Source organism: Carlito syrichta, unplaced genomic scaffold (assembly GCF_000164805.1).
Source record: "Carlito syrichta isolate Samal-C Ts95f unplaced genomic scaffold, Tarsius_syrichta-2.0.1 Scaffold153648, whole genome shotgun sequence".
Classification (NCBI taxonomy): domain Eukaryota; kingdom Metazoa; phylum Chordata; class Mammalia; order Primates; family Tarsiidae; genus Carlito; species Carlito syrichta.
The window spans coordinates 156904-228992 of record NW_007097744.1 but is presented as its reverse complement, the minus strand read 5'-3'; the positions used below and the strand labels follow the sequence as shown (position 1 = coordinate 228992).

At 38.2% G+C, this 72089-nt stretch overlaps 2 protein-coding genes across 4 annotated transcripts in view; both read left to right on the top strand.

The window, feature by feature from the left end:
• Nucleotides 1-15300, top strand: part of LOC103252146 (myosin-1) — a 25797-nt gene extending 10497 nt beyond the window's left edge. Inside the window, exons 16-39 of one of the 3 annotated variants that reach the window (XM_008050759.1) lie at nucleotides 2-72; nucleotides 1155-1242; nucleotides 1325-1442; nucleotides 1747-1870; nucleotides 1961-2097; nucleotides 2190-2445; nucleotides 4311-4553; nucleotides 4645-4821; nucleotides 5623-5768; nucleotides 5848-5938; nucleotides 6027-6416; nucleotides 7017-7143; nucleotides 8747-8865; nucleotides 9028-9224; nucleotides 10180-10363; nucleotides 10629-10794; nucleotides 10888-11012; nucleotides 11412-11720; nucleotides 11808-12011; nucleotides 12232-12357; nucleotides 12450-12620; nucleotides 12892-12996; nucleotides 13122-13217; nucleotides 15042-15300. In XM_008050759.1, the coding sequence (XP_008048950.1) occupies nucleotides 2-72; nucleotides 1155-1242; nucleotides 1325-1442; nucleotides 1747-1870; nucleotides 1961-2097; nucleotides 2190-2445; nucleotides 4311-4553; nucleotides 4645-4821; nucleotides 5623-5768; nucleotides 5848-5938; nucleotides 6027-6416; nucleotides 7017-7143; nucleotides 8747-8865; nucleotides 9028-9224; nucleotides 10180-10363; nucleotides 10629-10794; nucleotides 10888-11012; nucleotides 11412-11720; nucleotides 11808-12011; nucleotides 12232-12357; nucleotides 12450-12620; nucleotides 12892-12996; nucleotides 13122-13217; nucleotides 15042-15194 (3923 nt within the window). In that variant the 3' untranslated portion in view covers nucleotides 15195-15300. The remainder of the gene's footprint in view (nucleotide 1; nucleotides 73-1154; nucleotides 1243-1324; nucleotides 1443-1746; nucleotides 1871-1960; nucleotides 2098-2189; nucleotides 2446-4310; nucleotides 4554-4644; nucleotides 4822-5622; nucleotides 5769-5847; nucleotides 5939-6026; nucleotides 6417-7016; nucleotides 7144-8746; nucleotides 8866-9027; nucleotides 9225-10179; nucleotides 10364-10628; nucleotides 10795-10887; nucleotides 11013-11411; nucleotides 11721-11807; nucleotides 12012-12231; nucleotides 12358-12449; nucleotides 12621-12891; nucleotides 12997-13121; nucleotides 13218-15041) is intronic. The other 2 variants (XM_008050761.2, XM_008050760.2) reach the window with 2 other exon arrangements.
• Nucleotides 15301-48423: 33123 nt separating this feature from the next.
• MYH4 (myosin heavy chain 4) lies at nucleotides 48424-71861 on the top strand. Its single transcript, XM_008050757.2, has 38 exons — nucleotides 48424-49004; nucleotides 49095-49238; nucleotides 49608-49764; nucleotides 50462-50489; nucleotides 50593-50707; nucleotides 51302-51394; nucleotides 51547-51610; nucleotides 51758-51856; nucleotides 51981-52084; nucleotides 54303-54441; nucleotides 55047-55165; nucleotides 55267-55416; nucleotides 55966-56136; nucleotides 57657-57960; nucleotides 58829-58899; nucleotides 60069-60156; nucleotides 60239-60356; nucleotides 60673-60796; nucleotides 60890-61026; nucleotides 61157-61412; nucleotides 62096-62338; nucleotides 62644-62820; nucleotides 63008-63153; nucleotides 63432-63522; nucleotides 63605-63994; nucleotides 64485-64611; nucleotides 65022-65140; nucleotides 65268-65464; nucleotides 66706-66889; nucleotides 66969-67134; nucleotides 67235-67359; nucleotides 67641-67949; nucleotides 68514-68717; nucleotides 70045-70170; nucleotides 70250-70420; nucleotides 70507-70611; nucleotides 70714-70809; nucleotides 71598-71861. Exons 1-38 carry the CDS (start codon nucleotides 48801-48803, stop codon nucleotides 71748-71750), a joined length of 5814 nt encoding a protein of 1937 aa, XP_008048948.1. The 5' UTR covers nucleotides 48424-48800; the 3' UTR covers nucleotides 71751-71861.
• The last annotated feature ends 228 nt before the right edge of the window (nucleotides 71862-72089 follow it).

Genomic DNA, 72089 nt, shown 5'->3' with positions numbered 1-72089 from the left:
GAGGCTGGTGGTGGAAAAAAAGGTGCTAAGAAGAAGGGTTCTTCTTTCCAGACCGTGTCTGCTCTCTTCAGGGTATAAATTTCATTTTCTTTCTGTAGTTAGATTTAGCATATTAAATTTTACTCTATTGCGTAGGGAAAGGGAAGCGGTCTTACAAGGGCTCTAGAACTGGATATGACTCAAGGAGACAGGTCAACTGACAGTTTGGGAAGGGATATCTCAGTATCCAGAAGACACAGAAGTCAGGAGAGATGAGAGTGAATTGCAGAAGTCAGTATCAGATGACAAATTCAATTTAAAGTTATTTGACACTTAAAAGACTCCACTGGGATAGGATTAAGTATAGCATGAGAATTACCTGAGCCTTTGGGAGCCTCCAAGTGGTTTAGGTGCTTAAGCATAAATCGGTACAGAACTGAACTGAGTATGTTTTGAAAGTTAAAGATAGAAGAATAGTGATGAGGCTTGGGGGCTAAATCAAAGGAAGGAAATATAAAAACCAGATGTGATAAATATCACTTGAAGAAAAATTTACTTTTCTTTTGGCAATCCCATTTCAAATCACATCTCTAATAACTGAAGGTCTAGTTATTCTGAAAAAAACAGGATTTCCATAACGGAAAACTTTACACACTTAGTAACATGGCTGTCAGTTCTCCGCCAAGTCTCAGAATGAGGCGTTAAAGGCCACTTTCTGTGGAACCATTAGGACACACAGCTCTGTATTTACAACAAGGAATAAGCATGTGATAAAGAGGCAGATACAACCGAAGGTCAAGTAAAGAAAGGAGTGGGAGATTAGGAGGAAGAACTGAATTAATAAAACCAGACCACATATCTAGGTAAAAGAGATGGATAGAGTATTTCCATACGTTTAAAGCATCGTAGTAAATTTACAACATATGCTAAGAAATTCAACAGCAGTGAACAATCACTTCAAGAGCTCATAGAAAAACATATTTTTATGTGCACAAAAATAGAAAATAGGAGGACATATTGGGAATGTGGAAATTCCAGAGATAACTCTGAAAATTCAAATCTGGTTACTGTTCAGTAGAATTGAACCAATGTCAGGGATCACAATAATTAAGTCTATAAATATGACTGGATGAAAACAGTGTATTTTTCAACCATAAACTTGTATGGTTCCACAGGAGAATTTGAATAAGCTGATGACCAACTTGAGGAGCACTCACCCCCACTTTGTACGGTGCATCATCCCCAATGAAACAAAAACTCCTGGTAAGACACTTTCTGATATTCAAACAAGCTCTGTGTGTTTGCTTTAGGCCATGAAATATGGCACGTGTACTCCTTCTTTTAGGTGCCATGGAGCACGAGCTTGTCCTGCACCAGCTGAGGTGCAATGGTGTGCTGGAAGGCATCCGTATCTGCAGGAAAGGATTCCCAAGCAGAATCCTGTATGCAGACTTCAAACAGAGGTCAGACATTCTCACTGTAAATTGTTTTAAGAGGTTTTTATTACTTTTTGAATTTTTTCAGTGAAAGAGTCCTTTATACCTTCTATTAAAATTGAAGAGAAGAGAAACAAACTTAACAAACTCCGTACTGACATGCAAAAAATCTGAAGTCATTTGAATAGACAAGAGAATAGATGAAGGGGTAGACGTGATTTCTTATTTCTGTTCGATGATCTGATGTCTATGTTGTTTCTACAGTCAGTCAGGCAGGAAGATTTCTTGTTGATGACAACAACTATATCATATAATTGTTTGGCTTAAACAGATACAAGGTATTAAATGCAAGTGCTATCCCTGAAGGGCAATTCATTGATAGCAAGAAGGCTTCTGAGAAGCTGCTTGGGTCCATTGATGTTGACCACACCCAGTACAAATTTGGTCACACCAAGGTAATATTCTTTAAATCTTCTTTTATGCTATTTCTATCCCTTTGAGCTTTATGTAAAGTTTTTTTTATCTGAAACTCTGCCCATGCACAGGTCTTTTTCAAAGCTGGTCTTCTGGGGCTCCTAGAGGAGATGAGAGATGACAAGCTGGCCCAGCTGATTACCCGAACTCAGGCCAGGTGCAGAGGGTTCTTGGCAAGAGTGGAGTACCAGAGGATGGTGGAGAGAAGGTATTGATAAGGATACTTTATTCATCAGTCTAGGCCTTTTTATTCTGTTTCCAGTTATAATCTGACTTTGGATATTTCTGTTCCTATCACAGAGAGTCCATCTTCTGCATCCAGTACAATGTCCGTGCCTTCATGAATGTGAAGCACTGGCCCTGGATGAAGCTGTATTTCAAGATCAAGCCCCTCTTAAAAAGTGCAGAGACAGAGAAGGAGATGGCCAACATGAAGGAAGAATTTGAAAAAACCAAAGAAAACCTTGCAAAAGCTGAAGCCAAAAGAAAAGAGCTGGAAGAAAAAATGGTTGTTCTTATGCAAGAGAAAAATGACCTGCAACTCCAGGTTCAAGCTGTGAGTATCAGATCCCATTTATTGCAGTCTGATGCTACAACTTTAGCTCAGTGATGACCAAGTAAAGGTTTAGATCCCATCTAATAAGGAACAAATTATTAATATTTCCTAATCCACAACTCCTTACAATGTTCTATAAATTTTCATGTACAACATTACTAAAAATCACTATGGTAGGATTCCTTGTTGTCAAGAAGGGAAAAATAAAAAGTTTTCCTTTCTCTTTGTTCTTTTTCTTAGCAGAATGTGAACAGGAAATAAGTTCAGCTTTGCTTCCTAAGATTCTTCCTACTAAAAAATGCAAAGAGCAATGAGAAAAGAACAATATTGTCAGTGAAGATGGAGGAGACTCTGTGATTAAAAAAAAAAAAAAGCATCAACTTGAAATCGATATTGTATTTTTTAAAATCTGCAGTCCCCTAGCAACTTTTTGTTCAACTTTAGTTTTAGGAGACTTCTAGTACTTGGAATAGCATCGTGGCAAAGCTTTCTATAGATAATTCAATTTTATGCAAATCATGAGAGAGAGTTGGTATTCTCATTCTGACATCCTAGTAAATATCCAAAGCCTTAGGGATAAATATTTGATCAAGGGTCACTGTCTAACCCAAATTATAAGAGAATTCAGTTGCTGGCACCAAAACCAACAACAGAAAACATTAAAGGTTACCTACCTAGTTATCAGAATTTAGACAAGGAATTGATTACTTCCACTGAGCCTAGAAGTTTTGGGCACATAATTTAAAAAAATTTTTTAGAGATGAATTGCAAAAACCTAGTTTGGCATTATGACTTTCCTATACATTGTATAGATCAGAGTTTTCCAAATTGAAGAGTGGTTCATCATGCCTTCAAAAATTAAGAGATAATTAAGGCCAGGCATGGTAGCTCACACCTGTAATCCGATCACTTTGGGAGGCAGAGATGAGAAGATTGCCTGAACCCAGGGGTTAAAGACCAGCCTGGGCAACTTGGCAAGACCTCATCTCCACAATAAATCAAAAAATTAACTGGGCATGGTGCCACACGCCTGTAGTTCCAGCTACTTGGAAGGCTGAGGTGGAAGGATTGCCTGAGCCCAGCAGGTGGAAGCTGCGGTGACCGTGAGCGTGCCACTGCACTCCAGCCTGGGCAACAGAATGAGACTTCAGCTAAAAAAAAAAAAAAGGATCGTTGAAGGGGATATGTAAGCTTCATCCAAGCATACTCCTCCCCCGAGTATGACATAACCTCTTTTCAACAGTATTCCATCAACTATCCACATAAATATTTGATGAAGTTCCAGATACTAAGGATATGACTTTGAGCAAGAGACATTCTCTTTGTCCTCAGAGTTTATTCCAACTCCTATTTCTTCTCATGAGAAATATGCTTGTTACTTTATTTAAGTATCACCTCTAACATGATCCATTTTCCTTAGTTCCTCCAGGGACTCCCTTTGCTTTCAAACTGCTCTGCCACTAAAGGACATGTCTTCCCTTTACAGCACTTTGCTGATACTACCCCTCTCTCCTAGCAACCTGCCAGATACCCAATCCTTTTGTTTGTTTCATATTCTAAACTTTTCTGAAAATAAATATTAAACAAAGAAAGTTGACCAACCTGAAATCATACATCAACATATTATATATGTTTAGCAAATATGATTGTATCATAATTACACTAGGAACCACGACTTAAATTCCTTTTTTTAAGTCTCCAGAGTCATAAGTATCCAATAAATACTTGCCAAGTAATGAAAAGCAAATAAAAATTAACCTGAAGTCTTAAAACATAATTTACTTGCTTGGTTTCAAAATATTAATAATAAAATCTGAAAATGAATAGGGAACCAAAATGTAAAAGTGGCTACTGTCTCTCCACAGGAAGCAGATAGCTTGGCTGATGCAGAGGAAAGGTGTGACCAGCTGATCAAAACCAAAATCCAGCTAGAGGCCAAAATCAAAGAGGTTACTGAAAGAGCTGAGGATGAAGAAGAGATCAATGCGGAGCTGACGGCCAAAAAGAGGAAACTGGAGGATGAATGTTCAGAACTCAAGAAAGACATTGATGACCTTGAGCTGACACTGGCCAAGGTTGAGAAGGAGAAACATGCCACGGAAAATAAGGTATGGTTCATATTCTCCAATATTATACAGGGCTTTTGCCACCTAACTGAGCTGCTATACAGCAACTAAGCTGCTCTCTTAACCTTTGTAGGTGAAAAACCTCACAGAAGAGATGGCAGGCCTTGACGAAACCATCGCTAAGCTGACCAAGGAGAAGAAAGCCCTCCAAGAGGCCCACCAGCAGACCCTGGATGACCTGCAGGCAGAGGAGGACAAAGTCAACACCCTGACCAAAGCTAAAATCAAACTTGAGCAACAAGTGGATGACGTAAGCCTAATATTAGTAACAAACTAAATAAGCAAGAGTTTGTATTCTTGTAATATAGTGAGTACATACCAAGTGCCTCCTCTGATTAAGGTGTCTGGAGCATCATCCCTGACACAAGGACTAACATGTACACACATGAAATTTTAAAAATCAATAAAGAAAGTTAGCTATGAATAACAGACAATATGGGTAAAAAAGAATCAAGGGAAAGGAAGGTTAATATGTTCACAAAGAAAAGCTGTACAAATAAAACAGATCTCTACCTGAGCTTGAAAGGCAAGTGACTATGGGAAGAAGATATAGAAGAAGGAAGTGTTTTGAGCAGGGAACATAGCAACAACAAGAAAGCAGTCGTGATCAATAAAATTTTCTCTCACAGAAACAAAGGGAACTCAATTAGGAATGATAAATTTGGCTTTAAACACAATCTGATATCTAATAGAGAACCCGCTGAAAATGTCTGAATTAGGGAAGCATTAACAAAGGTTATGGTTCGGAAATATTACCATGCTGTCCATCCATGTGGAGAAGTATTGATCACCATGGATTCCAGTGGGGAGATATAGAAGGCATGATGTTTCACTCGTCATTTATTGTAATAATGTAAAAATGAGGCACATTTCACCTTATCAATGATGAATGCTTAAACTAGGTAAAAACTAGCAAGAATGGAATCAATAAGACAAATCTGCCTAACTCACAGAAAAATCAAACGGTTTGCTGATTAGTTATTAATTATTAATTAATGTTTAAAAGTTCAACTTGAACAAAAGCACTGTACCATGGATTATTAACTTTTAGCTTGAAGGATCTTTGGAACAAGAAAAGAAAATTCGGATGGATCTAGAAAGAGCAAAGAGAAAACTTGAGGGAGACCTGAAATTGGCTCAAGAATCCACAATGGATATAGAAAATGACAAGCTACAACTTGATGAAAAGCTAAAAAAGTAAGCAGTAAGGACAAAATTTTAATGGAGAAATTACTATTAATATTTCTATGACTGACAAAAGGTGATTTTCTAATAGAAAAGAGTTTGAAATGAGCAATCTGCAAAGCAAGATTGAAGATGAACAAGCACTTGCTATGCAGCTGCAGAAGAAGATCAAGGAGTTACAAGTAAGTACATGATTTTCATCAGTCTAATTCAACATCACAAAATGTACTGACACCAAGAAGTTGAGTTTGTACTTTTCACCATTTTCAGGCCCGCATTGAGGAGCTGGAGGAGGAAATCGAGGCAGAGCGGGCCTCCCGGGCCAAAGCAGAGAAGCAGCGCTCTGACCTCTCCCGGGAACTGGAGGAGATCAGTGAGAGGCTGGAAGAAGCCGGTGGGGCCACTTCAGCCCAGATTGAGATGAACAAGAAGCGAGAGGCTGAGTTCCAGAAGATGCGCAGAGACCTGGAGGAGGCCACCCTGCAGCATGAAGCCACGGCGGCCACCCTGAGGAAGAAGCACGCGGATAGTGTGGCTGAGCTTGGGGAGCAGATTGACAACCTGCAGCGGGTCAAGCAGAAGCTGGAGAAGGAGAAGAGCGAGATGAAGATGGAGATCGATGACCTTGCCAGTAACATGGAGATTGTCTCCAAAGCCAAGGTACAGTCATCATTTAAGTCTTAAAGAGACTTCTGTAGAACAGTTGGGAGTGAATCTTTCAAGAATCATTAGTAGCTGTCAAGAGGAAACAGGCAATACAAGTTTGGAGACTTGGGAGAGAGAGAGAGCAATCCTGCATTCACCATTTATTTGGGAATAGCCACACCCAAATAATATAAAAAGTGAAAAATTAGGCTCTTTCAAATAAAAATACAATTCAGCTATACATTGGGAGGCTTTTTTTTTCAATACTTCACATTGACTTTTGGTTGTCTTGGTTTTTTTCTTAAGCACAAATATAATTTGTTTCTCAAAAACATCTCATGAACTGAATTAGATATCTTTTTCTCATATCATAGATAAGGCAATTTAGTAAAGTAATTAAATTAACAAAGCAATTTAGTGGCAGTATGTTTAGACTGTATCTTGTTACTCTTTCCATCACGATCCAAAGCCTTTGTTGTTTTTTGTTTGTTTGTATGTTTGCAAAGATAGTCACTTCTAAAAATAAATGAGTATTGCAGCTCCAGTAGAATATTTGGATCACTGAAATTTTCTTTGGTCCTGGTTGAGATGCCTTCTACCACTTTTTGACTGCAGGGAAACCTTGAAAAGATGTGCCGCACTCTAGAAGATCAAGTGAGTGAACTTAAGACCAAGGAAGAAGAGCAGCAGCGGCTGATCAATGACCTCACAGCTCAGAGAGCACGCCTGCAGACGGAATCAGGTGGGCCATTCACCAGTGTTTACTTGAATGACAAATTTACCCTGGATATCTAATTTGCTGAAAAACTGCACTGAGTTACTTGAGATCACATACTACCTCCTTGGAAGTTACCCACTAATATGAACACATTATTGACCACTGGCATGGGGCTGCTTTCTTATATAAATATGGATAGACAGAATGATATATGATAGATAGATAGACAGACAGATAGAGATGGGGGGAAGAGAGAGAGAGATGTCCAGGCCATTTTATTTTTGAACATTTTAAACAGATTTGGCTTTAATTTACAAGTTATGAAACACAAAGTGTATACTCATAGTATCTCTTCTCACTTTTCAAAATGGCTTTCACAAACTATTTGTCACTTTATTTTCCCCATTAGTCTGTGTAATATTATCTATGTTTTAAAGACAGCAGATTACAGTAGTGATGAAGTGACTTTTCCAAGAACGCTTACTCTGATCTTTTTCCTGAAATCTTGCCAATTACTTGTAACTAACACAGTAAAGTAAGAAAATATTCAGAACCACCACCCAGCTGACAAGCATTCAAACTTTTTGATTAGCGAAGTTCAAAAGACCACATTTACTCTCTCCTTGTAGATTTGTCCAACTTTCTGCCAAAGTTCTAGCCCCAAGTAAGAATTGTTTTTATGGATCATTTAGGCAGGTGAAAAGTGATGGGAGAGTCACTCTACTTTTTCATATTCATTCAAATACTATTTTTTTCATAACAGGGTTCAAAATAATGTTTTTATTATTGTTATAAAGGGGATCAGTACACTTCATGAAAAGGAAAACAACATTCTCAAGGAGTCAACATACTCCTTGTAGTTTCTCTTCCATGATACTAGTAACTTAGGTTTTAAAAAAAATAAAACCTGTAATTCTTATTACATGTAAAAAAGATAAGGCTTCGGGGAGGGCTGGTGGGGGTGGGGGGCGGGGGGAGAGATAAGGCTTCTAGGCAACTAGTTTAAAAATAGTGCTGAAAGGGTTTCCTCTCATTCTAACATAATCTAGTTTGTTTTCTGAATTATAGTGTTTAAGAATTGAAGACATATTTAGATGCCATTGGGTTGTGAACTGATTAATTATCCAGAAAGCAACTCGTTCTAAGGATACAAGGAACATTATTTCTGAGTACAAAAATGTTTTCAGGATTTTCTTTTGAATGTTACTTCTACTTTCAGAGGCAATTGCTCAAAGTTAGCTATTTTCCACAGAATAAATCCTTTATTTCAACCAACTTTTGGTGGAAGATAAACTAGTATAATACTACTGCCTTAGATAAAAAGCACTGGAAGTATTTTCTTGTTTAATAAACATTTTTTCACTTGTTTCATCAATTTCTACTGCGATCTCAAATATCTCCTCAAATACTTTGTGCTGTTCATATGCAAGTAATCTAACTCAAAGTTCTACATACTTCTCATTTTCAACTGGATTTACCCATCAGGTTAAAGTGGATGTTGGTGTTTGTTGCAATTCATGTTCTCCATCAAGTTTCAGACTTGGCTCCCTTTTCCTGCTCCAGTTTTTATTTTAGAATTTTAATTTCCAAAGTAAGGTTGAGTTTTCTGGATCTTGGTCTTTTATAGGTGAATATTCACGCCAGCTAGATGAAAAGGACTCACTAGTTTCTCAGCTATCAAGGGGTAAACAAGCTTTCACACAACAAATAGAAGAACTAAAAAGGCAGCTTGAAGAGGAGATAAAGGTAAACCCTACTTCTTGTTGTCATTCTCACTTCTGTGGGTTTTTTTGTTTGTTTTGTTTTTTTGCTTATTTTACAGATTTTCTGCTGGTGACTTATAGGAGATTAGGAACTAAACATCACTTTAAAGATATAAAAGTAAGTCACCAATCTCTGTGTTCTCAGGCCAAGAGTGCTCTGGCACATGCCCTGCAGTCTTCTCGCCATGACTGTGACCTGTTACGGGAACAGTATGAGGAAGAGCAGGAAGCCAAGGCCGAGCTGCAGAGGGCAATGTCCAAAGCCAACAGCGAGGTTGCCCAATGGAGGACCAAATATGAGACGGATGCCATCCAGCGCACAGAGGAGCTGGAGGAGGCCAAGTATGTTCTAGGCTTAGTTCAAATGAAAATACCTCTGTTAATAATTAAAGTCCATGTGCAGTAAGTACTATGTGGACAAACAGGGTCCTTGCTGTCCTTGGCTTTCAAGTACAGCTCTTCCTTTTGAGATATAAAAATATGACTATTTGTAGGGAGAAATGGAAATATATTTATAAAGAGCAAAGAGTATAAAGAAAATTCTAAAGAAAACATATTGTTTTATAAAGGACTAGGTATTTGATACAATTCAAAAGTTTAAGACTAAATTGTAGGAAGGGAGAATCTGGACAGGAAAGAAACTACTTATTCAACAGAAAGTTTAAGATAAGATCTAGTCATTTGTTCTGGGCATAAAGAAGAACCCTATTGCTAGAATTAATATTTTGGTGGATGGCTTAGAAAAGATTCTGAGAGGATCGTTCAAAGCAAAATTTATATTGATTTGGTAAATTTTTTATTAATGGATTGATGAAAAGCTCCAAAAAATAAGGCATACAATTAGATAAAATCAAGCATATTTCATATGAATTAATTTATCCAATATTTGAGTCTTTAATGTGTGTGACAGCCTACAAGAATACAAAGGTTAGTAGGGTACAGACTTGGCAATTAAGATTAAGTAGAGACACAGATATAAATGACAGTAATCAATGTAGACATTAGTATTCTATAAAGGAGAAATAAGCCAGCTTCCTTGAAGGGTAAAATGTCTCAGGCTTGTCATAAGTGAACTTAAAGCCAGACTACGAAGTATGACAATATCAAAATTTGAGTTGTTTTCAGTATTTGGTGGAAAGAGACAGGAGTCAATTAATATAGACTGGAACCTATTAAACAAGCATGTGAAGCAAAGTACTGAAGATGTATGACTGAAATTCGCTCATGTGTACCCACTTTGAAATACCCAATTCTGCTCAGAGCCATTTACTTCTACTGCCTATATTTCACTTTTTAGAAAGAAGTTGGCTCAGCGTCTGCAAGATGCTGAGGAACATGTAGAAGCTGTGAATGCCAAGTGTGCTTCCCTTGAGAAGACGAAGCAGAGGCTCCAAAATGAAGTGGAGGATCTCATGATTGATGTTGAGAGAACAAATGCTGCCTGTGCGGCCCTGGACAAAAAGCAAAGGAACTTCGATAAGGTATTTTGCCCAATTTCTGCTTAGACATTCAATAGATGACTAACAATAGCCTGCTACCTTCTGTGGCATTCTCTATACCATCTGAGGACTACTGTTCTCAGTAGCTGCTGATCCACTGGCAGGTGTGTGTGTTGTTTCTATGTTCATTCATAATTATTTTTCAGTACCAGATCACCTCAACTCTGTCTGAGAGTTGCTAAAATAGATGGCTTTTATCCCATCAGACTTTCTCCACTAAATTTATTGACCATTCCTTGACCTTCAGATCTTGGCAGAATGGAAACAGAAGTATGAAGAAACTCATGCTGAACTTGAAGCTTCTCAAAAGGAATCCCGCTCCCTCAGCACAGAACTATTCAAGATTAAGAATGCTTATGAGGAATCCTTAGACCAACTTGAAACCCTGAAGCGGGAGAATAAGAATTTGCAACGTGAGTACATTTTACCTTTTCATTAACAATAGAATACATGAAATAATGTTTTTCCATCTCTAAACAAATTTCTATATTTTTGTCTACCAACAGAGGAGATTTCTGATCTCACTGAACAGATTGCAGAAGGAGGAAAGCGTATCCATGAACTGGAAAAAATAAAGAAGCAAATTGAACAAGAAAAGTGTGAACTTCAGGCTGCATTAGAGGAGGCAGAGGTAGACATTTTATTGTGCACTCTAAAACAATTCTGAGAGGGGTTAGCCTTTATTGAATGCAAAGATCAGTGAATCAAGAGAAATGAAAAGTAGCTTTTACTCTGTGTACTAGAGTTAGAATGGAGAATTGACATGCATACAACTAACATAAGTATATGTCAGAAACTGTGCTAGATACAGAAAAAAACAAAGATGAATATGTTAAGGGCCCTGTGTTCAAGGGCACAATCTCCCTGAAGAGATAGAAGCCTATTAAATCAATAGTAACACATTGTAGAAATTTCAATAACAATGGAATAAAGATGTATGATGACAGCACAAAGGTAGAAACTAATTCTTATTTCTAGAATACTGCACACTTCCATTTACCTGCTAATGTTGCCTCTTGCTGTCATTAAGGCATCTCTTGAACATGAAGAGGGAAAGATCTTGCGCATCCAGCTTGAGTTGAACCAAGTCAAGTCTGAAATTGATAGGAAAATTGCTGAAAAGGATGAGGAAATCGACCAGTTGAAGAGGAACCACATTAGAGTCGTGGAGTCGATGCAGAGCACGCTGGATGCTGAGATCAGGAGCAGGAATGATGCCATCAGGCTCAAGAAGAAGATGGAGGGAGACCTCAATGAAATGGAAATCCAGCTGAACCATGCCAACCGCATGGCTGCAGAGGCCCTGAGAAACTACAGGAACACCCAAGGCATCCTCAAGGTAAATGGGTGCAAGAGATGGTTCCAGAACGACTGGAGCAACTGTAGCCCTGAGAACATGGTATCTCAATGACTGTTCGTCCCACAGGATACCCAGATCCACCTAGATGACGCTCTCCGAGGCCAGGAGGACCTGAAGGAGCAGCTGGCCATGGTTGAGCGCAGAGCCAACCTACTGCAGGCTGAGATTGAAGAGCTGCGGGCCACTCTGGAACAGACAGAGAGGAGCAGGAAAATTGCAGAACAGGAGCTCCTGGATGCCAGTGAGCGTGTTCAGCTCCTCCATACCCAGGTGCATATAATAACAGAATAGTAACAAATACAAAGGCATAAAAATGACATTTTTGTTCATATCTTAGTATTATTTAGAAATCTATTTATAAGGTTTTATTGAGGATAAAGCTTAAAACATTTAAGTTTTTATTAGCAAAATCAAAAAAAATCATTAGAATATCAGGTTTCCTAATTTTTTACTACTGTACCTAAATTTCTAAATTTCACATTTTAACCAGAACACTAGCCTGATCAACACCAAGAAGAAACTGGAGACAGACATTTCCCAAATCCAGGGTGAAATGGAGGACATTGTCCAGGAAGCCCGCAATGCAGAAGAGAAGGCCAAGAAGGCCATCACTGATGTGAGCAGAGGGTAACACAGTGGTGGTCAAACTTGAATCTTGATGTGCTCTTTCAGCTCTCTTAACCAATTCTTTTTTTTACTGTTAATTAGGCCGCCATGATGGCCGAGGAGCTGAAGAAGGAGCAGGACACCAGTGCTCACTTGGAGCGAATGAAGAAGAACCTGGAACAGACAGTAAAGGATCTGCAACACCGTCTGGATGAGGCAGAGCAGCTGGCACTGAAAGGCGGGAAGAAGCAGATCCAGAAACTGGAGGCCAGGGTGGGTCTCCTAATCAGCATGTATTTCTATCTCATAATGATCCAACACATGATTTTGAATATCTAGCATTGCTAGATGCTTTGTGGCAAACATTTGAGATGAAAGAGAGGTATTCCCACTGACCAAGACCTTATAATGAGATGATCAGACTAGGACATCAAAAACTTCATAGAAAGCAGAGGAAAAGAAGTAGGCGGGTCATTTGAAGAAGTAGAAATTCATTGAGTGAATGAATTATAGCAAAGTCCTTAAAATGTCCACCTTCTTGCAGGTTCGTGAACTTGAAGGAGAAGTTGAAAGTGAACAGAAGCGCAATGTTGAAGCTGTCAAGGGTCTGCGCAAACATGAGAGAAGAGTGAAGGAACTCACTTACCAAGTAAGGAAAATGACCTGTCTAGGTTTTCATCCCAGTCTGCATGGGATTGAAACCCATATGTATAACAAAATGGTATGATGGTATTTGTACTTTCAAGAAACTCACTGTTTTAAATATTATTGCAGACTGAGGAGGACCGCAAGAATGTTCTCAGGCTCCAAGACCTAGTGGACAAACTGCAGTCAAAGGTGAAAGCATATAAGAGACAAGCTGAGGAAGCGGTGAGTTCATAACTCCTTTGGGTAACTGGGTGGCCTCCACTTTTCAGACATGACGAGGACAATTTATTTAAAGCAATGAAAGAAAAAATGAGTACAATGAGGAAAGATCAATGGAAAATAAATGACTGAAGTTCTGAAAAATGAGATGAAACCAACCACTTGACAAGTCAGGGGAAAATATTCCAGGAAAGAGGAAGAACAAATGCAAAGCTTTTGAGTAGAAAAGTGGTTCAAGAAACAGAAAAATAAGGAAGAGAGCAGCACAGACCAGGTTGGAGAGTCAGGCAGGAGACAGAGCACAGGGTCTTTCTAGATCATAGTAAGAAGTCTGGATTTTAGTTTAAGTACATTAGGGCACTGGGAAACTATGGGAAGGTTTTAATATGGATCAATTGTAACCTGATTTATGTTTTTTTAAATGAGCATTCTGGCTACTCTGGAAAATGGGTTATTGAGTAACATGAGTGGTTGTAGAAAGACATGTTAGGAAGCTTTTCAGGTTGGTTCTGTGGCTTGGATTAAGGCAGTAGTGGAGCAGAAATAAAGAAGTGAACTGATTCAAGATATATTCTACAAGATACACTAATAGTTGTAATCAAGGGTAATTCATCAAGTTTATGGTTTGAGTAACCAGGTAGATGATGTAACACTTACTTTAGTGGGGAACTAAGAGAAGAAGAGATTTGCAGGGCAATAAAGAAACAAGATTTTGTTTTGGATACATTAAGTGTGAAATACTACACACACAAGTAAAGACGTCAAGTAAATAGTTAACTATAAGTCTGGAACTCAGGTCTCAATTATGTTCAAACTACTGGATTCCTGGCACTCCACCTTATTTCAGTTCCTTATCCATGATTCATCTGGCATAATAATTGAATAGTATCCATTTCCTAAGTATAGATATACATACTTACATATCACGAATGAGTTTCTCTGCTCATTGATGGTTCTCAACTTTCCCCTGACCTCTAAGGTCACAGAGAAAGGGACAAAGGTTTAACAGGTGGAGGGGAGTTAGGGAGGCAGGCAGAGAGATCAAGCATGTATGTACCTACCTACACACACACACACACACACACACACACACACACACACACACACTCTCATACCCACACTATGGACAAATTGCTTAATCTTTCCTTAGTTCTTTCTTTCATCAGCTCTTTCTTTCCTCATCTGTAAAAGGACAATATGAGGCGTTTTTATTTTTGTTTTTGTTTTCAAGCTATACTATTTAGTGATTCCAAGCTTTATGAATGTTTTAAATTCGAATGCCACATTTTGGAGGGTTCTTGATGAGACTTAAAAAAAATAATTACTAGAGACTAAACTAGAACTGACATGCTCACATTTTCTGCTATATATTCAAGCACAATCAGAGACAGCTCAGACTATTTTAGGAAACAATAAACTTCTTGTTTAACTTTAAACTTCACTAAGTGCAATCACTTATACTTATTTGGCAATAACATATTCAAGTAATAGTTTGGTATAATATAGATTGCAAATCTGCATTCTTAAAAGGTCTGGTTCTATTCTCAGGATTCTGAAAAAAATCAAGACTGGACACCTGGCATATTTAGTAGTAGCTGTAAGATGTTCAGCTGTTCTCAAAGTTCAGATACAAATGTCATGTGACCTTTCTTGTTATCAATGAGTTCAAGAAGTATAAGGAGCTAGTGCAAAAAAAAAAACAAAAGATGCCAGAGCATTTCTCTAAGTTTCTTAAAAGATTTACTAGACTGATTCACTTTTAAGTAAAAAGAAATTCAGAACTCATTGTCCTACCTTTTCTCCTGATAAATGCATTTCTATTCACAGGAGGAACAATCCAATGTCAACCTCACCAAGTTCCGAAAGATCCAGCACGAGCTGGAGGAGGCTGAGGAACGGGCTGATATTGCTGAGTCCCAGGTCAACAAACTGCGGGTGAAGAGCCGGGAGGTTCACACAAAAATCATAAGTGAAGAATAATTCATCCAAATGCTGAAAGGTGACCAAAGAAATGCACAAAATGTGAACATCTTTGTCACTCTGTTTTGTACTTACAATTTTTGGAGATAAAAAATTTATCTGCCAAGAACTTGTGAGTTCTTATTTTCCCTCCATGTCAATTTACCTTTATAAATACCAAGAAAAGGGAAAAAATCCATTTTACTTATATTTTATGAAAACATGCTTAACACACGATAGAGAACAGCTAAGCTGACCCTGTAAATGCCACCATACATGTCCCTGTGGGAAGTAGGTGAAGCCAAGAGGTATACCATAGGCACACGGAATACAGAATATTTGGTAAACCTCACGTATCAAAACATCAGCCAGTTTCTGTTAATGAATTTATTGATTTTCTTCACAAAATTATAGGACATACTTCATCCTCTGCCTAAGTTAAAATAAATCAAAACACTAATTACCAATATAAAATAAGAGAAAAAGTAAACAAATTAGGATTAAATACTGTCAAAAAAATTTAAATTGCAAACTCTTCACTATAACTACATGAAACTAGTAAGTTGGGACTAGGATCCCTTGAGAGGGAAATATTCTCTGCAGGTTTCTGGTCCCTTTTAAAGATTAGATATTTTTAGTTTTTATTTACAAATGTTTAGTTGTTTGTTTAATTGTGCATTCTCCCATTAGAATGAAAAAGAAAAGTTAATATGGAATATGTTTCTATTATTTGTTCTTCCATCTCTCTAGAAACTTCTGTATCTTATAAAGCTTTCTTCAAATACTTTTAATAGCGATAGGTCAATTAATATACATATTTTAGAGTTAGTTCCCATTCTCTTTATTTTATACTTATATTTCTATACTGTAGCTTTCTATAGCATCATGGCAGTTATTTTCATCATTATTGTAACTGGTATTACTAGCTCAGGTTTATATGAGGTCTGACAATTAAGTTCATGAACTTGCCACTCTGTGCTTACATTGGCAGTACTGTACAAACAACTTGGTAAGGTTTCATAACCTTGGTATATCAGTGTCTCACAGCTGTGTTCATGTCAATGTGTGGAGGTGTCTTGCTGAGTGTCACTCATTATTGTTATTGCATGTTTTTGTGTGTCATTGCAAGAATGTCAGAGCTTGAATCAGAGCAATGAACAAACATTACATTTCTTGTTAAACTTGGCAAGAGTGGAAGTGAAATCAGGAATATGTTAGTCCAAGTTTATGGGGATAATGCCATGAAGAAACAACAGAATACAAATGGATTAAACATTTTTCTGAGGGGAGAGAAAGCATCACTGATGAGAGGTCAAGACGGCCAATAACAAGCAGAATTGATGAAAACATTGCAAAAAATCATTGAATTTTGTGTCAAAATCATTGGCTGACTGTGAGAAGCATAGCAGACCAAATAAACATCAACAGACAAACAGTTAGGAAAATCTTAACTGAGCATCTTGGCATGAGTAGGGTGTGTGCAAAAATGGTCCTGAAGAAGCTTGGGCATCATGACAGGGCACCAGCTCTCACAGCACTGTTCATGAGGGAGTTTTTAGCCAGTAAATAAATAACTGTATTGGAATACCTTCCATACTCACCTGATATGGACCCAATGACTTTTTTCTTTACCCAAAAATAAAGGAAATACTGACAGGAAGACAAGTTAATGACATTCAGGACATCAAGAGTAATATGATGAAATCTCTGATGGCCATTCCAGAAAAAGAGTTCCACAATTGCTTTGATGGGTGAACTAGGTACTGGCATCAGTGCATAGCTTCCCAAGGGGAGTTCTTTGAAGGTGACCATAGTGATATTCAACAATGAGGTATGTAGCACTTTTTCTAGGATGAGATCACAAACATAATTGTCAGACCCCATATGTGCTAAAGGTAGCATGGCTCATCTATTTGTGTCAATTTTTAATAGAACTTGAGCAAGTAAAATAGCACATATCTTGTCTGTTAGAAATATAACAAAGGTCTTATAAGAGCAGTACAGAATCTATTCAAAAGGAACAACATACAATTAAGTGTTTTTAGCCTTATCATCAAGTAGGTTAAATTATCCTCTGGTTTTCAGCTCCAGGGAATGATTCTCTCTGGGTTGTTTTGTACCTCCAGTTGTTTTCCATCAATTAATGAAGGTAACTGATTATTATAACACAATATCTTAAGCTGGAATTTAAAAATAATTTATAAAAGAGTGTTTAACAGACCTTAGTATTCAATTATCTGCCAATATTTACAACCTAATACTATAATTCCACATTGCCATTATTGACTTAATGAGGAACATGGATAAATAAATGGATAGATGCTAAGCAGAGATGGAAAAGGATGGAAGGGCCTGATTATGGTAGCAAATCTTGGCTGTACCCTTACTTAATACTGAGCCCCCCTGGAAAACATGAGATCTTTTATGCCCCTTGGAACATTTCTCCCACTTATTGACCTAAATTGAAATCTGTCTCCCCCTGATAACAATGCCTTCATGAAATCTCTCTTAGAGGTGACCGTTATTCTCTCATGCTTCAAGAACTTCTTAGTCCTGAACTGGAAATTATATTCCTCTCAATCCCCATTGCTTATTATCTGCATGTAGAAAGCTCTTCCTTCTTTGAAGTTCATGCTATTTAGCTATTCCACATACCTACTGCTGCCTTCTACGGTACTGACTTTTCAGTCATCAAGGATTTTGGCATATGCCTTCTCTTTCCACTCAATTCTTACCACACTCCTGGGGACTTCAATGCACACATGGATGATTCATGCAAAACAATGACTTCCACATTACTACCTTCTCTTCCACTTCACCTCTTCCATAATCTCCTATCAGGAAGTACCACAAAATTGGCTGGGTATGGTGGCTCATTCCTGTAATTCAAGCACTTTGAGAGGTTGAGGTTGGAGGACTGCTTGAGTACAGGACTTCAAAACAAGCTTGGGCAGCAAAGCAAGACTTTGTCTCTATAAACAGTCAAAAAAACTATCTGGGCAAGGTGTCATGTGCCTGTAGTCCCATCTACTCGAGAGGCTGAGGCAGAAGGAACACCTGAGCTCAGGAGGTCAAGATTGTGGTGAGCTGTGAATGTGCCACTGCTCATCAGCCTGGGTGACAGAGTGAGACTCTGACTCAAACAAAAATAAAAACAAAAACAAAAAGAATCACAAAACTGCCCAACCTACAAAATCACTAAATCAAGCATTTCCTTTCTGAAGTTCTAGCTTGCTTATTGGATTATTCCTAACATAACAGTTCTTCAATCCCACTGGTATCTCCAACATTTGGACTCTTTCACTTCTTTCACATCCATCAGTCCTTGTTTTATCTTTACTTCTCTTCCCAATTAAGGGAAAAATTCATAATCTATCTTTATGGCCACTCTCTTAACAACTTGCTAAACTTCTTTGCCATTCTCTACCTTTCATCACATCTGAGTGGAAAGAAACTGCACCTGAAAGAATCCAGCAATCTACTTTTCCACACTTCAGAGAAAATGATACCAGTATAAAATCACACTTACTAACCCCACTGGTCCCTGAATGCTGGAGATATGTTATCAACTTGCTTAATCATTTCCTTTATTTCTATTTTAAATCTTCTCCATTCTCCTTAAACCTTTGTTTCCCACTTTGGCCTCAGCAAATGACCTGATATCCCACTTAAAAGAGAAAAACATGTCAGCATATTGGAAGAATGAGAAGTAACCTGCTCCTATCTCCCCACGGCAACAGTAATTTGACAGCTGTCCACGGACAAATGTGTCTTTGTGGGAACTCTGGGATTTAGGTAGAAGGCTGTGAAACCCTGGGGGAACCCAAGACCTAGAAGGGTCATATTGGAAAGGCATGCCCATGCCCAGGTAGCAGGCTTGCTGACCATGGTCCCAGCTCCAGATCCAGAAATATCTATGTCCTCCTGTGGGCTGGGTTACAGCCCCTGTTAGCCCTGGTCTTGCTACTAGAACCATTTGAGAACCAGAGAAAGTCACATTCATTTGTATTTTGAGGAACAAGCCCACTGATCCTAGTCCTGACTGTGGACCCTGAAACAGCCCTGTAACTCAGTTCCAGCCCCTCTCAGTTGTGGTCTCTGACCAGTCTTGCCCATTCAGGGACCCAGAGAGAGACAGACTCATCTATGCTCCTAGAGGCAGGCCTGCAGATATTAGTCTCCACTGCAAACTCCATAGTAGACCCATGACTCAGTTCCAATCCCCGCAGCCACTATCCAGAGCCAGTAATCCCTACTCAGAGACCCACCAAGTGATTGAGTGGAAGCCCTCCTAGGAACCCAAAGGAAGTCATACTTGTCCATAATCTGGTAACAGGTCCACCATCTATAGGCCCTGAAGTAGACCCTCATCCATTGACCAAGAATCATAGAAGTAATCTAGTCCACCCAAGTACCAGACAGAATTTATGCTTGCTTAAGCTCCTAGTAACAAGTCTACCAACTGTAGACCCCACTATAGAGTCAGCAACAGTCATGTGACCCAGCTCCAATTCCAGTCAACTGCAAATCCAGAAACAATCTTATAAGCCTGGGATTAAACAGGAAAAGGTCTTTACCTGATGAGACCAATCTATAAAGACTAGAAGATGTATTTACTCCTTCAAACTCACAAACACCAATGTAAGGCTACATAGATAACAAAGAATCAGGCAAACATGACACTACTAAAATGAAACTAATAAAGCTCCAGTAACCAACACAAAGAAATGGAGTTCTATGAATTACATGAAAAAGAATTCAAAATAATTAATCTTAAGCTCAATGAAATGCAAGAAAACAGAAATACACAAAGTTAGGAACATAATGCATTAGCAAAGTGAGATGTTCAATAAATAAATGAAAACAATAGAAAAAGAACAAGACAGAAATCCTGCAGCTGAAGAATACAATGACAGAATTGAAAAATTTGATATAGAGTGTCAACTATATATTTTTTTCATGACTCAATCATGAAAAAAAAATTAGTGAACTCAAAGACATGTCATATTAAATTAGTAAATTAGAAGAATAAAAGCCAGGCCTGGTGGCTCAGCCTGTAATCCCGTGCCTTTGGGGGCTGAGGTGAGTGGGTTGCCTAAGCCCGCGGGTTCGAGACCTGCCTGGGCAACTTGGAGATACCTCATCTCTACAATAAATCAAAAACTAGCCAGGCATGGTAGCACGTGCCTGTAATTCCAGCTACTTGGAAGGCTGAGGTGGAAGCATCGCTGGAACCCAGCAGGTGAGGCTGTGGTGGCCGTGAGCGGCCACTACACTCCAGTCTGGGCTACAGAGCGAGACTCCAACTCAAAAAAAAAAGAAGAAGAAAAAATAATGAAAAAAGCATAAGGGGCTATGAACATCATCCAGTATACAAGTATATAAATTACGGGAGGATCAGAAGGAGAAGAGAAAAAAAAAGAGCAAAAAGTTTATCTAAAGAAATACTAGCGACTCGGGGAACAAGATGGCAATGGCATAAGTGAACTGGTGAGATTCTCCGAACATGAGTTCCCAAAAGACTATTACTTCTCTTCCCCCATCCCCCAGCCCACCACCAGCCACACTGGTGTGAGGCCCAGGGACCTTCAGTCCCATGCAGGGACAAATATTGCAGCTCCCTGCTGCTGTTCCACTGCATGCGTGGGAGTCTCAGGTCCCAGCCCCCTCCCAGCTCCCTCCCTGGCTACATCGTCTCCAGCCTGGCACCCGGCACCAAGCCACCGGTCACACAGGGAGGCTCTGGGCGCCCGCCCCTCAGAAACACCGGTCCCATTCCTGGCTGAAGTACCCTGTGGGGGGCCCAGGGCCACTCTCGCCACTCACTGCCTGCCCTTTGGAGCTTTGGAGCTCTACAACTCCAGGCCCACCCTGGCTGAGGCACTCAGCACAAGATCCCAAGCTGGGGACCCAGACAAGTGGAGAAAAACAGATCTGCATAAACTGCCTCGCCATTCTCTAGGCAGAGACTTTCATTGCCCCGGCCACCTATCAACAAACATTACCTCAGTTCCTAAGGCCAGATATTGTGGCCCCCTGCTGCTGCTGTTCAACTGCATGCATGGGTCTCGGGTCCCAGCCCCCTCCCAGCTCCCTCCCTGGCTACATCATCTCCAGTCCAGCACTTGGCACCAAGCTGCCGGTCACTCAGGGAGGGTCTGGGCGCCCGCCCCTCAGAGACACCGGTCCCATTCCTGGCTGAAGTACTCTGTGGGGGGCCCAGGGCCACTCTCATTGCTCACCACCTGCCCTTTGGAGCTTTGAAGCTCTGGAACTCCTGGTCCACCCTGGCTGAGGCACTCAGCATGAGACCCCAAGCTGCGGGACCCAGACAAGTGGAGAAAAACAGATCTGCATAAACTGCCTCACCATTCTCCAGGCAGAGACTTCCACTGCCCCACCCACCTATCAACAAACTTTACCTCAGTTCCTAAGGCAATGGCGTGAAACAGGAGACAAAGCCCCACCCTGCAACAAAAAACAAAGGGGAGAGGCCGGAATCAGAGATCAGAGAAGTGACTTTAGTCTGATCGCTTATTTTGACTTATGATTTTATCATTGTAACTGTTGGTTTTGATCATGTTTGTTGTTAGCCTTCTGACTTACATTGTTTCTTGATTTTATTGGCCTGTCTCTGTGTAAATATCAGTACTCTTTAGGGAATCTTTCTTATGTGTCTTCCTTCACTTTGTCCTGGCCTTGTGTCTCTTTCTCATCTGATAGTTGGTATGTATATCTGTTTTCCTTCTCACTCTTCTCTCTTTCTAACTCCCTATTGACCCCCCTCCTCCATTATTTTCCTCTTTTATACCCCCCTTTTTAATCTAGGGACCAAGACGACATACTGCTGAATGGAAAGATTGTAAGATAGAGGGAAATAGGTTCCAATGTGCTCATACACCTGTTCGTGGATGCTAGAATCAGCATTCTGAACCACAACTTCCCTCTCAACTAAACCTCAAAACTGCAAAAAGTACAGATTGCAACCTATGCTCCAACCTGAAAAGTGAACAAAGCCAGAAGACCCTCATAAGAAAGAACAGGAAATTGCAGAAGAGAAATAAAAGCAACCCCACCTTCCCTCAAAAACAGAATTGAAGAAGGGGAGGGAAAGAGGGAGAGAGAAAAAAATCTACACAAATGAAGAAAAACCAAAAGAAGAGTATGGGTCTCTCCCAGACCCCTGGGAGGGCAGACACTGAGAAAACTGACTTCGGAATGCAAACAATGAAGAGCCCCCAGAATGAGGGGTCTCAAACTACAAACGTAGATATCAAGACAATATTGGAGAGATTAAAAAGAATTGAGGAGACACAAGAAGAAACTAGGAAGGAGCTGATATCTGAGATAACAGTAATAAAGAATACTGTGAATGAAATAAACAACAAACTGATAAGCATGGAAAGCAGAATTATGCAAGTAGAAGAAAGAATCTCAGAGCTTGAGGACCAAAATATAGAAATAACCTGAACTCTTAAAAACACAGAAAATAAGCTCAAAAAGACAGAACAAAATCTTCAAGACATGAGCGATTACCTCAAGAGGCCTAACCTAAGAGTAATTGGACTTCCTGAGGCAGAAAGAGAGACAGAGACCACACTGGAACAAACTTTCCATGAGATCATTCAAGAAAACTTCCCTTATCTAATCAGTGAAGCAAACATTCGAACACAAGAGATTCAGAGAACCCCTGCAAGACAACAAATGAGAAGACCAACTCCTAGACACATGATAATTCACCTAAACAAAGCAGGCATAAAAGAAAAAATACTAAAGGCAGCAAGAGAAAAAGGCCAGATCACCTACCATGGAAGACCAATCAGAATAGCAGCAGATTTATCTACAGAAACCCTGCAGGCTAGGAGAGCTTGGAGCCCTATCTTCAAAGTCCGAAAAGATAAACAATTTCACACAAGAATAACCTACCCGACCAAGCTAAGCTTCATCAGTGAGGGAGAATTAAAATCTTTCCCAGATCTCCAATCCCTAAGAACTTATGCTGCCACCAAACCATCTCTACATGAAACACTTAAGAAAGTACTAAACAGAGAAGAAAAGGAAAAAAGAACAATGTTCTTCACAAGAGTACAGGGAAAAGGATAAAATATACATGAACCAATCCCAAAACCAAAAGAAAGATACACACAAAAAAACCCAAGAAGAACAACAACTCTATAAGAACCCTATGATAGGGATGAACTCTCATATTTCAATAATTAGCCTGAATGTGAATGGACTAAATGCACCACTGAAAAGACATAGAATGGCAAAATGGATAAAATATCACCAGGCAACAATATACTGCCTTCAAGAGACCCATCTCACTAGAAAGGACATACACAGACTCAAAGTAAGAGGATAGGAAACAAATTTTCAGGCGAATGAAACACAAAAGAAAAGGAGGAGTCATGATCCTAATTTCAGGCAAAATACCATTTAAGCTATCAAAAAATTAAAAAGATACAGAGGGCCACTACATAATGATAAAAGGTTCACTTCATCAACAAGAAATATCTATCCTAAACAAGAAGAAATTGAGACCCTAAATAGACCAATAACAATCAAGGAAATCGACTATGTAATAAGAAAATTTCCTACAAAAAAAAGCCCTGGTCCAGATGGCTTTCCAGCAGAATTCTACATGACATTTAAGGAGGAGCTGATACCAATCCTACTGAAGGTATTCCAGGCGATTGAAAAAGATGGAACTCTCCCCAAATCATTTTACAAAGCCAACATCACATTGATACCCAAGCCAGGTAAAGATCCAACAAAGAAAGAGAACTACAGGCCGATATCTTTGATGAACATAGATGCTAAAATTCTCAACAAGATCCTAGCAAACCGGATTCAGCAATACATCTCAAAAATCATCCATCATGACCAAGTAGGCTTCATTCCTGAGATGCAAGGCTGGTTCAACATTCATAAAACCATAAATGTAATTAAATACATCAACAGATGTCAAAACAAAAACCACATGATTATATCATTAGATGCAGAAAAAGTTTTTGATAAAATCCAGCACCCCTTCTTGATAAAAACCCTTGAACATCTAGGCATATGGGGAACATAACTCAAAATAGTAAAAGCCATCTACGAGAAACCCACAGCCAGCATACTCCTAAATGGACAAAAATTGGAACCATTTCCCCTGAAAACCGGAACAAGACTAGGATGCCCACTCTCATCCCTCCCGTTCAACATAGTATTGGAAGTCCTGGCTCGAGCAATCAGAGAAGAAGAAGCAATCAGGGGTATCCAAATAAGAAAAGAGAAAGTTAAGTTATCTCCCTTTGCAGATGATATGATTGTGTACCCTGAAAACCCAAGAGAATCTGTCAAAAACCTCCTTACACTGATAAAGGCCTTTGGCAAAGTCTCAGGATAGAAAATTATAAAACACTGCTCAAAGAAATCAAAGATGACACAAACAAGTGGAAAAATATCCCATGCTCATGGATTGGAAGAATCAACGTTGTGAAGACGTCCACCTTACCTAAGGCAATCTACAAATTCAATGCAATACCCATCAAATTACCAGCAACATTCTTCTCAGGCCTAGAAAAAACAACACAGGAATTCATATGGAAACACAAACGCCCAAGAATAGCCAGAACAATCCTCAGCAAAAAAAAAAAACAAAGCAGGTGGTATTACGTTACCAGACTTCAAACTTTACTATAAAGTTACAATCATCAAAACAGCTTGGTATTGGTATAGGAACAGGCATATAGATCAATGGAATAGAATTGAGATTCCAGAAGCAAAACCTCAGTTTCTCAACCAACTCATCTTCGACAAGGCCTCCACCACCTACCACTGGGGAGAGGAGAACCTATTCAGTAAATGGTGCTGGGAAAACTGGCTGACCACATGCAAAAGATTGAAACAGGACCCCTATCTATCCCCACACACAAAGGTTAACTTCAAATGGATCATAGACCTAAATGTAAAACCTCAAACCATAAGAACCTTATAAAATGAAGGAAATACCCTCATGGAAATCAGAACTGACATCCAATTCCTGAACAAAACCAGAAACCCACAGGTCATAAGAGAGAAGATAGACAAGTGGGATCTTATTAAACTGACAAGCTTCTGCAAGGCCAAAGAAGACATCAAGAGATCAGGGAGACAACCTACAGACTGGGAAAAAGTATTTGCCAACACCAGGTCTGACAAAGGCTTAACATCTTGGATCTACAAGGAACTCAAACATGCTGAAAAGAAGAAAACAAACAACCCCATTATAAAATGGGCAAAAGATATGAACAGACACTTCACAAAGGAAGACATCTGAGCAGCCAACAGACACATGAAGAAATGTTCAACCTCACTAATCATCAAGGAGATGCAAATCAAAACCACACTGAGATACCACCTAACTCCAGTCAGAATGGCAATTATCAACAACTCAAAAATTAACAGCTGCTGGAGACCCTGCCATTCAACAACCATAGAATACATATTCTTCTCAAGTGTACATGAACATTCTCCAAGATAGATTGTATGTTAGGCCACAAAACAAGCCTTAACAAGTTTTAGAATATTAAAATAATCTCAAGTATTATTTCTAAGCACACATATTAAACTAGAAATAAATTAAAAGATAATTTTTCAAAATTCACAAATTTGTGAAAATTAAACAGCATACTCCTGAACAACCAATGAGTCAAAAAAAACCTAAATAAAAATCAAAAATTATCTTCAGACAAATGAAATGAAAATACAACATACTAAAATTCATGAGATGCAATATAAACAGTTCTAAGAGGGAAGTATGTAGTATTAAATGCTAACATTAAGAAAAAGAAAAGATTTCAAATAAACCTCCTAACTTCACACCCTAAAAAACAAGAAAAAGAAGAAGAAACTAAGGCCAAAGTCAGAATAAGGAAGAAAATACTAGAGGATAGAGTAGAAATAGATGAAATAGAGGCTAGAAAGTCAATAGAAGAGATCGACATAATTAAGAGTTGATTTTTTAAAAAGATGAACAAAATTGTCAATTCTTTGGCTACACTAACCAAGAATAAAGAGAATTCAAATACATTAAGGTATAAATTAAAGAAAAGACAATACAACTGATATTACAGAACTACAAAGGATAAGAGACTACTATGAACAATTATACACCAGCAAGTTGGATAATCTAGAATAAGTAGATAAATTCCTAGAAACATACAACCTATCAAGACTGAAGCATTAAAAAATAGAAAATCTGAACAATGAGTACGGAGATTGAATCAGTAATCAAAAACTCCTAATAAAGAAAAGCCCATGATCAAATAGGTTCATAGATGAATTCTACCAAGCATTTAAAAAATTAATGCAAATAATTCACAGACTATTACAAAAAAGAAGAGAGCACTTCCAACTACTTTTTGTGAGATCAACCTTATCCTTATACCAAAGCCAAATAAAAAGAAAAGAAAATTACAGATTGCTTTCCATGATGAACACGGATATAAAAATCCTCAATAAAATACTAGCAAAGTGAATTAATGGCACATTAAAAGGATCATACAGAATTGGATCTGAGATGGTCTTCATGGAGCAATAGATTAGCACCCCTCTTGCTGAGCAAGTCAGAGAATAGGGACCAAGCCACCGATAGAGACACTCCAACTATTTTGGACAGGTGAAGCATCCTGCACCCAACAAAGGTCTCTTTGAACACACAGAGGACAGAAAATGATGGTAGATGAGGGAATCCAAGTGCTCCATCCCCTGCTATACACAAGGCTCACACAGGAATTGAAGCCCTGCCCAGTGAATGAGAATAAGTGAGTGTACCTAAAATGCTTAGGGTCCAATCACTCTCTTCCAGCCATGAGTGAGTCATCAGTCCCATGTAGGAGGAGTACTGGTCAGGGCATAGCAGCAGGCAACCAGACTCCAAACAGAATGGGGAAAAAACATGCTAGGTCAGTTGCCATGAGCTTGGCTTCTGCCAGCTAACTCCCAGGCAGGGAAAGCTCACCTGCAGGGTGAACCTCACAGGCACCTGGCCAAGCTTCCCAGCCAGATCAGGAAGAATAACCTTCAAGCCCTACATACCTGCAGGGTGAGTCCTCTCCCCATCCTTTGTGGCAGAGAAATTGCTCTTTTCAAAGAGCACAGTGTGAACTTGATTAGGGATGGAAGGACACAAAAGAAACTCAAAGGGTTTCTCAGTAGGAGGACTTCTGAGCTACAAACCACACACAGCAGACAGGGGGGCCCATCCCCCAACCCACTCTCCACAGAGTTGAAGCAGCAGGGGCTGCCATAATTGCAAAACCTGCCACAGGGTGGAGCAAGGAGCAGAAGTGAGTGCCCCTTCCTCTCTCACTGAGTGACCTATACTGAACTACAAAAAAGGCCCTAGAATAGAGTCAGTGACTACTTTCAGAGCAAAAAAACCAAAAGGAATTACAGATGGGGAAGATAGGCCTGTCACAAGTGAGGAAAAATCAACAGAAAAATATAGACAGCCCTCAGAGTACTAAAGAGACTATTCTCAAAAAAGCAGCTATCAGAGTACAAACAATGGAAAAACTCCCAAACGTTCTGCCCAAGATGACAGACACAGAAATCAGAGACTGGATGGCTACAATGAACAGAAAGAACCAAGAAACCTACAAGCAAAACTCATCAAAGTCATACCGGAAGTAAAAGAGGAGTTGGCTAATTTCAGAAAAGCTCATTCTGAAATAATGGAAATGTACAACTTCATCCTGGAAATCTAAAACAAAGCAACAAGCATAGGATATAGGATCAACCAAGCAGAGAAAAGAATCTCCAAGTTTGAAAACCAAAATATGGAATTAACCCAGGCTGTCAAAAGCATAGAACAAAAACTTAAAAAGAAGGAGCAAAGCTTCCAAGAAATGCAGGACTGTGTCAAGAAGCCAAATCTATGTCTGATTGGTATCCCTGAAGCAGAGAAGGAAACTGAGAACACTATGGAGCAAACATTCCATGAGGTTATCTAAGAAAACTTCCCACATCCCTCTAAAGAGGTGACTATTCAAGCACAAGAGAGTCAGAGACCCCTGCAAACTATCACATGAGAAGACTGCCAGGCATGGTGGCTCACACCTGTAATCCCAGTACTTTGGGAGGTGGAGGCAAGAGGACTGCCTGAGTCCAAGGGTTCACGACATGAGAAGACCAATCCCAAGATACATAATAATCTGCCTCCACAAAGTAAGCATGAAAAAAAAATCCTAAAGGCAGCAAAACAGAAAGGTAAGACTACCTACTAGAGAATACCCATCAGAATCACTCCATATTTATCTGCAGAAACACTACAACTCAGAAGGGACTGGAATCCAATCTTTAACATTCTTAAAGATAAGCAATTCCAGCCAAGAATTTCCTACCCTAGCAAACTAAGCTTCATCAGCGATAGAGTATTAAAATCCTTCCCAGACACCCAATTCCTGAGAGAATATGGCCACCTCCATCTCAGCCCTTCAGGAGACACTTTAGTAGGTGTTGAACATATTTTTTTTAAAGAAAAGAACCCTCATATCCATCGCAAAAGTACAGGCAAGCAAGAGTTAACAGAGCTTACAGAGCATTCACAAAAATGAAAATACACACATATGTAAATGCAAAAGTAAAAAGGAAACAAAGCAACCTCTTAAGAGCCCTATGACAGGGATAAACTCTCACATTTCAATAATCAATTTGAACATGAATGAACTAAATGTGCCACTGAAGGGACATAAAGTGACAAACAGGCTAATGAAGCATGATCCAACAATCTGCTGCCTCCAGGAAACTCATTTCACTGCCAAGGACACCCACAGGCTCAAAGTTGGGAGCTGGAAAATAGTCTTTCGGCAAATAGAAAACAGAAGAAAGCAGGAGTAGCTGTCTGATATCAGACAAAGCAGACTTCAAACCATCAAAAATTAAAAAGTACACAGAAGGGCACTACATAATGATAAAAGGCTCAATCCACCAGAAATAACTATCTATCTTAAACATATTCGCACCCAACACAGGAGCACCATGTGTTTTTGTTTTGTTTTGTTTTGTTTTTGAGTTGGAGTCTCACTCTGTCACCCAGACTGGTGTGCAGTAGCCAAAAAGCTGGTTCTTTGAAAGGATAAATAAGATGAACAGACACCTGGCCAGACTGACTTTTAAAAAAAGAGAAAGTCCAAATAAACACAATTAGAAATGCAAAAGACAGCCAGGCTCTGTGACTCAGCCTGCAATCCCAACACTTTGGGAGGCAGAGGTGAGAGGAATGCCTGAGCCCGCAGGTTCGAGAACAGCCCGGGCAACTTGGCAAGACCTCATCTCTACAATAAATCAAAAAAATTAGCCAGGCGTGGTAGCACACGCCTGTAGTTCTAGTTACTTGGAAGGCTGAGGCAGGATTGCCAGAGCCCAGTAGGTTGATGCTGGGTGGCCGTGAGCATGCCACTCTGCACTCCAGCCTCAGAGTGAGATGCCAGGGCAACAGAGTGAGATGCTGAAAGAAAGAAAGAAAGAAAGAAAGAAAGAAAGAAAGAAAGAAAGAAAGAGAGAGAGAGAGAGAGAGAGAGAGAGAGAGAAGGAAGGAAGGAAGGAAGGAAGGAAGGAAGGAAGGAAGGAAGGAAGGAAGAAAGAAATGCAAAAGGCAAAGTCACAACTGACCCTGAAGAAATTCAAAAGATGAAAAGAAAGAAAGAAAGAAAGAAAGAAAGAAATGCAAAAGGCAAAGTCACAATTGACCCTGAAGAAATTCAAAAGATGATCAGAGATTACTATGAACACCTGTAGCCAAATAAACTAGAAAATCTAAAGGAAATGGAGGATTTTCTGACATCACACAACCTTCCAAGTTTGAAACAAGAAGAAATTGAAACTCTAAACAGACCAATAACAATCCAGAAAATTTACTCAGTCATAAGAAATCTCCATGAACCAGATGACTTCCCAGTTGAACTCTAAAAGATGGAAAAAAAGAAAAAGCTGATACCAATCTTATTGAAATTATTCCAGACAGTAGAGAATGGTGGAGTTCTCCCCAACTCATTTTATGAAGTTAACATCATACTGATACCCAAACCTGGCAAAGATCCAACAAGGAAAGAGAATTACAGGCCAATCTCTTTGACGAACATAGACACAAAAAATCTCAACAAGATTCCAGCAAATTGGTCCAACAACACAATGACCAGGTGGGTTTTCATTCCTGGGATGCAGGGCTGGTTAAACATTCACAAGACCATAAACATAATTCAGGACATTAACAGATGTGAAAACAAGAATTACATGATTATCTCATTAGATGCAGAAAAAGCATTTGACACAATCCAGCATTCTTTCTTGATAAAAACCCTTGAGCCCCTAGACGTAGAAGGAACATTCCTCAAAACAGTAAGAGCCATCTATGATAAACCCAAAGCCAACATTTGCTCATGGGCAGAAGTTGGAAGCGTTCCCATTGGAATGGAAAAAAGCAAGTATGCCCACTCTCACTCCTCCTGTTCAACATAGTGTTGGAAATCCTAGACAGACTAATCCGGCAAGAAAAGGAAATAAGGGTTATCCAAATAGGAAACAAGATAGATAAGCTATCCCTCTTTGAAGACAATATGATTTGATACATTGAAAACCCTAAGCCTCCTTGCACTGATTAATGACTTTGGTAAAGTCTCAGGTTACAAAATCAATGTGCAAAAGACAATGGCATTTCTATACACCAGCAACAAGCAGGTAGAAAACCAAATTAAAAGCACAATTCCATTCACAATAGGCACAATACAAATGAAATACTTTGGCATTTTCCTAACCAGAGAAATGAAAGTCCTTTACAACAAGAACTATAATATGTTGCTCAAAGAAATCAAGTATGACACAAACAAATGGAAAAACATTCCATGCTTATGGATTGGAAGGATCAATATTGTCAAGAAGTGCATCCTACCCAAGGCAATCTACAGATTCAATGCAATACCCTTCAAATTACTGACATCATTTTTTTTTACATAGAAATGACAGTACAGAAATTCATATGGAAACAAAAAATAGCATGAATATCCAAAACAATCCTTAGCAAGACAAGCAAAACACGAGGTATCACACCTCCAGGCTTTAAGCTTTATTACAAGGCTACTATAACCAAAACAGCCTGGTATTGGTACAGGAATAGGCACATAGACCAATGAAACAGGACAGAGATTCCAGAAGCAAAAACATGGTCTCTCAACCAATTCATCTTTGACAAAGTCACCAGTAACAATCATTGGTGAACGGAAGCCATATTTAGCAAATTGTACTGGGAAAACTGGTTGACCACATACAGAGGAATTAAACTGGACCCCTTACCTGTCACTATATGAAACTGGACCCCCTACCTATCACAGAATCAGCATACAAAGATCCATAGCATACACTACTGATTCTATACACTAACAACAAACTACCTAAAAAAATTAAGAAAACAATTCCATTTATAACAGCCTTTAAAAAAATAAAGATGCTTAGGAGTAAATTTAATTAAGGAAGTAGCTGGGCTCGGTGGCTCAGCCTGTAATCCCAGTGCTTTGGGAGGCTGAGGTGAGTGGATTGCCTGAGCCCACGGGTTTGAGACCCACCTGGGCAACTTGGTGAGACCTCATCTCTACAATAAATCAAAAATTAGCCGGGTGTAGTAGCATGCACCTGTAGTTCCAGCTACTTGGAAGGCTGAGGCGGAAGGATTGCTGGAACCCAGTAGGTCAAGGCTGCAGTGGCTGGGAGCAGCCACTGCATTCCAGTCTAGGTGACAGAGTGAGACATCAACTCAAAAAAAAAAAAAAAAAAAGGAAGTGAAAGATCTGTATACTGAAAATAATAAAGCATTGATGAAAGAAATTGAAGTAGATGCAAATAAATAGAAAGATATCCCATGTTCATGGATTGAAAGAATTAATCTTGTTCAAATGTCTCTACTACCCAAAGCAATTTTACAGATTCAATGCAATTCCTATAAAGAAAACTCCAATGTGATTCTTCACAGAAACAGAAAAAACATTCCTAAAATTTTTGTGGGGCCAGGCTCAGTGGCTCAACCTGTAATCCCAGCACTTTGGGAGGCTGAGGCGAGTGGATTGCCTGAGCCCACAGGTTCACCAGTCCAGGCAACTTGGCAAGACCTCATCTCTACAATAACTGAAAAATTAGCCAGACATGGTAGTGCACACCTGTAGTTCTGGCTACTTGGAAGGCTGAGGTGGATAGGGTTAGGGTTAGGGTGGACAGATTGCTAGAACCCAGCAGGTCGATGTTGGGGTGGCCATGATCATGCCTCAGCACTCCAGCCTGGGCGACAGAGTGAGATTCCAACTTAAAAAAAAAAAAATTATGGAATCACAAAAGACCCTGAAAAGTCAAAGAAATCTTGGTCAAAAAAAAGTTGAAGTCATCATACTAGCAGATTTTAAAATATCTTATAGTAATCAAAATAGGACTATACTGGCATAAAAACAGAAAAATTGGCCAGGGAATAAGACAGAGAGGCTAGAAAACTCATATATCTATGGTCAGTTGATTTTTGACAAGGGTACAAAGAACACACAATAGGAAAAGTATAGTCTCTTCAATAAATTATGTTGGAAAAACTGGATATCCACATGCATAAAAAATAAAAATGGACACATCTCACTCCATATAAACAAATCAACTCAAAATGGATTAAAGATTTAAACATAAGGCCTGAAACTATAAAACTACTGGAAGAAAACAGAGATAATATATTCATGACATTGGTCTGGGCAGTGGTTTCTTGGATATGACCCTAAGACCACAGAAAACAAAAGCAAAAATAGGCAATTGAGATTGCATCAAACTATGCACAGCAAAGGAAATAGTTCACAGAGTGAAGTGCCAACTCATAGACTATGAGAAAATATTTGCAAATCATACAGTTGATAGGGGGCTGATATACAACATATAAAAAGACCTCAAACTACTCAATAACAAGAAAACAAATAACCCTATTTTAAAAGGGGCAAAGAAGCTAATAGATATTTCTCGAAAGAAGACATACAAATGGTCAACAGATATATGAAACGGTGCTCAACATCTCTAATCAGAGAAATGCAAATCAAAACCAAAATGAGATCTCAAACTGGTCAGGATGACTATTATAAAGAGAGAGGGAGAGAGAGAGAGAGCAAGTGTTGGCAAGTGTGTGGGAAAAAGGGAACCCTTTTACACTGCTGGTGGGGATATAAATTGGTATAGCCATTTGGAAAACACTATTGAGGTCCCTCAAAAAATTGAAAATAAAACAGCAATCCCATTTCTGGATATATATATATATAATGGAATCAGTATCTTGAGATATCTGCACCCCCATGTTCATTGAATTATTCACAAAAACCAGGATATGGAAACAGCCTAAGTGTCAATCAATGGGTGAAAGGATAAAGAGAATTATGCTAAGAGAAATAATCTAGACACAGAAAGGTTAATCTCACTTATACGTGGAATCCAAAAATGTTGAACTCATAGAAGCAAAGAGTAAAAGAGTAGTTATCAGGGGCAAGAGTTAAGGAAAATAGGGAGATGTTGGTCAAAGTATATAAATTTCACTTAAAAATGAATAAACTCTGAGGACTTTATGTACAGCATGGGTAGTTATGGATGTGTTAATTTTATTGAGGTAAGCATTACATAATTACAGCAATTTGTCAATTAAATATTTTTAAATGTAAAAAAAGAAACAATAGATGTCATCAATAGGAAATGGACTCATATTTCTACTGCCAAGTCATCTTGTTCCTTCCAATGAGGAGGGCTCTCCTCCAATTTCAGAGCATCCTCCTCTGCTTATCACTACATCTCATCTCCTCCTTCTTTCTTGAAAAATTTATACAATGGACAATATTACTTTTTCATTTTTAACCCCAATCTCTCCCACTCTACTGGGGTTGTTAAACTCTCTCTTGATTCTATTTCTTTCTCCAGCTTCTGTCTCCTTTCTCAATTTTCCTTTACAACAAAATTTCTCAAAAAAAAGTCATGTATAGACACTGTTTTCATTTCCCTACTCTTCAACTCACTTCAATCTAGTTTTTGCTCCCTCCACTCCACTTAAGTGAATATCATTATTTTCCAGTCATTTCTTTGCTGCTAAGTTAAATGGACACTTCTCATTCTTTAGATGACTTGACCTTCCAACTATTCTTTATACATTTGACCATTCTTTCTTTTTGAAAATGTTCTCTTCCCTTGATTTCTAAGACTTTGCCCTGCCCTGATTTTCTTCAGAGCTCTGGCTCTCCAGTCTCTTCTTCTCTCTCTTTTGTCAGTTCACTTTCCTCTTCCTAACCTTCAAATGTTTGTGTGATGTGGCCAAGGTCTCATTTTAGGCCCCCTTCTCTTCTTATTTTATATTTTCTGCTGAATGATTTAATCTACTCTCTTGGCTTCTTTTACCATCCATAATATATGAATTATAAATTTATATCCCAAGCCCAATTCTCTCCCGTGATATTCAGACTCAAATTCTTTACCACCAGGCACTTCAAACTCAACACAGCCAAAATAAATTCATAACCTTAGCCCCTCCTCCTTAAAACTTACTTGATTTCCTGTATCATTCCCTGTCATAGTGGGTGGCAACACTATCTATTCAATTACTCAAGTTAAAAGGTTAGGAATCAGCCTTGGAATCTACATGTCCTTCATTTCCCAATATCCAATCAATCTTTGACATCTTTTTTTCATTTACTACTCCTCAATATCTTTCAAAACCATCAACTTCTCTCTATCTTTGTTGCCATCTCTCTCATTCAAACTACTATCATCTACTGCCTGGTCTTCCACACACTAATTTTTCTTTCCCAAATCTAAATTATTCTAAACTGCAGTCAGAGAGATCTTTTAAGAACTATAATATGATCACATTACTCTCTATCTTAATACCATCCCTTTGCTCTTAGCATAAAGGACAAAATCTTACAGATGGCTCTTTGCCATCTTGGAAACTTCATCTTTGTTACTCTCCTCTTTTCTCTTTATGTTTGAGCTTTCCTGACCTCCTTTTCAGTTCCATGAATACACTATGAGCCTTCTCACATTAGGGACTTAGCACATGTTGTTCCCTTATCTTCAAGGACCCGTTCTTAACTCTTATCTCCATACTCTGACTAGCTAAGACCTACTAATCCTCTACATCTCAGCCTAGATTTCACTTCCTTAAGAAAATCTTCCTAGACCCTCCACAACAGTTAAGACTTCCCTGTTATATTTCTCTTTACTTATTACTTACAAAAACTATAAACAAATAAAGACTTTCTTCCTCATCAAAATGGAAACCACATGAGTGTCAGTTTGAGGTCTTGATCATTCCTAAATCTCTCCCCTTGGCATTATGCCTTGAACAGAGTTCATGCTCAGTTATCTACCTTTCATGCCTTTTTTAGAAGTCAAAGCACTTACTCTTCCACATTCTATGACAACCAAGTAGACTTAAGTGTACTTTTCCCCATATTTAAATATCATGTTCTTCTTGCTCCTGTTGCTTCTGATGATAGTGCTTTTTCCTCCTCTTTGCAAGTCCAATCTATTCATCCTTCAAGATTACCAGCTCCAAAAAGTCTGGCAGGAAGGAGAATCTCTCTGCAATTACCTAATATTTTCTCATGCTCAGTTACTGTTTCTACCTATCTCTCATGCTCAGTTACTGTTTCTACCTATCTCTCCTGTTTGGTTATTGCATCCTGTCTTACATCCTGCTTTGTTATTGCATCCTGTCTTAACTTTCCAGTCCAGATTTTGCATCCTTTCTTATCTCTCCTGCTCTTTTATTGCATCCAATTTTGTATCTCCATTTCATTGATTATATCCTGTCTTATCTCTCCTGTCTGGTTACTCTGTCTGGTCTTATCTTTCCTATTGAGTTATTTCATCTTGTCTTATCTCTCCTGCTCATTTACTGCATTCTATCTTATCACTCCAATTCAGTTCTTGTACCCAGTCTTATCTCTCTTCTTCATTTATTGCATCCCATCTTATCCTTTCCCATTCAGTGAATTCATCTTGTCTTGTCTCTCTCATTCATTTTTGTACCCTGTCTTATCTCACCAGCTCATTTATTGCATCCTGTCTTATCTCTGCAGTTCAGTTATTCCATTCCTCTACCTCTCATGTTCACTTATTACATCCTGTCTCATCTCTCTCTCTCTCTCTCTCTCATTTATTGTATACTATCTTATTGTTCCCTTTCATTTATGACATCAGAAAAAATATATACTAAAACTAAATATAACTTTTAACATAAAAGTATCCTCCTGGAACAAGATGTCTAAGAAAGTCTTGCTGTCTAACTGGAACTGAGAAAGAAGTGAGAATTTAAAGAAATCAAAGATATAATTAAATTTGCCCACAGATGTATATTTATTACAGTTCATCAATACATAGAAGGCTAGATTCTCAAATATTAATAATTAATGTTGCCTGAGTAGTTGAGATGGCACATGATTTCTCACACCTTAGAGTAGAAATGTCAAACAGCTAAGAAGGAAAATAAGAGTAAGCCACACTAATTAACAACCCTTAGGAACCAGTGAGGCCCTAAAGAATGAAAAAAAAAACTAGAAAGAGTTGAAAGATTCTGTCTTCCCATTATTTTCTCATTTAAACATGCTTTCCCAAGAATTTGTGTGCCTCTGAGTTCATTATTACACTTAGCAGGTGCTTCTCTATGCATATGATGGAAAAAGTAAGAGGAAAGGTAAAGCTAAGAGAGGAAAGTGGTGGATGAGTAAAACTGTTACATGTGTTAGAGGCCAAATGATAGATATGTCATCAAGACAGAATTTCTAAAAAGCACGTTCAAGGCTCTATTATATCCTATAGAACAGAAAAATGTAAGTCTCCACATATTTCTATATTTCAGCATCATATACTTTTCATAGTTCTGTGTGTCATGGTTTTTGTTTATTTATGGCATCTTGGTTTTGAATATGCTTGCTTCTGGTAAGCATTACAGTATGTTCAGCAACAGGATACCATAACACCACATAAAGTTTCCATAAATGCAGGTTTTTATAAGGTCAGTTGATAGGAGGTCCCTCACTTATTATTCTTTTAGTTTTTTACTTCTAGCTTTGCACTTATTGTGCCAATAAAATACCACATTAGATAAATACAGAATCTTTGGGTTGTGCTAGAGTCCAGCTCCAGTGGGTCAGGGTTTCCTGGAAGAGGGATGGTGTTGGCGCAGGAGAAAAAACTTGGACACTGACTCTGCTGCAAGCAGGACAAATGCCGATTTATTGTCTTTTCCAACTCCTTTTATACCCTACTTGTTTTTTGTTTTCAAGAAAATTAGTTACAATTTAATGGACCGGAAAGGCAATGTATCTTTGTTCATGCTGTTTTGATCTTAAAACACTATCATCCTAAACATTAACTATAAATTTTATAAACTTCTAACATTTCTTAATGATTATCATTTCTTAATGTTCATACAAAACTTACTTATGCCTATAACTATTACATTATGAATCACTACCAAGTTCTAAGCACTATAATTATCACATAGATTAACAAGTCACACCTGTGACTTTCACACAGCAATTTGCAACTAGCTGAAGTAAAACAACATTTTCAAGATTTCTTAGCCGCAAGTTGGCCTGACTAGTTTTCCACAATGTTACACCTGGTGTTTACAATCTGTGTCAATTATTCCCTGTTAGGGAAAATGAGCTTCAAAGTTTGCAAAACAAAAGGCCTCTCAGGTTCAAGTCACCTCAGTTATAATCCCTAACCAGAATTACAAGCCTCCTTAACAAAGGGAAGTAAAGGCAAGGGTGCTCTAATATTTATGTGATTATTAATTTCTTAAGCATAATATACCACATGTAGAAATTAAGAAATTAAGTAAATATAATTTTTGCATTGGCACTCTTCCTAAAAATACAAACTGTAGCTTCTCAAATTTCTCCAATTAGTTGCCAATCAGAAGAAATAAAATCTTACAAGTAATTATCTACCCGCACATGATATTTAAAATCTCCATTGATAATTTCCTGGCAAGGCCAGTGAGTTCCCTGACAAACATTAAATCAAGCACTTTCTGATTTTTTACAATTTTCCCAACTACAATGTTTAATCAAATGATTGTATGGTTTAATACCAGGAAGCCAGGGACATGGAAACCTAGGGAGGAATTCAAATGAAGGGAAGGTAATTTTTTCATGAGTTCTCCTTTTGCCTTTTTGCAAGAGGTAGTGGAGGTGTGAGTGGAGTTTTGCTTTCCATCCTCAGACTGTACAGAACTTTTCGGCTGCACCAATAACAAAAGTAGAAGAAGCAAGGGTCTCAGCTGCCCAGGTTCGCTTTGCGACCCGGGGTCTTCAACCCCCTGGACTTAGCAGGCAGGTCTCCATGGCTGGCTCCCAACAGGGTTGGAAGGGACCTTAGAGGCTATATAGTGCCTAGGCAATGGTCTCTGGGGTAACTCTGCCTGAGGTGAGTTCTGGCTCAGCTACACACCAGTTATGTGGGCCTGAGCAATTTACTTACCCAGAGTGTGGCTCAATTCCTTTTCAATATGTGGTAATGATAGCACTTTCTACTCTTTAAATTTGTGTGAAAATAAAATGAAGCAATATACATCACATGCTAAGAATATGCATACAGCTTGTTGTAGGCATTCAAAATATGGAGTTATTTTTCCCTCATTCACTTTCTCCACAGTTTTCTTACCTGGAATGCTCTTCATTCAGATTTTTGCATGGGTAATTCTTTCAAATTATTCAAATTACACCTCAAAGAAGCCTACTCCTTGTGGTACCCTGACCATGTCAATCTCTACCTTATCTAATATTTAACTGCCATAGCATGGCACTTGGATATGAAATTCTTCCTTAAGTATTTGTATGAGTGTGTTGTCTCCACTATACCCTCCCATCAAAATGCAAATTCCATCTGAGCAAAGACTTTGTTCTGTAAACTGCTGAATGTCTGCTCAATAAATACCAAATAAATGAGTGAATACTAATATGAAAAGAAGCTCAAAATATATTATAATAAGAAAAAAAGATGAATGCCAAGAGTATAATACAATCTAATTTGAATAAATATATATACTACATTTGTGTGCATAGAAATGTTTATATATACAGAAAATTACCTCTGGGGAGTAGTTTGGGTTTATCACATTGTCTTCTTTGACTTAGTCATAATCACTATTTGTACCTTCTCAAAAATCTCAATTTCAAGCATCCCATTCAATCTTTGCACAAATTACCAAAACTTACATGGGAAGAAGTAGATAATCTGAATAGCTCTATATTTTACCAATACTCACACAGGAAGAAGTAAATAATCTGAATAGGCCTATATTCATTAAGGAAATTAAATCAATAATTAACCACCCTCCACAAAAAAGCATCAGACCTAGATGGTTCCACTGGTGAATTCTACCAGACATTTAAGGAAGAAGTAATACTAACTTCCCACAATATTTTCAAGAACTCAGAAGCAGAAGTAATCTTTTCTAATTCATTCTATGAGGCCATTGTGACCCTATATCAAAACCAAATAAAGACATCATAAGACAGAAAAACTACATTAAAAAACTCTTATAAGCATAGATGACAAAATTCTTAACAAACTATTATCAAATTGAATCCTCAACAAACTATTATCAAATTGAATCAAAAAGAATTACATACCACAACCAAGTAGTATTTATTCCTATTAGTCTCTATTCTATATCTCCTGTTCTTCCAACTCACCTACTCCAAATCTTCTATGACTGAAATTCTTTGACAACATCAAGACCTCCTATCTTTTGACTCCTTCCACTTTCTCATTGTTCTGATATGTCCCCTCATATTCTCACTTCCTTCCTTACCCAAGCTTACATTTTATGGCCCATTATTATAATTATTCACTTAGAAAGAGTCTTAATTCCCTTGATCCTCTCTCCCTGTATTATACTTGCCTGACAAAAATCTTACCTTGGTTAAACCCAACTATTCATCTTTTCTCTTTGTATACCACTACATCTCCTCCACAGCCCTCACTCTCAGCCAGTGGCCTTGCTTCATACTTCATTGAGAAAAGAGAAGCAAGTATTTCCTCATATTTTTCCACCATCCAATCTAATTACCCTGAAACCTGCCTTCACTTTCAGTCATCTTTCCTAATATATAAAGTGTTCCTGCTCCCCTTCCATTTGGCTTCTGGATTCTAGCCCTTCCCTCTCTTGCATCATCAATGTGCTTAATTTTATGGGATCTTTTTCATCAACAAAAATATGCTTAGTTTTGCCCAAGTTTTAATAATATGCTTTGTCTCTCTTATCTTCACCTCCTATCTGCAGATACCACTTGAGTTATTAGCTATCTTTCTCAACAATCATTTTTTTCTCCTTTAACCATTATTATGAGATAAAGTACTTGTCCCTAGGTGTTGAATCACCACACCCCCCAGGATTTGAGTTCTCAGGGGACCCAGATATTGTAGAACATAGACTGTTATGTCCTTTCCAAATTTCTGACCCACAGAATCCATGTGCATACTAAAATGGTTGTTTGAATCCACTATATTTGGGATAATTTGCTATGTACAATAGTCACTGAAACATAGTCCAAGCCATCTTTAAGTTCTATCTTCACTACTGTAATGCCTACCTACCCTTGCTGCCTACATTCTATATGGAGACTAGTTGTTTTAAATCTTCAGGCAGATTATATTACTCCTCTTCCTAAAATTCCCACTGGCTTCCCATATCACTCAGATGAAAATCCAAAGTCCCTACTGTACCTCAAAGTTTTACATTATCTGATCCTCCCTGCCATGCTCCCCTTTCTCCATTTTGCTCCTATTACAGGTTTCCTTATTGCTTTTTGTAAATTGGCAAATAAAAATTGTATATATTTACATATATTTATGTATATCATGATACACAACATGGTTTAAAATATGCATTCATTCTATAATGGTGAAATCCAACCAATTAACATATGTATTATCTCACATACTTATCATTTTTTTTGTGGTGAGGATAACAAAAATCAACTTACCTTTTTTTGAGTTGGAGTCTTATTCTGTTACCCAGGATGGAGTGCAGTGGCATGCACACAGCCACCACAGCCTTGACCTGCTGGGCTCAGGCGATCCTTCCGCTTCAGCCTTCCAAGTAGCTGGAACTACAGGCATGTGCCACCACACCCAGTTAATTTTTTGATTTATTGTAGAGAGGAGATCTCACCATGTTTCCCGTGAGCTCAGACAATCCTCTCTCCTTTGCCTACCAAAGTGCTGGGATTACAGGTGTGAGCCACTACACCCAGTTAAAATCAACTTTCTCACCAATTTTTAATTATACATTACATTGTTATTCATTGCAGTCAGGATATTATACAATAGACCTCTTGAGCTTATTTCTCCCAACTGAAATTTTACATCCTTTGACCAACATCTCCCTAATTCCCTCCCACAAACCCCAGCAACTGGTAATCACCATTCCACTCTCTGCTTCTATTAATTCAACTTTTTTAGATTACACATATAAGTGAGATCATGCGCTATTTGTCTTCCTTTGCCTGGTTCATTTCACTTAACGTAATGTCCTTCAGGTACAACCATGTTATCACAAATTGAACCTTTAGGTATACTCCTGCATCAGGCCCTTTATACTTTCTATTCCTTCTATACAGAATATTCTTCTTCTAGAAACCCATATGGCCTGTTCCTTCTCTTCTTTCAAACGTCTACTCAAATGGCACCTGGATACATTAGGTTCTTCCATATGTGAGAACAGTATCTGACACATAATGGACACTCAATAAATACGTATTAAATAAACAAGTGAGTCAACAACATACTCATATGTTGGAATCAGAACTATGTAGAATGTAACAAATAGTTGACTTTAAAATCAATCTACAACCTTTTTTCCATAGTGGTGATCCTTTGGGGGGGGGGTCTCAGAAATTTAAAAAAAGGACAAACACCACTCTGACTTGCTGAATCTTAAGGAATTTTATTGATATGCTGCCACACTGGACACCACAGAAGCTAGGGCATGAACAACTCTAACCTAAGTCCCAACTATATTTTTTAAACCAAATTTATATAGGAAAAAAGTAACAACAAAAATCATCTTGGTCATTGGACATTTTCTTTTTTTTTTTTTTTTTTTTGAGTTGGAGTCTCACTCTGTCACCCAGACTGGAGTGCAGTGGCCGCTCCCGGTCACCGCAGCCTCGACCTGCTGGGCTCCAGCGATCCTTCCACCTCAGCCTTCCGAGTAACCAGAATTACAGGTGTGCGCTACCACGCCCGGCTAATTTTTTTTATTTATTGTAGAGATGAGGTCTCGCCTGCCCAGGCAGGTCTTGAACCCGCGGGCTCAGACAATCCACTCATCTCAGCCTCCCAAAGGCGCGGGATTACAGGCTGAGCCACCGAGCCCGGTCACTGGACATTTTCTAACCACCATCTATCTTCAGCTCTTTATCACTTTAACTCTCCAGGTATATTTGAGAGAAGTATCAGCATGCTATTGTGACCCTCATCTCCGATTTAAAAATGTTTGCCTCAGCAGCCTGTGGTGACACTAATCTAAGCACTTTATAAACTCAGACTTTATTTATAAAAAAGTGTGTATTTATTCTTACATGTTTAAACTTTAGTCATCTTCAAAAAAAAAATACTCTGCTTAATGTCATACACTTAACAAGATGCTTTTTCCACAGCCCAGAACAGTTTTTGAACTCATCAGTTTTGATGTTAAACTTTTAAGTGCTTCTGCCACTTTTTGTTTCACCTTTTCTACATCGGCAAAAGGTTTCTCTTTGAGGACTTTTTTCATCCAGAGAAACAAACAAACAAAAGTAGCTCGGGGCAAGATTGGGTGAACAGGGAGGGTGGGGCACTGGGGTCATGCCATTTTTTGGCAATGACTGCTGAACACTCAGCGTGGTGTGGGCAGGTTTGCTCGTAAATCAAGCATCATGAAATGGGCAACTGTGTAAAAACACTCTCCAAAAAAAAAAAAAAAATTCACCAAAGCCAAATGCAGACTCTCACAAAAACATAGCTAGTGCACTGATGCAGATGGGTTCCTAGAACACATACCTAGCGGGGGAGACCTGTACTACAAGGAGCCCACCACCCAAAAAAAATTCTGGGATTTTTCGGATCCCTTCCTGTACATGTGTGTGTGAATTAAATAAGATAATATAAAAAGTATGGATTATATATAAAGTATATATAGTTTCGCATGTGTGATATAATTTCTAATATCACATATACAAAATCTAATTTAATTCACACAACCCTGTAAGGTGAAAGCTGTATTGGATTTTCACCAGACTTATGCTTTTAATAGATAAAGAAGTACAAGGTCATAGAAGCCCATATTTCCAAATCTGTGAGTAAAATAGGAGGTCAGCTTTTATCCAGACTGCTTAAATATAGCATCCAAAATAACTCTCTTAATTTAGATTGAAGCCTATCTTCCCACAAATGTCTAATAATAAAGAACCAAATACAAGCTTAGTGTTAATTTCCTGTATTTCTATGCAGAAAAGCAAGTCTAAGGGAAATGTCTCCTCTTTCATTTAGTGTTGCTTCTGTTCTCTCTATATCCAAGTTCTGCAAAGTTCTCAGATCCACTCCTGGTGGCCCATGCTAAGTGCCACTAGAATATCATTGACTTGTTTCAGAGCCCTCAAGATCTGAGTGATCAGTCTGTCTGTAATTAATCAAAGTTCTGACTTTTGGGTAGAGTCCTCAATAGTCAGTTTCATAATTCACCCTATGTGTCTTGGTCTCATTCATACATTCTTCGTTCACCTTTTGGTTCCAAATGCAGTAAATATATTTAAACTACTTATTTGTCTAAAATTCAGATATTAATTTGCAAAAGAAACAAAAATAATTAAGTTGTGAAAATCTTAGAGAAAAACCAGAGCAAGTTTCTTTCTGGCTTAGAGCCTAACACTTTGGGTAAGTCAATAGACTTCTGTGAGTCATTTCCACAAATATTTTTTTTAAGTCTGACCACCTATTCCATAGTATTTTGTCAAAAGAAATTTTAAAAATATAAAGGATTCAATCTGTCAATGTGTTAAAGTTAAATTCCAAGTCAACTGAATTATAAAAACAGTGATCTCATTAATAAGTAATTTAAGCCAGAAAATGATAGCTGAAATATCACACCAAATAGTTAGGGACATACTTAGAGTAGGTAGATTTCCTGTCATATTCATCACAGCTGTGTATGTGACAAAACCACCAAAACCCAAATTACGGGTATTATGGGCATATTTGATGGTTCATCTACCTTCTCATTCCACAGGTAGAACACTGTGGATACTAAGTCTTTCCTCCCACCTTAAACAAAAATATGCAGTACCCACCTCATTAGAGCTATAGCTAGTCATGAGGGTTTGCCCATGAACTAGGAATGCATGTTTATGACTTCTTCCATTATTCAGTGGAAACATCACACAACATCCTGTTGTCCCTTCAATGAAAACATACAAACTGGAGATATTCATGGAAAGTCCTCCAAAAAAGAAGCAGACGTGTTTATATCTATCCTAAATCCCTGATTCCTCCCCCACTGGTCTATCACTACTGCCTAATCTGAGAATTCACTTTCACCTTCATGTTTAGACTTTCAGACTGTAAAAGAATCTATCACCAGTCTTTCTAAAATCCGGACCATGGCTAGGAATTTTCTGTCTTAATATCCATCACTCACTGCTTCCAGTCATGGTGTCAGATCTAAAATTCATTCCAAACTCCTTAATGGCTCTAAGCACTAGCAAATCAATTAATCCTAAACTACTCACATCAGGCTCATTCTGTGGGACCAATTTTATAGGCAGGAGAGCAAGTGGGAATCTGGCTTTGAATTCTATGATGAATGATGCAACAGCCAAGCGGGAGAAACAGCCTTAGAAGCCCTGAATCCCCATCCCCTATCAAATGCCTATAAAGAACCCTAGATCATCCTCTGTCAAATTATTTATAGGTGTCAAGAAATATTTCTAATTATATCCATTCACAGCCACAGTCAGTGAATATTGTGCAAAGAGATTGCCAAAAACGGTGTTGCCAAGTAGGTTCCCAGCTAGGACAGCTGAGTTGGCTGCTGTGTTTGCAGAAAGGTCTCTATAAAAGTGGAGCCGAGATGCCTCTGTCCCGTCCTTCCTCAAAATTCTTGAAGGTATGTATACGTGGAAGAACCGTAGGCTAGTTTTACACTCCTGATGATAATGATTTTTCACTCAAGGGAGATGGCTACTATATCCCAAATTTTAATTTTTCTTTCCAACGTTCCTAAGGATGACATTGTACACAATATTGCTACTATTATTTTGTGATTAAATGGAAAAAAAAATCCTGCCTTTTCTTTGTTTTTTCTTTCAACAGTAGTTGTCTGCTTTGAGCCTGCCACCTTCTTCATCTGGTAACACAAGAGGTAAGAGTAATTTATTATTACATTACACTCTAAAGAACAAAGGTATCTCTATATTACTACCTTATAATGAGCTACCATTTTATTTCCGAGTTTAGTATTGGGAGTAGGATACACAGAGCAGCTGCTCTTTAAAAATGGCTTCTCATAAAATTTTGACTTTTCAAGCCATTTAATTAAACAAAATTTAATGAAGCTTCTCCTTCACATGTTGCTAGAACATCACCAAGAATGCAGCTATCAGATGAAATATTTAATGCAAACTACTACTCCAACTTAATTGATAAGGTTGTATCAGAGACAGCACAGTAAAATCAACAATGTGTTGATCTGGAAATCAAAATTTCTAGGTCCCAATCCAGGCTTTTCACTGATTCTAGTGTTGCAGTGGAATTAGCAATGAACCTGGATTTAGGAGAACAGGGCTCATGTCTCAACACTTCTACTCACCACCTTTGTGACACTGAATGACTCTTCACCTTTCTGGGTCTTAGTCTTCTCATCAGTAAAATGAGGAGGCTGGATCCTAGTTGACTGCTAAGATCCTTCCAGTTCTTGTCATCTATTATCAAAGTCAGTGGTTTCTAAGGACTCCTCCACAGAAGCAAAACATTTAACAAACCTCCTCCAGCTGTGCACGTTGAGTCACGCATTTTTAGTATTATGTTAAAAATATTGGTTGGGAGTAGTGGCTCACAACTATAACCCAGCATTTTGAGAGGTCAAGGCAGGAAGATTGCTTGAGCCTAGGAGTTCAAGACCAGTCTAAGCAACACCCCAAGTCCTCAACACTATAAAAAATAAGAATTAAAAAAAAAAATTAGCTGGGTGTGGTGGTGCACACCTGTGGTCCCAGCTACTTGGAAGGCTGAGGCAGAAGGATTGCCTGAGCCCAGGGGGTCAAGGATGTGGCAAGTCATGATCATGCCACTGCACCTCAGTCTGGGTGACAGAGTGAGATGCAACTCAAAAAAAAAAAAATATATATATATACACACACACACACACAATAATGAAAACCCAAAAAACATTTGAGTTATTTTAAATAAGTTTATATTTTAAAAGGCAGCTATATTCATTTAGATAATCACAAAAAAACATACTCTTTATGTGAAAATACTGCTGGTTCAAACTTGAAGCAATTATCACTGTGTGGGTGAATTCAGGAATCCCCCTGCAATATACCTGAGGTTCCTTGGGCCTGGTAAACATCTGGGAAGGATAATAATGACCTTTTTGTATTTCATGAATCAACTGAATTATAGTTATCTCTATATGGTAGTATGTTGTTAAATCAAAATTTCCTACTATAAAAAACAAACACAGAAGCAAAAAATAATGTAATAGAATAGCATTTCCTCTTCAAAGAAAAAACCCTAGCATTAAATGTGCCCATATCTGACCCTTGAAAATGTGTCTAAATTTCACTGTGTCACAGGAGACTTTTAGAGATAAGATTGATTTTAGAACTAGAATATATAGAACATTCCATCTCCAACATTCTAAGCTGAAAGTTTAATACTGAGGACAAAAGATGAACACTCTTTCTGGAAAGCCTACAAAAGGTTGTAGTTGTAGTTGTCATTGCTGTCACTGTCGTTGGCAACCAAGGCACACTTTTCCACAACTACCTGTTCTGCTCCACAGAAGTCACCTTCTTTTACTCTAGTCATTTATTTTGTTCTTGCCATCAAAGCAGCAGGACTTTATTTTCTCATAATTAATTTGTCAAAAATTTTAAAGTGCATTTTGGTTTGAAACTTTATACTGACTATCCAGTATAAAGTTTTCTAAAAGTATTTAGAAAGTTGGTATTTTTGAAAAGAGAAGAAAAGGGAAAGAGATATATAAACCTAAAACAATAAGAAAATATTTTTTTAATTTCTTATTTTAAGGATGTGGGGTACAATTCAGGGTAAGTATACAAATGTTCGTTATGCAGGTGCCCTTGTTGATGGGATGTGCCTCCCCCACCCCCTCCCTGGGGGGCAGTTTCCCACTACTGCCAATCCTACAGAAAAAAAAAAGGATTTAAAAAAAAAAACTGTACTGGACTTGGTGTCTCAAGCCTGTATATCCTAGCACTTTGGGAGGCTGAGGCGGAATTGCCTGAGCCTGCGGGTTTGTTACTGGCCTGGGCAGCATGGTGGGACCTCATCTCTACAGTAAAAACAACTGTAGTTCTGGCTGCTTAGAAAGCTGAGACGAAAGGATCACTGGTGACTTGCAGGTCAAAGCTGGGGTGGTAGTGAGTGTGCCACTGCATTCCAGCCTGGAAAATGGAGTGAGACTCCAACTCAAAAACAACAACAACAACAACAAAACTGGTATGCTGAAATCCGACTAAATACAAAGAGAATTACAGACCAAAAAATGCAATCACTATAAAGTTTTATTTAAAAACCAGATTTTTTCCTCTAAGAGCCTTAAAAGATTGTTTCTAGTTTAGACAACACTTCTGACTTTCACACACTTAAAACCTGAAAAAATAGACTTCAATTTTGACTTAGGACAAAATTATACATTGAATTTTCACCTTTCATTGTACTTATTTTTTTCTCTTTACTTACCTAATCTGTCAGTTAACTAGGAGTTTATTAGGTGTTTTCAATCTGACTTTATGTCCAGAAAGAACGGATGCACCTTTTCACAATTAATTTTAATAACTTTTACATCCAATTTTAATACTTTGAGGCAGGAAGAAGATTTGTCTAAATACCCATATTTGAGTTTTTTTAAATAGGCTCATTTAGATGGTGAAGACATTGGAAAGTTATTTTCCATTTCTTCCTATCATCACAATGTGAAAAAAAGTGAGGGCGGGTTTGGAAACAGGAAAGAAAAAGAAAAGATTCTGAACAAAATTGGAGCATCACAAATGTTGCTGATTGAATATCAATTCCTCCACATTTCTCAACTAAGGCTTGCAATATAGAGGATGGAACAGAGGCTTAAAATGTTACAAAAATTAAGCTACCAACAAGGACTTTCAAATCAATTAGCTGATCTTTCAGTTCCTTGGAAAAAGTACACAGGAGTGGTCCACAGAGGCGGGGTGAGGAAACAAGCATGACAGATAAAGCACATTAACATGAAATCACCAGAACAGTTCTCTGCCCCAACTCTGAGTCGTCATCGGGCTCTGTTTCTCCTTCTAGGTACCCCTAGTGCTGAGCTGCCATCAATAACCTGCAGCCATGAGTTCCGACGCCGAGATGGCCGTTTTTGGGGAGGCTGCTCCTTTCCTCCGAAAGTCTGAAAGGGAGAGAATTGAAGCTCAGAACAAGCCTTTCGATGCCAAGAATTCTGTGTTTGTGGCGGAACCTAAGGAGTCCTATGTGAAAGCAACGGTGCAGAGCAGGGAGGGGGGGAAAGTGACAGCCAAGACCGATGCTGGTGCTGTAAGTAAAAAAGACAAAAGGGAAAGGGGGAGGCGTAATTGATCCCTTTCTGCTACCTAGCTGACACACACTGGCTCCTTTTCTTAACAGACTCTCACAGTTAAGGAAGACCAAGTATTCGCCATGAACCCTCCCAAATATGACAAGATCGAGGACATGGCCATGATGACTCACTTGCATGAGCCCGCTGTGCTGTACAACCTCAAAGAGCGTTATGCAGCCTGGATGATCTACGTGAGTGCCCCCTCAGTGTTAATTCTCACTCACTCCACGTACTGACTGTGAAACAAATTGAAACAAATCAAGGACTTTAAGTAGATTGGGCTATTGTATATTCTCTTAAGACAATCATTTGGTTGGTGTTGTAAATTCTGGTATATTTGAAAATGTACATATGGAAAGCCATCTACTTAACTGAATTGCTTGAAAAACCGAAGCATTTTATGTAGCAGCAGATGACAGAGGGAGGCAACAAGTGAAACCATAAAGCCTTATGAGAACCAACACTGTACTTAGGTCCTTCTTCCCTTGCCCTTAACATAGTATTTTCAAGGTAGATTAATGACGTGATTGTTGCTTGAGCAGCCCTTTCCTTTTCCACAGACCTACTCAGGCCTCTTCTGTGTCACCGTCAACCCCTACAAGTGGTTGCCAGTGTACAACCCCGAGGTGGTGGGCGCCTACCGAGGCAAAAAGCGCCAAGAGGCCCCGCCCCACATCTTCTCCATCTCTGACAACGCCTATCAGTTCATGCTGACTGGTGAGTGACAATTACAGTTTCTATAGCCATTTGTAAAATAGTTGTATACTGATATCATAAAAACGTTGGGCAAGTACTCTGCGAATAAAATGTTCAGCATAAACATGCTAACAAAAATCATAAAATTGAGAAAAGACATTTAGAATAAAATGTACCAGTTCCAAAAACACAGGAATTTTTGCTTAGATTTCTATGCTAAAATCTAAATTAAGTAATGCTAATTCCAGCTTAAATTAATCAAATTTAAGCATCAACTCTGCATTTTAATTATAACTAATATATCATCTCTCCTAAAAAGTAAGCTTTGAAATCGCATAGTGACAAGTTATTGCAAACATTATATAAAACTTTGGATTGGACATTAATAACATGACAGAATTTTGAACTGTGAATCAGGTGACACAAATTGTTATTAATCTTATACTGGTAGATTATTCTCATGGATACAATAACAGCAATAATGCATTCCATATTCTATTACATTAAAGGTAGCAGGAGCATAACACTGATTAATTAGTACATCTTTTGCGACTTATTTTTAATCTTGTGAAAAACAAAGCACAAATGTATATAGTTCTTATTATTTTTGCAAATGGGGAGTTTTAAAAGATAATTCTGAGTTTACAAGTACTGAGTTTACAACCTAGGTGCTAAGTGTGTGTTTTTTTTAACGTTATCTTTGATTTCTCTTTCACAGATCGTGAAAACCAGTCAATCCTGATTACGTATGTAGATTTCCTAACTTTCTTTCTGTTGACTTTTGATCACTACTACAATGATTCGAATTTTCCTTAGATTCTGACTTTTTCTTCTGTTTGGACTTGATAGTGGAGAATCTGGTGCAGGGAAGACTGTGAACACGAAGCGTGTCATCCAGTACTTTGCAACAATAGCAGTTACTGGAGACAAGAAAAAAGAGGAAGCTACCTCTGGCAAAATGCAGGTGGGTATGATAGTCATCTGAGGACAGGAGAAATAATAGGCTTTATTTTTTTATTTTTTATTTTTTCAGAGAAAGTAAATTTGAGGGGGGGATTCACCTCCCCAAAGGAGGGGAGGCGGCCAAAGTTAGGAAACATGGCGACGGCCATAGCTCAAAGAGCACAAGGCCACACTAGAATCTAGTAAGGCAATGGCCAAGAAATAATAGACTTTAAACTTTAACAACTGTACTTCAAAATCATAGCAACCAATTGCACGTGATACCGGAATTTGGAAAATATTAATAATACTTGGAAAGGCTTGTGAGAATGAAACGGGTAGGGAAACATACTAGCAAGTATAAGAGACAAAAGTTCTCACAACCATATATTAGGAGCAAAGAGTGGGCCTGAGGAATACAGAAACGAAGGTTTCATCATTGGAGTGATCCACTCCCCAAATTGCTCTCATTTTCACTCACTTAAGGAAGCCTTACCCAAAGTTACAGAACACTGTGAAGGGTAAAGTGGACGGGAAGGAGATCAATGGAAAAATCATGTACTGCAACTCATCTTTTCTAGGGTTTTGAAAGTCAATCTTATTTATTTTTCTTAAGGGGACCCTTGAAGATCAAATCATCAGCGCCAACCCCCTACTGGAGGCTTTCGGCAATGCCAAGACTGTGAGAAATGATAATTCCTCTCGCTTTGTAAGTCTATTGGTCTTCCTTTTCATGTGAGACTCAGCACTGGTGCTTCTGTGCCTGTGGTGTCCGTATCTTTTCCATCTTTTTGGTTCATAGCTAAATAAATAGTTTCTGCCTTTTAATATGTACAATAAGCTCTCCTTTGCCTTTTTAAGGGTAAATTCATCAGGATCCATTTTGGTGGTACAGGCAAACTGGCCTCTGCAGATATTGAAACATGTAAGTTAATAAATACTGGTAATTGAGAACTTCTTTCTTTGTGGGTAAATATTAGAAAATCTTGTACTTAAGTTGTGTGAAATTTTCAAATGCTGAGATTTTCACTGTGACCTTTTCTTTTTTAATGAACTTAATCTAACTTTCCAGATCTGCTAGAGAAGTCCCGAGTTACTTTCCAGCTAAAGGCTGAAAGAAGCTATCACATATTTTATCAAGTCATGTCCAATAAGAAACCAGAGCTTATTGGTAAGAAGCGATTTTTGATTTATTTCTACCAAGTAAGAATAGATGTTCTTCTAAAAGTCCCTCTGAAATGCTTTTGATCATTAAAGTAATTCTGTCTATATGTTGTTCTTTTCCATGTGCTCAGAAATGCTTCTCATCTCCACCAACCCATATGACTTTGCCTTTGTCAGTCAAGGTGAAATTACTGTGCCCAGCATTAATGACCAGGAAGAGTTGATGGCCACAGATGTAAGTAATAGGCACAAAGTAGGAAAAAGTAAATTCATTTTCCAGTATACAACATTCTCCTCTGTTAGAGTGGAAAGAAGTAGCAGAAATACTGTAAATAGGTAATACAACCTTTTGAACTTTCTTACTCCTGAAAAAATATTACAGAATATTTCAATGCTGTTCCCCCTCCGCCCCCCCCCCCCCACACACACACACATGTGTTAGAAAGTTTTAGATGCCTATAGTAAATGTTAGGTTTCTGGCATTCCTTGACTAAAAGGCTCTCTTTATTTTTTTGAGTTGGAGTCTCACTCTGTCACCCAGGCTGGAATGTACACTCACAGCCACTCCAGCATCAGCCTGCTGGGCTCCAGTGATCCTTCCGCCTCAGCCTTCCAAGTATCTGGAACTACAGGCACACGCTACCCAGCTAATTTTTTATTTATTGGAGAAAGGAGGTCTCACTAAGCTTCCCAGGCTGATCTTGAACCCACAGGCTCAGGCAATCCACTCGCCTTGGCCTCCCAAAGTGCTGGGATTACAGGTTGAGCCACTGAGCCCGGCCTAAAAGACTCTTTTTATTCTATCTTATTGGTCATTTTTGGTTGATATTTATACTCCAGCAGTGATGTTTCCCTGCCGTGTTATGCCAGACTCTATACCCAAGAATCTAGGAAAGAACTGCAATGTTTTTACTTTTTTATATGATTGAACATGAAATTCCCACAGTTCCTCTGTACTCACATATAAACACAAACCTTCTTTTGAATGAAACTCTGAGGGGCTTTTTCCTCCCTATGCAGCATTAGCAGAAATGGGACATCTGCCTCAAAAATACTCTTTCTGGGGACTCCATGAGCCTTTATATTTATTTTTAAAACTACAGATTCTTTCCCTACTACCACCTCTTTTTTTTAAGGATTCATACTTTTTGGCTTATTTTCTTTATATATAAACTTTATATATATTTCATGTTTTCTTTTGAATTTGTGAATAACTTTTGATTATTTTAAAATTTAATAACAGTTGGAATAACCCAACATTCCTGAGATGGGATTGAAAGTTGCTTACATAAATGCTTTTTAAGATATTATTTTCATAAAGGTGCCTAATCCTGATCCAGGCAAAGTGAGACCCAATGGGAGACCCAAACTTCACCTGTACATACCCAATTCTGACTTATACCCCACATCTTTAAAGAAAAAAAGATATTTTCAAGAAGTCAGTAATCTATTTGTGTACTTTTATCTTACAAATAACAGCTTTTACTGTCTGTAACTTATTATGTTCATATGTCCAAAAGTGACATGTGTTGAGAAATATTCCCTAGTCTGGGAAGTTAAAAAAAAAAAAAAGTAATAATCTTGCTGTAGGACTTCTGTAACCATGTCTAGGTTCTAAAAATTGGTAGAGTTAGTAAGTTAGAACTAGATAGCAAGAATCTGGGGACAGAGTCTTAGGAGATAAGAGTGGTAAAGAAACATACTTTCCTCAACCTTCTCTGATGCCTGTACCCATTTATAAACCTTTTCAAAGTCTACTTGGGTAACTAAAAAGTTCATCAAAATCTGATAGAGAAAAAAGGCAGAAATATTTCACCAAAAGGAAAAAAGTTTTGTTTTCACAAACGTCTCTTCCTGCATGAAAAATGAATGACCAGGTAAATTTCACTCCCAGGCATACCATGGTCAGCTGAACTGTGGTTTGACATCATAGAGGCATGTGGAGAAATACTCAGAGGCATTGCTATTCTCCTCATATCCGCTTTCCATCTGCATCCTCATGCCCATTAGGGTGGGAAGGTAGACTGTGATTATCCATTAGGCTAAGAGAACACAAGAGAAGAAGAAACAAATTAAAGATCTGTGCGACTAGAGAAAAGAGGCAAGGATAACCAAAGACCATAAGGAGCACGTGCCTGAGGAGCAAAGGCAGCCTGAAATGGAGAAATGGGAAAAGCACTGGTCTTGGCATCAAAATCTAAGTTCTGAGTCCTGGTTGCATGAGTGTGAACAGGTCACATAACATGTGACCAAATGGACTCATGATTCCAATGGGAAGACTGAAATATACCTCTTTGCATTGCTATGTGGATCAGATGGGTAAAGAATATAAGTGCCTTCTGAAAATGGCATAGTGCTAGTCAAATATGAGGCAGGGCACAAGCAGGAGGCAGGCCTGAAGGAATCTGCCATGGTGATAACTGAGAGGTGAGTAAATTCAACTCTTTCAACAGAGTGCTGTGGACATCCTGGGTTTCACTGCTGATGAAAAGGTGGCCATTTACAAGCTCACTGGGGCCGTGATGCACTACGGAAACATGAAATTCAAGCAAAAGCAAAGGGAAGAGCAGGCTGAGCCAGATGGCACTGAAGGTATCACTCCCTGTTGATATCTTCCAATTTGACATCACTGACACTATGAGCAATTCAGAGGCAGGGACTGTGTTTTTACTTGCTTTGACCTATCTCATGAAGGCCAAAATATTAGGGGAAGGAAATGACACACTGTCTGACATTTTACATTATCAAGCAGATTTGTGGAGATTTGTGATTTTTGTCCATTTCATTTCTCATTGGCTTTTTATAAGCTAGTATTTGCTTTTTGACTGTTAATAAAGCATATTTTATTCCAGTGAATAATTTGTGCCCACATGTACTGAAAAAAACAGATCTGAATTTTTCTGTCACTACTCCTCTAGGTTAGTTTTTCAAATTATTTTAATCTGTGGTCTACTTTTGCCATATGTTAAATATTACAGACAGTATAGATTCCCCAAACTCCAATTTATCATCACGATAAATTACTAAAATTGGTACAAACAGTGGCAATGCTTTTGAAGCAATACAAACAAATGAATAGGTTTCATGACATTTGCACACTACTCTTTGAACAAAACCTTTTTTTCTTTGTCATTATCATTCACATTTAAATTGTCTAAGCCACGGTTGGTTTCATTGTCCTCACCTTGTTCATGTAGTTGCTGACAAAGCTGCTTATCTGACAAGTCTGAACTCAGCTGACCTGCTCAAAGCCCTCTGCTACCCCAGAGTCAAGGTCGGCAATGAGTTTGTCACCAAAGGCCAGACTGTGCAGCAGGTAAACATGACTCAGACCCCCTGATTCATTGGAACCACAGGAGACTCAATAGTTCATCATTGTTTCCAATTCAAATAACCAAACTACCACTCCTCTTGAAGGTATATAATGCGGTGGGTGCGCTGGCCAAAGCCATCTATGAGAAAATGTTCCTATGGATGGTCACCCGTATCAACCAGCAGCTGGACACCAAGCAGCCCAGGCAGTACTTCATCGGGGTCTTGGACATTGCTGGCTTTGAGATCTTTGATGTGAGTAGTCAATTGACAGAAAATCAGCAAGTGCAAATCACTAGTCATTTAATCAGTCTTCTTACAGCCTTCAAAATTGTTTTTACAAAATGCTCTTTACAAAAAGTAACATAATTTCCACTGAAAAGAGTCTTTGAAAGGATGCAAAAACAAGTAAATAGGTATAAATAGGAAAACAGAATTATATTCTTTCACATCTAGAAGTCTCAAAAAACAGTCCATGAGAGGTTAAAATAATCCAAATCTATCCAGGATCCAAGCAGATGACTATAAAAATACTTTCTTAAATTATTCTAAGGGAATATGTAACAGAGTCCTCATTTAACAATATTTTACCTAATATGCCTGATTTCGTGTAGTTACTTGGAAAACAAAGTATTTGAGGAGTTGATTGTCCTTTATTTAGAATTATATCATATATTAAGAAAACGATGTGAAGGTTTATAATTTAACAAACCAAATGTCTTAAATTCAGAAGAAAATATTAATGGCTGCTCTGTAGATATAAATAAGTTGGGGATAATTTCCCATATTTATCCTTTCCTATAGTTCAACAGCCTGGAGCAGTTGTGCATCAACTTCACTAACGAGAAACTGCAACAGTTTTTCAACCACCACATGTTCGTGCTGGAGCAGGAGGAATACAAGAAGGAAGGCATCGAGTGGGAGTTCATTGACTTCGGGATGGACCTGGCTGCATGCATTGAGCTCATTGAGAAGGTTCGTTTGACTTTTGTAGCTTTCAAAACAGGAAAAACAAATTGCTTGTCTCTCTATGCTTAACTACAATCCCAGTTCTCAAAGAACAAGTAGTTTCATGACGTACTTGTATACTCTGATCAGTTGTAAGGTGTGTCACCAGTAATCTGTTACTAATAAATAAAGTATAGTAGTTTATAGAAAAGTGATTATTACATACACATGGATTCACATTTCTCTCTCTAATACCTTCATTCCCCCTCACTTTGATTCCTACATGACTTCATGCATGTGGGAGAAAGGGATGAAATTATAGCTACTCTCAGTATTCTAATTGACCCTGGTGTAGCCATGATGGTATATTGTGTACTTATTATCCCTCCTATGTAACAAGGCAGGATATATCAAGATGTCTTAAAGGTTGGAAGGTTAGTCTTTCAATGATTGTAGTCATTAATTCATTCTCTGTTCATGATGACTACTAAATAAACACCAAACCTCTGTATGACCTTACCTAGAAAATAAGTCCCATTATCAAAGGTGTGGAGCAATAGTTACATCAGATCTGGATATGCTAAATTCATCAAATGGTCACGAACCACTTCCAAAAGTGTATTGGGAGCTCATTGTATATCTACTGATACCAATAAAGTATGTTTGTGAACCTTACCCTAAGCAGGGGAAAGGGATAAATAAGTGAAATTGCCATCTAGGAAAATTTCATCAGGTCAAAATTCACAAAAGTATGAAAGATAAGAGTTTAAAAGAAGGCTAGGTCTACACAGCTTGGGGAAAAGTTATGTTAATGGTGATATACTATCACTACTATTCATAAAAACTGTTCAGTCCTCAGGAAAGGCATTTATTTTCTTCTCCAGTACTTCAGTTTGGGGGAGACAATTTGTGAATTTGTTAAATCATCAATGTTGAATTTTCTTTCAGTCTTTCAAATCAAATTTGTCATTGAAAAGAGTTAAACTATTTAGAAAGCAAAACCAAATTGCTATCACTTAACTCCACAGTGGTGGGGAGCATAGCTTAAAGTATAAAGAATTTTAATAACACAACATAAGATGCCCTTTCTCGTGGAAACAGATCATTTTTAATCTTATATGTAATCTCTTCTCTCCACATACTTTTGTCATGCCTAGATTTGAGGTGAAGGAAATTTCATTGTCAGTAGGAAAGTATTCAGATATATACAATTATGGTATAAAGGATTCAGTTTTGAAACAGTGCTTGTGGAATTCGATTTTATACATTGTTTATAAAATGTGCCAAATGGCACAGATGTACTTCTTTTTTCTTTTTTTAACTGAATCTTTCTAGCAAACATATTTCCCATATGTACTTGGTATATAATGGTTATTTTACATTTCAATAGTAGAGGAGAGGTAATAAAGCACATTGTGCCTATTTAATTTATCTTTTAAGTCTTCTTTTGAAACACTTTATTTTCATGTTTTCATCAACTACACAAACTATTGGAGCATAACTTTCTGAGGGACTCATTGTTACCATCCCTTTTTTCCTATTCTTAGCCTATGGGCATCTTCTCCATCCTGGAAGAGGAGTGCATGTTCCCCAAAGCAACAGACACCTCCTTCAAGAACAAGCTGTATGAACAACATCTTGGAAAGTCCAACAACTTCCAGAAGCCCAAGCCTGCCAAAGGCAAGGCTGAGGCCCACTTCTCACTGGTGCACTATGCTGGGACCGTGGACTACAATATTGCCGGCTGGCTTGACAAGAACAAAGACCCCCTGAATGAGACCGTAGTCGGGCTGTACCAGAAGTCTGCAATGAAGACCCTGGCTTCCCTCTTCTCTGGGTCTCTAACTGAAGGTCATTTTTAATGTTGGCATCAATATGTTACAAGAGTCACAAAACAGAAATACAGTGTTACCAGAGACAATATAGTTATAGCAAAACCTAACATGAAAATACTGGCCAATATGGGTCTAATGAAAGAAAGTATATTTAATAACTTTGGCACAGTCCTATAGTCATAGACTTTCAGAGCTCAAATTGACACTATGGATGATTCAGTCCACAGTCTCATTTCATCTGTGAGAAAACAAGTAAAACAAGTATCTCAGAGAGGTTAAGTGACTTGCTCAGGATCATACAACTCATTTCTACCCTTTTAATAGTAATGATTCCTTCAAGGATCCAGCTAAGTTGGAGATAAGGAAATCCTTTGTCAGGGCCTTATTGCTTGGGAAATGGAAGTTCTTTCCCTTAAATGTCCTAAGACTATATGTGCAAGTAACAACATAAAAGCACAGGCAAATAGGAAATAAGACTTCCCTGCAGGTGAGCAGAGGCTCACTTACCTGGCACCAAGCATGCAACTTTGCCAATTTGCTGAGTGATGTGTGTACTAAACAGGCAATACTACTCTGGCTCCTTGGTCCTTCCTTCAGGGAACAGACATTGCTGATTTGAAGTAGAGGAATGCCATCCTCTACCCACAACTATCTACACTCTACACTCACAATTCTTTTGTTCTTGATTTTGTTTTTCCTGGATGCCTATAATGTGAGCCAGTGCTTATATTAATATTTTCTTAATGTACAACTGAGGAAGGAGAGAGATGGAAAGAATAGGAACGATGCAAGTGAATGAGTGGGAATTCAGGCAGTCCTGATGTCTATGGAGAATACTTAAAAGGTTGCTGAAATAATGTTAATTTTTCTATTTTATCTTTCAGAGGGTGGTGGTGGAAAGAAAGGTGGCAAGAAGAAGGGTTCTTCTTTCCAGACAGTGTCAGCTCTTTTCAGGGTACAGTATATTTTTTAATTAAACAGAAATATTTTTATTAAAAAATTAGTCTGAGCATGGTGGCTCATGCCTGTAATCAAAACACTCTGGAAGGTTGAGGAGGGAAGATCATTTGAGGCCAGGAGTTTGAGAACAACCTGGGCCACATAATAGCAAGATCCCTTCTCTACAAAAAAAAAAAAAATTTTAATTCTTTTTAAAATTTTTTTTTGAGTTGGAGTCTCACTCTGTCACCCAGACTGGAGTGCAGTGGCCACTCCCAGCCACTGCAGCCTCAACCTGCTGGGCTCCGGCAATCCTTCCACCTCAGCCTTCTGAGTAGCTGGAAATACAGACACGCACTACCCTGCCTGGCTGATTTTTGTATTTATTGTAGAGATGAGGTCTCGCCAAGTTGCCCAGGCGGGTCTCGAACCCGTGGGCTCAGGCAATCCACTCACCTCAGCCTCCCAAAGCTCAGGATTACAGGCTGAGCCACCAAGCCTGGCTAAAAAAAATTTTTTTAATTAGCCAGGCATGGTGGCATGTGCCTGTAATCCTAACTACTGAAGAGGCTGAAGTGAGAGGATTCCTTGAGTTCAAGGATGCAGTGAGTTAGGACTGCACCACAGCACTCCAGTCTGGATGATAGAGCAAGACCTTGTCGAGAGAGAGACAGAGAGAGAGAGAGAGAGAGGAGAGAGAATCAAAACAGAAAAAAAAGTTATTTATGATGAAACTGATTAAATAGTTTTGTACTCAAAATACCTGAGAAATGACTTAGGAAAAATTTAACTAAAAAAGGCATACAATGTATATCTTCATATCAATCCTTATGATAAGTGATCCATTTATCCTCTAAGCCCATGCCCAAGAAATATAATATCGAACAAATTTCAAGCAGCCACTGTATTCAATTACATCTACTCCAAATGACTAAAGTCTCAATACAAGTTTTCTCTGACTGGTAGAGCTTGAGAATAATAAACTGAAATGAACTGATTGTGTGTCACCTATAATTTCCTATCTACACTCCATAGGCATGATTCCTCTTGTCATGATGATTGTTTTTCAGTAAGACAGCTTATTAAAATATAAAATGGGAGCAAAACTGGCTATAGATCACTGGTAGTGACTCTCATGCAGATGCAACTGGAAAGTATTTTAAAGCTTTTCATATGGTTCCACAGGAGAATTTGAATAAGCTGATGACCAACTTGAGGAGCACTCACCCCCACTTTGTACGCTGTATCATTCCCAATGAAACTAAAACTCCTGGTAAGACATTTCTAATGTCCAACAAGACTCCAGTGTAACTTCTCTGTAGACTATTATAGGAAAAAAATCCCTTTTTTTTTAGGTGCCATGGAGCATGAGCTTGTCCTGCACCAGCTGAGGTGCAATGGCGTGCTAGAAGGCATCCGTATCTGCAGGAAAGGATTTCCAAGCAGAATCCTGTATGCAGACTTCAAACAGAGGTTTGTATCTCACTATTTTTCCCTTTCAATGTGTTAGTCTATATCAAAATACCATATAATTCAAACATTGTTAACTTTTCCTTGAAAAATGAAATGCAGCTATTTGAAATGTGGCCATAAAAGAAAGAAGGCTAGGTTTACATTATCATAAGTTCTTCATCTATCTTAAGCTTTATATAAAGCACTCCATTTTTTAACAGCATTTTGCTCTCCAAAACTTAATCTATTATCTTTTCGATGATAGCTACCAAGTATTCCACCTTTTATTTTCAGTGAAAAAAGCCCCCACATTTTTATATTCTTTTTATTCTGACAGATACAAGGTGCTAAATGCAAGTGCTATCCCTGAGGGTCAGTTCATTGACAGTAAGAAGGCTTCTGAGAAACTTCTAGGGTCTATTGACATTGACCACACCCAGTACAAATTTGGTCATACCAAGGTATTACTAGTCCTAATTTCTACCTATCATAATTTCATCACTTTTAGACTTTCTCATGAGTAGAAATAACTATTTAACTTGGTCTTTGATAAGGTTTTCTTTAAAGCTGGCCTGTTGGGAACCCTAGAGGAGATGCGAGATGAAAAGCTGGCTCAACTCATCACACGCACCCAAGCCATATGCAGAGGATTCCTGATGAGAGTAGAGTTCAGGAAGATGATGGAGAGGAGGTAAGGGGCCAAGTACATGTCTTTCCTCTGCACATTTTCCTAATTGAATCCAGTACAGTCATTACTTTTGTTGAGTGACAGTCACTTTCCACATCCTTCTCCATTTGTATCTTTTTTGTTTTTCCTACAGAGAATCCATCTTCTGCATCCAGTACAATATCCGTGCTTTCATGAATGTGAAGCACTGGCCCTGGATGAAGCTGTATTTCAAGATCAAGCCTCTCTTGAAGAGTGCAGAGACAGAGAAGGAAATGGCCAACATGAAGGAAGATTTTGAGAAGGCCAAAGAAGATCTGGCTAAGTCAGAGGCAAAAAGAAAAGAACTGGAAGAAAAGATGGTAGCTCTGACGCAAGAGAAAAATGATTTACAACTCCAAGTTCAAGCTGTGAGTATTACACATTGCACAATTCAGCCACAATTATCCAATACCTGCCTGACTAGACATGATAACTTTTTAGATTTAAGTTTTAAAATAAATGGTTTCCATTGGAACATTTGTTGGGATTATTTGCATTTCAAAAATATTGAGACTCAGACCTAAATAAGCAATAGCTGTAAAGTCATATAATATGCTGCATATGTTCATATGCACATTTATACAGAGTTTTGTCATTGATGAGCAAATTCATAGAAATATTTCTAAATATTTTCCTTTTTTATGGAACTTTTTGTGAGATTAGATTATTTCTTTAGTGAATATTTTTGTGCATAAAATAGAAGCTATGTTGTTATCAGGGCAGAAAAAATACTAAATTATTCTTTCTTAAGCGTGGAAAAACTGAGTCCTGGAATCAATAAGTGACTTTTCCAAAGTTGCAAAGGTTAGTAAGTTCTAGATTTTTGCCAAAAAAGCTAGTTTTCCTGATTTGACAATTCACACATGAATATATGGAGGAAATCTGTTATTGTGCTTAATCAGTACTAGCATTTTGTCCATTTGATTTTTAAAAGTTGGCAGGTTAATTGGCTTAGACTGGTAGAGTCATTGAAGTTTATATCTTTTAATACATGATTATGTGTTTATAGATATAGCTTAGACAAATGAAAATGCTTAATTTCTCCCTTTAGGAAGCAGATCGCTTAGCTGATGCAGAGGAAAGATGCGATCAGTTAATTAAAACCAAAATCCAGCTTGAGGCCAAAATCAAAGAGGTAACTGAGAGAGCTGAGGATGAGGAAGAGATAAATGCTGAGCTGACGGCCAAGAAGAGGAAGCTGGAGGATGAATGTTCAGAACTCAAGAAAGACATTGATGATCTTGAGCTGACACTGGCCAAGGTTGAGAAGGAGAAACATTCCACAGAGAACAAGGTACAAAGCATGATCCATTCTAGAGAATTTACAAGCACTAACTGGAGAATTTTAATTGAAAATGTAATCTCAAAATTACTGAATATGAAAGAAAACACTGTCAAAATTATGTCTTCTCTTTCATGTTCACCATCTCTGTCTGCCTTACCCCTACCTCCTATTTTTTCAACCACATAGGCCTGTGTTATCTTCTGGTTTCCATTTTCCATCTCAGGAGGATGTTGTTCTAAGACATTACTATACCAAGTTTTTCACCAAGATGACAGGTTGTCATTAACAGTCTTGTCATCTGTTCAAATCTAAAGGTGAAAAACCTCACAGAAGAGATGGCAGGCCTGGATGAAAACATCGCAAAGCTGACCAAGGAGAAGAAGGCCCTCCAAGAAGCCCACCAGCAGACCCTGGATGACCTGCAGGCAGAGGAGGACAAAGTTAACACCCTGACCAAAGCTAAAACCAAACTGGAACAGCAAGTGGATGATGTAAGTGTGAAAAACAAAATGAAACCATCACTGATGCCCATAAGCCTTTAACTCTTGGTTTGGAAATAAGGAAGTGTTCATGCTATTTGTTGTAACTTTTAAATTTTTCCTTGTGTATCCTGGAGAGCTACTGGCATAGGGTTCAGTGCTTAAGAACTAAAATAAATAAAATCCATTATAAATTTAGCTTGAAGGATCCCTGGAACAAGAAAAGAAACTTCGTATGGACTTAGAAAGAGCCAAGAGAAAACTGGAGGGTGACCTAAAATTGGCCCAAGAATCCACAATGGATATAGAAAATGACAAACAGCAACTTGATGACAAACTTAAAAAGTAAGTATAGTATAATTCAGCTATAACTTGTTTGTTATGGGTCAATGCAGATGAAACATATATTTAAAAGATCTCCAAAACATTACATCATGACATATGGAAACAAATAAATAATGGCATCTCTGACTTTTTATTTAATGAAAATTATACATTAGTGGCTTGTAGAACATGTTCTACTCATTTCCTCAGCAATAGCAATAACAAAAAAGTTGGATTATGAATAGAAAAGAAGATTGGTAAGAGAACTGACATGTGCTAATGTGTTGCTCTTCTAATAGGAAAGAGTTTGAAATGAGCAATCTGCAAAGCAAGATTGAAGATGAGCAGGCCCTTGGGATGCAGCTGCAGAAGAAGATCAAAGAGTTACAGGTAAGTTATTACCTTTATCTTTTCAGGGCATTACAGGTACAAAATACCATGAATTCACATTATGTTGACGTATCACTCCCAGGCCCGCATTGAGGAGCTGGAGGAGGAAATCGAGGCAGAGCGGGCCTCCCGGGCCAAAGCAGAGAAGCAGCGTGCTGAACTCTCCCGGGAACTGGAGGAGATCAGCGAGAGGCTGGAAGAAGCCGGTGGGGCCACTTCAGCTCAGATTGAGATGAACAAGAAGCGAGAGGCTGAGTTTCAAAAAATGCGCAGGGACCTGGAGGAGTCTACCCTGCAGCACGAAGCCACATCAGCTGCTCTTCGCAAGAAGCACGCGGATAGTGTGGCTGAGCTGGGAGAGCAGATTGACAACCTGCAGCGGGTCAAGCAGAAGCTGGAGAAGGAGAAGAGTGAGCTGAAGATGGAGATCGATGACCTTGCCAGTAACATGGAGATTGTCTCCAAAGCCAAGGTCTTCATTAACTTGTCCTCTCTTCATCTTTATTAGTAACAATTTAAAGATGACCAAGTTTATATATTACTATATCTAGCCAAACTGCACAAAATTAGATGTTATCAAAGGTTAAAAAGTATTCCTAATAGACATTATTGTGCTGAAGCAAATCACTTAAGTTCTCATATCTTATTGTAGAAAACACTTTAAACTTTGTCACTATTACCACAAAAGAATATAATTACATGAAAGACTTATCTAAAATCCATATCTAAATGATGCAGAATGTTAAATGATGTTCATGCTTTTTAGGAATCTAATTTTGATAATCATGTTTACTAATGTAGCCAAAAATATATTCCTCTACTACTTTAAAAGTATCATGCAAGACTTTGATAGAAAAGTAAATAAAACTCAGCCACGTTCCACATGTAGTTACAGAGCTCCAAATCCCAGCCTTCCAAGTAGAAATGTATTGTCTCCTCCTGTTTTCTACTTCCCACCCCAGGGAAACTTTGAGAAAATGTGTCGTACCCTAGAGGACCAGCTTAGTGAAATAAAAACAAAGGAAGAGGAGCACCAACGCTTAATAAATGAGTTGTCAGCCCAGAAGGCACGTTTGCACACAGAATCAGGTCAGTAAATGAATATCATCAACCTTTGGAAAGGTGAAGAATGAAAGACAAGCCTTTACCCATCAAACACAAATCATTTCTCAGGCTATATACACCCATTTATAATGTTTTATTTACTCTCCTATCATTTTATTATGAGATAGTAAAAAGCAATGATTCTAAGCTATAATTGCAGAAAAGATTAAGCTCCCTGGGCTCAGGAGATTTTCATTGCCTCAGCATTACTCAAAAAATCCCAAATCCTAAAATGTTAACAAAGAACGTTCATACATTTTTTTTTAAAGCAAAAAATAATCTTCTCAATAGGACCGAAGATATTAAGTCATTGAATTTTCATCATATGAAAATGATTCCACTTAAATGATTATTTATCTAACACAACTACATCATTGATGTTCTATCTTTTGCAGGTGAATTTTCACGACAGCTAGATGAGAAAGATGCCATGGTTTCTCAGCTATCCCGAGGCAAACAAGCATTTACACAGCAGATTGAAGAATTAAAGAGGCAGCTAGAAGAAGAGTCCAAGGTAAGAATTCTCCAGCTGATGTTTTCAGTCACTTGAACCGTGCAACTTAACACACTACTGAACTTCACACAGAGAATATCAATGATCAGAAGGTGAACTTACATCACACACTTTTTGGTTGGTCTAGGCTAAGAATGCTCTGGCGCATGCCCTGCAGTCAGCCCGCCACGACTGTGACCTGCTGCGGGAACAGTATGAGGAGGAACAGGAAGCCAAAGCCGAGCTGCAGAGGGCAATGTCCAAGGCCAACAGTGAGGTTTCCCAGTGGAGGACCAAATATGAGACGGATGCCATCCAGCGCACAGAGGAGCTGGAGGAGGCCAAGTATGAACTTTTAGAGAGAAAGAAAAATAAATAAATAAAAGGAAAAATAAAAGAAAGAGAATATTCCAGGCATGGGGATAGATGAGGGATTTCAGTCTATTTTATTATAGGGTAGGGGATTCCACCAGATTCTTCCTCTTCTTAAAGACCAGTGTATGTCCACTGGAGAATAGGACAAGACCAGAACTCTCCCCGCCATTCTGGTCCAGAAGCATCTTAAATCTCTTTCCACCAAGATGTATTATTAATTATCAGCATACCCTTTATGAATTAAGCAGAATTAATTTCCTTTAATAGCAGGAAAAGTTGAGACTATCTGGTACATTATGAATACTGTAATTAATAATAATCAGTTTTTCCTTACCTGGAGTATTGAATGTTTAGAATAAGGCTATTATGCTCTGCCATCATTTTAACTAACAACCAGTATCAATGGACTTATTCACTAATTACACATACTGTTTGTGGAATAAAACTCATGGGAATCACACACAGAAGGAAAAAAGGCATTCCTAGTGAAAAAGCTTTTCTAAATTTGATTTATCTTAGTAGTAGTTAGAATTAAACAGAATGAGAGGATTTAGCAAGCATTTTCAGAGGGAGCATTCTAGGTGAATTATATAGATTGGTGGAAGGAGTAGTAAATAAGACTGGAGGATGTTTGAGAAAAGCAATAATGGAATAATATTTATTGTCTTGGGTCACCAAGCCAGTATGTTACTGATTAATTGTATGACCTTGAACAAATCACTCTGGACCACAGCTTGTTATTGTCAAGAGGACCATACTAGAAATGTTTAAGGATCCTATTCCATGCTAACATTTTTTGATGATATGCCTCCTGTTCGTGATTGCCATTTATTTCTCACCCTCACACTCACACTCTCACATTGCTCACTCAGCTCAAGTGCTTACTCATATTCTCTCTTCTTTCTCTCTCTCTCTCCCTGCCACACACACATATACAATGGCTTCATAAATGTTTGACAACATCTGAAGTAGAATGATAAGAATTCACTAGAGACTTAAAGTGACTCATTATTCTGTAGTGACTAAGGTAAAAAGAATTTACTAGGGATAGATAAAATGGGTACCGAGGAGCTATTTTAGAAAAACATAACAACTTGGGAACCTAGATGCAAAAAGTCAGGGAAACATGCTTTCCTAGTCAACAGCTTTACAAAAGTCACCGAGGTGACTCTGAGTCTGTTCTTGGTCACTCACACTGACCTACTTTTCAGGAAGAAGCTAGCCCAGCGTCTGCAGGATGCTGAGGAACACGTAGAAGCTGTGAATTCCAAATGTGCCTCTCTTGAAAAGACAAAGCAAAGACTACAGAATGAAGTGGAGGACCTCATGATTGATGTGGAAAGATCTAATGCTGCCTGCTCAGCTCTTGATAAGAAGCAAAGAAACTTTGACAAGGTGGTCAACAGTACTAGCTCCCTAGGGGGAAACTGGGATCCTTCTTGGTTTCAGAGGCTCACTGTCAATGTATTTCCAGATTCTGGCAGAATGGAAACAGAAGTATGAAGAAACTCAGGCTGAACTTGAGGCCTCCCAGAAGGAAGCCCGTTCCCTCAGCACTGATTTGTTCAAGGTGAAGAATGCCTACGAGGAATCCCTGGATCAACTTGAAACTCTAAAGCGAGAGAATAAGAACTTACAGCGTGAGTCATTGGAATCACTCTATTTCAAAAATGGTAGGGAGATAGCTTTCAATTTTTCATTCTCTTCAACGGATTTTTGTTACTTTATTATTAACTATAGAGGAGATTTCTGACCTGACCGAGCAAATTGCAGCGGGTGGAAAGCATATCCATGAACTGGAGAAAGCAAAGAAACAACTTGATCATGAGAAGAGTGAACTACAGGCTTCCCTAGAGGAAGCAGAGGTATGTACATGTTTCATTTACTCAGTTATACACTATAAATACATTGAAAATTTAGTAGCTATTGGGATCTATATCACGTTGCAAACCTTTAGGACTAACACATGTAGTGTAGTGAAAAAAGCTGAATTGTACCTTAGGAATGCAGAACTAATAATTAAGGCTAAATTAAGATACATGAGTATTTGGTGATTTTTTTTAATACCTTCTTGGAGAAATCATCATAATGTGAAATTTTTTAAAAAGATCTTTAGGTAATCTAAATAAATGTTGCTTTTATTAAGGCATCTCTTGAGCATGAAGAAGGTAAAATTCTTCGCATCCAACTTGAGCTAAATCAGATTAAATCTGAGATTGACCGGAAAATTGCTGAAAAAGATGAAGAAATCGACCAGCTAAAGAGGAACCATCTCAGAGTTGTGGAGACAATGCAGAGCACCTTAGATGCTGAGATAAGGAGCAGAAATGATGCGCTGAGGATCAAGAAGAAGATGGAGGGAGACCTTAATGAAATGGAAATACAGCTGAACCATGCCAACCGCCAGGCTGCTGAGGCAATAAGGAATCTTAGAAACACACAAGGAATACTGAAGGTACACATGGTGTCATACAATGTGGTTGCCATTGTAAAACTCAAATTTTAATGTTTTATGAGGACTATAAGTCATAAATCATCTAAGTAATATGGTAATCAGTTGAAAATTGTATACATACAGCTGAAAAAGAACTTAGTTCTGGAAGGCCCAGGTCAGAATTTTCTTTGTCATTGCAGAGAAAACAATGTGGTAAGGGAGAAAGAAGAAGTGATGAGAGTCTGGCTGCATGCCACTGTTTAATCACTTCATCTATCTGGAATTCATTTGTTTAACATACAAAATAATATCACTGGATTAGCTGATCTCTAAGGATACTTTCCTAATTTAAAATTTTAAAGACTTAGCCAAGGCATTTTTTTATGATTCAGATTCTAAAATAACATAGCATCATGTTCTCTTGAGTAGACCTGCTACCCTAAAGAAACTGTTATTAAAAGAACTTGAAGATTGTCCCTACTTACTCATACTCTAAGTTATTAAAATCAGAGTGCATACATTATGCTAAATTTATATTCACTTTAATTGGAGCATGAGTAAGAGTCTTTTTCTCTTTCTGTGTAGGACACTCAGTTACATTTGGATGATGCCCTCAGAGGCCAAGATGACCTTAAAGAACAACTGGCAATGGTTGAGCGCAGAGCTAACCTGATGCAGGCTGAAGTTGAAGAGCTCAGATCATCCTTGGAACAGACTGAGAGGAGCAGGAAAATGGCAGAGCAGGAGCTTCTGGATGCCAGTGAGCGTGTGCAACTTCTGCACACTCAGGTGAGTTTTAGGACTATGGTTAGCAAATGTACTCCCTGAAGCCGAAGATAATTTGAGAAGATAAACTTATTTATAACATAAGAAGTTGTCTTGGCAGGGTTCCCTTCCTGGAATTCTGAAAAATGTACAGAGTGATGTAAGCACATGCTAGGATCTAGCTGGTTCAAAAGTGTATTTATGGGCTGGCATCATCATGTTAATTTGAAATAATCTGGAATTCTAAAAACTTTCTAGCACAGAAGACCTTTACACATAATCATATATACAACTTTGGCACCCATCTTGTCACTTGCAACTCTAAACTGCAAATAGATAAGCAAATAAAATAGAGGAGAAAGATAATAAGCCACTAAATAATATTTATGTATCATGTATGTACATATGGTTAACCTCATGGAATAGAAAGATAAACTATTTAGTTCAAATTCAAGAAGGCCATCAAGAGTGTTGGTTAGCATTTTTTGTATATAGTGAATTTGTGAAATAAATTGTGGTATATCCTTGCAATGGCTAATATGCAGCCATTATAGTATGCATTTATTGCCAAAGATGTTAATATTATAGCAAGTGAAAAAAGAAACTTAAAAATAATATAGGATATATGATCTATTTCCTATATAAAACCATACTGGAACATTCAGCAAGATAAACAAAAGTTTATCCTTTTATCTCTGGTTAATGAGAACACAATAATTATTTTTGTCTCTTTTTTGCTAATTGTATGTTCTATATTTTTTTCCAATAAACAACACTATTGTATACTTTTGAAAGTTACAATATATAAAAACAGCCTATTTATAGAAGTTCTAAAGTCACATGCTAATATAATTTTAAAATCAAATTAATATGCAATATTTTTCTTACTCATCATCAGTATCTAAAATCTACTGAATATTTCAAATACTGTCAACTTTCCAAAAACATAAGGGATGCATTTTTGTACCAATAGTGATGCTATTTATGCACTTATAATATGAACCAACCAACATGAATAAACAGCTAAAAATTAATAATCCATTTAAAATGAACATGGCACAACACTAAGATTTGGGCATTATGTTTTCTGCTTACAAACAGCCACTGATAATACTCGAATATGTTTGGTATCAGAAATTGAACTTTACCTGGAAGAATTTAGAAGTTTCATTAGCAAAGATATGGAGAGAAATGAAAAAAGGCACAAACTTAGAATTAACTTCTGATTTGGTTTTTTATTCTAAACATTTCTTATGATCAGCAATTTATGCCTGTGTACACTAGTTTGAAATGACAATATGAATGGTCATGATTAAATGTGCTTTTCTTCTTTTTTATTAATTTGAAACAGAACACCAGTCTGATCAACACCAAGAAGAAGCTGGAGACAGACATTTCCCATATCCAGGGAGAGATGGACGACATCGTCCAGGAAGCCCGCAATGCAGAAGAGAAGGCCAAGAAGGCTATCACTGATGTAAGCAAGCTGAGCATTTGCTTTACTGACACACGTGCTTTCATCAGTTCACTGTTTTCTTGGTTTATTTTCTAATTAGGCTGCCATGATGGCCGAAGAACTGAAGAAGGAGCAGGACACCAGTGCCCACCTAGAGCGGATGAAGAAGAACATGGAACAGACTGTAAAGGACCTTCAGCACCGTCTCGACGAGGCTGAGCAGCTGGCACTAAAGGGCGGGAAGAAGCAGATCCAGAAACTGGAGGCCAGGGTGGGTCTCCACAACTTTATTCAATTTCTAGCCTGTTCATGCAGCTAGTTACAGGCAAGCTGTTAAATGCCCTTGTTCTCTTCCAGGTGAGAGAGCTTGAAAATGAGGTGGAAAATGAACAGAAGCGCAATGTTGAGGCTGTCAAGGGTCTTCGCAAACATGAGAGAAGAGTGAAAGAACTCACTTACCAGGTGATCAGTGTTTTCAGATTTTCCAGACCTACAGCTTTCAAGAAGATAAAAATAATGAACTGTTTTCAAATAATGGCACTATCTATTCGCTAACTCTTTCAGACTGAGGAGGACCGCAAGAATGTTCTCAGGCTGCAGGACTTAGTGGACAAATTACAAACCAAAGTTAAAGCTTACAAGAGACAAGCTGAAGAGGCTGTGAGTATCTCCACAATGAAAAAGAAAGGTTCAGGAGCAGATCCAGGTCTTGTGGGGCCAGAAGTTTATAGAATTTAAGGGGCTTTCTTTATGTCAAAGAACACAAAATTGGAACTGTGAAATTAGGTATGAAAATAATTATTCAGAATGAGAACAATGGATCCCAAATTACTGGAGATTTTAGTTTATTTCTTCTGAGACCTCTTTAAGCAACTTTTCAGTCATGTGAACATAGAGATGCTTCTGTATCAACCAACTTTCTTCCCTGTAAGTACACTCTACAACTCCTAGCACTCATAGGGGCCTATGCAAATGAAGATCTGAATTCTAAGCCTTGTTTAGCTTCATGATAAATCCATCTGGGGACTTTTTTTTCACCCTTCAATTTGACTGCAATTATCTTTCTCAACCGGTTAATTCTGAAACCTTCCTTAAGGTTATCTATACCCAATACCATCGTTGCATCTCTCTTTTAAAAAAAATTTGTTTAAGAGAAACAAGAATCAGATCTCTGCTACTTTGATCTCTCTGTTGTCACTGTAACATTTTCAGTTTGCCAGGAAGAGAGTCAAGTAAGAGAGACTGAAGAGGGAGGTTGTTAAGTTCAGTCATTCACATAGGCAAGTTTTGTGGGATGTCCTTTCCCCAAATAAGTATATCACCAAGTAACAGAAACTTTTGCTTTCTCATCCAAGAAGCAAATCCTGTAGCTACTTTTAGTAACAAAGGCAATAACAACCAGAAAATGTCAATTTTTCTTGTTCTCTCAAATGCATTTCTGTTCACAGGAGGAACAATCCAATGTCAACCTCACCAGGTTCCGCAAGATCCAGCACGAGCTGGAGCAGGCTGAGGAACGCGCTGACATTGCTGAGTCCCAGGTCAACAAACTGCGGGTGAAGAGCCGTGAGGTTCACACAAAAATCATAAGTGAAGAGTAGTTCATTCTAATGAAAAAAAAAATGTGACCAAAGAAATGCACAAAATGTGAAATTCTTTGTCACTATCCTGTATATCAAGAAAATAAAATCTGCAGAGAATTTTGAAATCTACAAATACATTTGTCTCTTAATTATAAGATCTATGATGCTATTAGAACTAATTCATTTATTCAATAGCTGTTGAGCTCCTACTGTATGAAGAGAGGACAAAAATAAGTGTGGGCAGAAAACCAACTTTAATAGAAGGCAAAAGTAGTAAGGTGTTCTGAGGAGATGCAAAGGTGATAAATGCACCCTGAATTTCATTCAACCAATTGTATCAAGTACCAAGTGTCTGTT

Excerpts from the sequence above, each read along its gene's own strand:
- MYH4 (XM_008050757.2), top strand. The coding sequence starts at position 48,801 with ATGAGTTCCGACGCCGAGATGGCCGTTTTTGGGGAGGCTGCTCCTTTC. Across the intron at positions 63,995-64,484 it reads AGATTGTCTCCAAAGCCAAG|GGAAACTTTGAGAAAATGTG; the intron begins GTCTTCATTAAC and ends TTCCCACCCCAG. Across the intron at positions 70,171-70,249 it reads CCAAGAAGGCTATCACTGAT|GCTGCCATGATGGCCGAAGA; the intron begins GTAAGCAAGCTG and ends TTTTCTAATTAG.